At 46.6% G+C, this 67,959-nt stretch overlaps 5 protein-coding genes and 2 long non-coding RNA genes across 12 annotated transcripts in view; 5 read left to right on the top strand and 2 right to left on the bottom strand.

The window, feature by feature from the left end:
- Positions 1 to 528, top strand: part of LOC143442098 (uncharacterized) — a 2,627-nt gene extending 2,099 nt beyond the window's left edge. Inside the window, exon 5 of the long non-coding RNA XR_013110020.1 lies at positions 479 to 528. This is a non-coding gene — a long non-coding RNA (uncharacterized LOC143442098). The remainder of the gene's footprint in view (positions 1 to 478) is intronic.
- A 1,612-nt stretch (positions 529 to 2,140) lies between these two features.
- On the top strand, positions 2,141 to 3,641 carry LOC143442099 (uncharacterized). Its single transcript, XR_013110021.1, has 2 exons — positions 2,141 to 2,892; positions 3,291 to 3,641. It is a non-coding gene; the product is annotated as an uncharacterized LOC143442099 (long non-coding RNA).
- A 6,191-nt stretch (positions 3,642 to 9,832) lies between these two features.
- On the top strand, positions 9,833 to 14,818 carry LOC117706592 (glutathione S-transferase Mu 6). The gene is made up of 8 exons (XM_076933113.1): positions 9,833 to 9,995; positions 10,244 to 10,319; positions 10,788 to 10,852; positions 11,146 to 11,227; positions 11,318 to 11,418; positions 12,340 to 12,435; positions 12,534 to 12,644; positions 14,347 to 14,818. The coding sequence occupies exons 1-8, from the start codon at positions 9,960 to 9,962 to the stop codon at positions 14,434 to 14,436; spliced, it is 657 nt and encodes a 218-aa protein (XP_076789228.1). The 5' UTR covers positions 9,833 to 9,959; the 3' UTR covers positions 14,437 to 14,818.
- A 5,136-nt stretch (positions 14,819 to 19,954) lies between these two features.
- LOC117706589 (glutathione S-transferase Mu 7) lies at positions 19,955 to 26,024 on the top strand. 3 transcript variants are annotated; one of them, XM_076933112.1, is made up of 9 exons: positions 20,003 to 20,021; positions 20,724 to 20,817; positions 21,027 to 21,102; positions 21,529 to 21,593; positions 21,875 to 21,956; positions 22,052 to 22,152; positions 23,203 to 23,298; positions 23,383 to 23,493; positions 25,394 to 26,024. In XM_076933112.1, the coding sequence occupies exons 2-9, from the start codon at positions 20,782 to 20,784 to the stop codon at positions 25,481 to 25,483; spliced, it is 657 nt and encodes a 218-aa protein (XP_076789227.1). In that variant the 5' UTR covers positions 20,003 to 20,021; positions 20,724 to 20,781; the 3' UTR covers positions 25,484 to 26,024. The 3 variants fall into 3 exon arrangements, with proteins under 3 accessions (XP_076789226.1, XP_076789227.1, XP_034355332.1); XM_076933111.1 differs by lacking the exon at positions 20,724 to 20,817 and having other exon boundaries at positions 19,955 to 20,021; XM_034499441.3 differs by lacking the exon at positions 20,003 to 20,021 and having other exon boundaries at positions 20,666 to 20,817.
- Positions 26,025 to 37,672: 11,648 nt separating this feature from the next.
- On the top strand, positions 37,673 to 45,252 carry LOC117706590 (glutathione S-transferase Mu 2-like). 4 transcript variants are annotated; one of them, XM_076933109.1, is made up of 8 exons: positions 37,673 to 37,738; positions 38,473 to 38,548; positions 38,965 to 39,029; positions 39,319 to 39,400; positions 39,497 to 39,597; positions 40,556 to 40,651; positions 40,733 to 40,843; positions 43,184 to 45,252. In XM_076933109.1, the coding sequence occupies exons 2-8, from the start codon at positions 38,539 to 38,541 to the stop codon at positions 43,271 to 43,273; spliced, it is 555 nt and encodes a 184-aa protein (XP_076789224.1). In that variant the 5' UTR covers positions 37,673 to 37,738; positions 38,473 to 38,538; the 3' UTR covers positions 43,274 to 45,252. The 4 variants fall into 4 exon arrangements, with proteins under 4 accessions (XP_076789224.1, XP_076789223.1, XP_034355335.1 ...); XM_076933108.1 differs by lacking the exon at positions 37,673 to 37,738 and adding an exon at positions 37,848 to 37,958; XM_034499444.2 differs by lacking the exon at positions 37,673 to 37,738 and adding an exon at positions 38,001 to 38,157.
- Positions 45,253 to 51,888: 6,636 nt separating this feature from the next.
- Gstm3 (glutathione S-transferase mu 3) lies at positions 51,889 to 54,834 on the bottom strand. The gene is made up of 8 exons (XM_034501288.2): positions 54,659 to 54,834; positions 54,287 to 54,362; positions 53,939 to 54,003; positions 53,274 to 53,355; positions 53,081 to 53,181; positions 52,534 to 52,629; positions 52,300 to 52,410; positions 51,889 to 52,125 (listed from the first exon to the last, which is right to left on the bottom strand). Exons 1-8 carry the CDS (start codon positions 54,701 to 54,703, stop codon positions 52,027 to 52,029), a joined length of 675 nt encoding a protein of 224 aa, XP_034357179.1. The 5' UTR covers positions 54,704 to 54,834; the 3' UTR covers positions 51,889 to 52,026.
- A 4,020-nt stretch (positions 54,835 to 58,854) lies between these two features.
- Eps8l3 (EPS8 signaling adaptor L3) overlaps positions 58,855 to 67,959 on the bottom strand; it is a 13,999-nt gene continuing 4,894 nt past the window's right edge. Inside the window, exons 7-19 of the mRNA XM_034500687.2 lie at positions 67,650 to 67,807; positions 67,442 to 67,560; positions 67,151 to 67,271; positions 67,008 to 67,069; positions 66,720 to 66,794; positions 66,274 to 66,422; positions 61,609 to 61,690; positions 61,353 to 61,387; positions 60,657 to 60,852; positions 60,350 to 60,478; positions 59,969 to 60,042; positions 59,386 to 59,518; positions 58,855 to 59,165 (exon numbers count right to left, since the gene is read on the bottom strand). Coding sequence (XP_034356578.1) covers positions 59,154 to 59,165; positions 59,386 to 59,518; positions 59,969 to 60,042; positions 60,350 to 60,478; positions 60,657 to 60,852; positions 61,353 to 61,387; positions 61,609 to 61,690; positions 66,274 to 66,422; positions 66,720 to 66,794; positions 67,008 to 67,069; positions 67,151 to 67,271; positions 67,442 to 67,560; positions 67,650 to 67,807 — 1,345 coding nt within the window. The 3' untranslated portion in view covers positions 58,855 to 59,153. The remainder of the gene's footprint in view (positions 59,166 to 59,385; positions 59,519 to 59,968; positions 60,043 to 60,349; positions 60,479 to 60,656; positions 60,853 to 61,352; positions 61,388 to 61,608; positions 61,691 to 66,273; positions 66,423 to 66,719; positions 66,795 to 67,007; positions 67,070 to 67,150; positions 67,272 to 67,441; positions 67,561 to 67,649; positions 67,808 to 67,959) is intronic.

Below are 67,959 nucleotides of genomic sequence, written 5' to 3'. Positions count from 1 at the left end.
CCCTGGTAGAAGAAAGTATCAGGGTCTCTTTCTGATTGGCAGTTCCTGGTCAGTCTGAGGGCCTTTGTCCCTTCTGACATCAAACATGGTTCAACTTTGCTCGTGCTGCTCAAATATTGACCCTGCTCTGTGTCATTCCTCAGGAATAACTATATCTCTTGTTAGCTACTTTGCATCTCCCATTCCACTGGACTTTCAGGTGCAGAACTTATGAGTGACCCCAAAGTAGTCCTTGTTTGTGTGTCAGTGGTGACAGGTTCAGGGACAGGCATTCCCATGCAACTCCCAGTCACCCCTGAGTCAACTCTGCTACCAAGCAGGACTCTGATTAATGCAACAGGAATGCATTACATAGAAACCTGTGTACTGGTGCTGGCCCTGTATAGAAAGGAGGCAACTCTTCTGCCTAACCCTGTGACACCAGCCTTTCTCTAGAACACATGTGTCTAAGGGTTGTGACAGCTGTTTTCTATCTCAGGAGAAGTGAAAGCCAGAGTTCTTGAAGGGCCTTCCAGACCAGCTGAAGCTCTATTCTGAGTTCCTGGGGGTAGCAGCCATGTTTGCAGGGAACAAGGTAAAGAGGGTACTAGGTGAGGAGGAGGAGCTGCTATCCTTCCCAGGCCTCAGGATCCCACCTCACTGACCCTCACTGACCCTCACTTCCTGCAGGTCACCTTTGCAGATTTCCTTGTCTATGACGTCCTTGATCAGCACCAGATATTTGAGCCCAAGTGCCTGGACGCCTTCCCGAACCTGTTGGACTTCGTGGCCCGCTTTGAGGTGATGCTCTGATCCTGCTTCCTCTTGGATACCCTTCCCTTCTCTGCTTTCCAGGTTGCTTCCCTAGTTCTGATCTATTGAGCACTGGCTTTCTGCCAGACCCATGTTCAGACACTTAGATCTGTGGAGTTAATTTATCGTTGCCATATGCAGGCGACCTGGATAGAATTAGCTGTCACACTGAACAGGTAAGGAACTTGAGATTGTGGAGGGTAAGCTGCTTGCTCAACATCCTAGCACGAGTAGAGGCTGTCCTGGGCTCCTGACTGCCTTCAGCCTTTAAAGACAATGGACCTGAACCAGCAAGTTGTTCTTCAGTGACAGGGTCCTAAGTGGTAAGTGTCCAGGAGATGAGAAAGATAGAAAAGATAGAAGGCAAGGCTGAGGCTAGCAGGTCTTATGCTGAGGAAACTCATTAAGACGTATAGTCATCTTATATATTATTTCCAGTGGAGAAACGGGATGTAGTCAGCTGAAAGCTAAGGAAGCAATGATGCAAAGGGGAAACATAGACTTTCTCAAGAACAATGACCCCAGGCCATTATCAGCTCAGCCAAGAACATCCCTGGTCTTAGAGAAGGACCTGTGTTCCTTCTCCATGCATCAGGGCCTCAGGAAATGCACAGTTCAACAGACAGAATTCAGTGTTTTCTGATTTGCTCAAAAAGGAGAGTCAGGCCTTTGTGAAGGACCTGTGCTTTGCCAAACATATGAAGAATGTGTTTGCTTCTGTAGCCATTAGGAAGAGACAAAGGCCAGCTGATGTGCAGGACCAAGGCATACTCAACGGTCATGCCTGATCTGCAGAGCTGGCCACTCCTGTTGAGTGGCAGGAGGGAGTGCACAGAGCACAGTGGCAGCCACAGTGCTGGGCTGACCCTGTCTGTCAGGACTGACAGAATGAGGAAGTTTCTTAACCTCTGGTACCTCAGCATCCCTGCTGATTGGTGTGATGGTGGGGCTGATTTTGCAGAGTGGTTGGGTGGTTTTTCTCCCTCTGGATTTTAAAGTCTCTTGGATGTTCCTGGAGTGGGTTTACAGAGCTGAGGTCCTGGTTTCTTCTTCTCACCTGCAGGGCCTGAAGAAGATCTCTGCCTATATGAAGACCAGCCGCTTCTTTCCTTTTTTTTTTTTTTTATGCTTTTCGAGACAGGGTTTCTCTGTATAGCCCTGGCTGTCCTGGAGACCAGGCTGGCCTCGAACTCAGAAATTTGCCTGCCTCTGCCTCCCACGTGCTGGGATTAAAGGCGTGTGCCACCACCGCCTGGCCAGCCACTTCTTTCCAAATCCTGTGTACTTCAAACAGGCCACATGAGCCAGGCAGTGGTGGTGCACGCCTTTAATCTCAGCACTTGGGAGGCAGAGGCAGGCAAATTTCTGAGTTCGAGGCCAGCCTGGTCTACAGAGTGAGTTCCAGGACAGCCAGGACTACTCAGAGAAACTCTGTCTCCAAAAACCAACCCTCCCCCAACCTCCCCCAAAAAACAAAAACAAACAAACAAACAAACAAAAAAACAGGCCACATGGGGCAAGAAGTAGAATCCTGCACAGAGGGCTGATGCTGGTAGGTAAGATCCATCAGTGCTCCTTGATCCTGGCCTTTGAACCATACTTGGCTCCTGAGCCCACTCTGTCACAGTCTTCCTCTTTCATTCCTTTCTCTTCTCCCAGGATCATTGTCTCCCCTCTACTGGTTTCTGACCAGATGGCCCTAGGCTTTACTTGGAGCATTAATTGACACTATACTCCCGACTCTTGCCTGAGAGACCAGCCTTGTCCAATCCCCAGTAAAGTCTGACCTACATTCACTCTGTGTCTTGACTTATTGCCAGTGGCTCAAAGACCAACTTCATTGGCTTGTTGGAGTGAGGTTTGTTCCTTTGTTCACAGGAAGAGCTGGGTAGTGAGACCAAATGTGGGTTCTCAGTCAAGCAGGGCCTAAGACCAAATATTGTCCTTGATGTCCTCTGATATTTCTGATGCTGGAATTCCTACAGGATGGTGCTCCTTCTGTACCAGGGCTCCTCATTCACCCTGCAGGATTCAAAACCTCCATTGGCCATGTGTTATTGTGTGTCAGATTGGGATGAAATGCTGGGCTCATGGGAGGAGGTGAGCAGGCCCTAGGTTCAATATCTGTCCCCATCCAGAAGTCTTAACTGGGCCAAATGTTCATTTCTTCTCAAAGATGGTCCCCTGTAAGTCTTCCCACCCTTTATGACTGGTCTTATGGGTGTTCTCACCTAACTCAATCATAAGCTCCTTTCAGGATCCACACATTGTTGAACTTTTGATCTCTGATGTGAATGGCAGTGTCCGACATACTGTCAATTTTTAGGAAATTAAGAAGATTTGCTTTTTCTCTCCCACAAGGATGAATTTGCCAGTGCTGCAAATTAGTGATCCAAAAATAACCATGGTTCCCCCAGAAGGCATAAAATGGGGTACAGAAGATTTTCCACGTGGAGGTGTTGTGATTTAACCCAGACCCTCTCTCTCTCTCATTTAAGCACTTGAGAGTCCGCAGCTGCCTCTGAGCACCTGGAGATGGGCAGGCCTACTTTCCTGGATAGCATGTGCAGCATCGTGTGAGCATAGTGGGTGTCTGTGTCACCTCACACACAAATGAGCTGGACTCATTGAAGAAGCATCCTTTGATGGAGGCTTGTTCACAGATTCTAACCTTTGTCAACCACTTCTTGGGACACCACCCTGTAACTTGGAACATGTTGGAGGATGGCCCTGCTGGGCATTGTCCTTATGCCAAGTTCCAGCTGCTGCCTGTTACAGCAGTTAAGAGATAAGCATCCATAGGCAGATGTTCGGGTCACCATGAAATAAATGATTAATTAAAAGGTAAAGCTTGTAAGATAAGAGTTCATTGAAGAGAAATATTTATTAATCTGGTAAGATCATAATCCTTTATGCTGACCTTTATTAAACATTAACTTAAACACAGATGAAATAGCAGGGAAAGGGGACTGTGATAAAAGTTAAGTAGGTAGACACAAATATTAATTGAGAGTAAAAGAGGGAGGAGAGAGGGAGGGAGGGACAGAGAGCTTGTGTGTGCACATGTGTGCGTGTGCATATGGAAATCAGAGGTTGACAACATCAGGTCAACTACTCTTTACCTTTCTTTTTTTCCCTTGAAATTTTTGTCTCACACTGAGCCTGAAGCTTACTTATTTAACTAAACTATCAGGCTCGTAAGTCCTTGGATTCTTCCTGTCTCCTCAGCACTGAAACCAACAGGTACACACTTCCCAGCCTGGCCTTTACACAGGTGCTGGGAATCGCACCCAGGTCATGCACTTGCATGGTATGCAAGTGCTTAACAGACTGAGCCATGTCTCCTGTCCTTCCTGGTCTTTTCTGGTTCCTGGGCTGGGTATCTGTAGAAGTCATAGCTAACATACAGTGAATGGCCATGTCCCAGTGAATGTGCTCCACACAGTGACTGCAACAAAGTGAAGACCAAACAACTCAAACTTGGGCAAAGGACTAAAGAGACTTTTTTTTTTCTTGAGAAGATATTACGGTGCCCATAGTCACACAAAAAGTTGTTCGAAAAATCATTTATAATTAGAGAGATGTAAAAACCACACTGAGTATCTGCCACACACACAGACTCGAGCCACTGTCAGTAGATAACAACAGATAGTGATTGTATGGAGGAATTGGAATGTTTTTGCTTTGTCTCTGGGAATGGAAGATGCTACAGCTACTGTGGAAATCACTCTGTTCCTTATAAAATAAGTAATAGAATCACTTATGTATCAATTCCTTTTTAATGTATATACTCAAAATAATTCAAAGTCAACATATATATGGTGCATATATAACATATACACACATATAATTTATATGTACCATATAGAGTGGGTTTAAATAGCTATATTGGCTTTTTGAGACATAATTTCTCTATTTAGTTCTCAATCTGGCCTGGAATTATCTAGGTAGCCCAGGCTGGCTCAGACTTGTAGTCTTCTTGTCTAAGCTTCCTGACTCCTTAGGATTATAGGTATGCGCCACCATGGCCAGTTCAAATATGTATTTTTTTAAAATTTACTTTTGGGGCTAGAGAGATGGCTCAGTAGTTAAGAGCACTGACTGCTCTTCCAGAGGCCTTGAGTTCAATTCCCAGCACCTACATGGTGGCTCACAACCATCTGCAGTGGGATTCGGTGCCTTCTTCTGGTGTGTCTGAAGACAGTTATAGTGTACTCAGATATGTAAAATAAAGAATTCTTTTAAAAAAAAAAGAGTTCCGATTGCAGTCTATTCAGGCTCTGAGCAGGACTGAATGAAATAAGTGCAGCACCTTCTCAAACTTAAAAAAAAAAAGATTTACTTTTATGTATGTGTGTTGGGGTCTGTGTTTACATGCCACATGAGTGCAGGTACCCATAGAGACCAGTAGAGGACATCAGAGATCCTAGAGCGAGAGTTACAGGTGGCTATGAGCCACTAGATGTGGATTCTAGGAACTAAACTCAGGTCCTCTGGGAGCAGCAAGGGCTCTGAACCACTGAGGCATCTCCCCAGCTCCTCAGTATGCATTTGTGTGTCAGTTCAAAGGAGCATTATTCAGATGGATAATATATGAATGCAAACCATGAACCCATTTACAATTGAATGTAAAAAGAAAATGCTGTGTAGAAACAGGAGAATATTTTTTAGTGTTAGATAGGAGAGCTATTTTAACCCATGCTAAAACTTAGATGAAACTTGAGCCATTGAAACTCTTCAAAAACAACAAACAAACAAACAAACAAGCAAAAAAAAAAAAAACAAGCCACAAAACACTTCACAATTTTATTTATATAAACTACTTTCTCAAACTACTTTCTCCATCATTCTGATAAAATACCAGACAGGACACAACTTAAGGATGAAAAGATTGATTTCAGCTGACATTTCATGATGTTCAGCTCACAGTCCTTTGGCCCCATGTGCTTAGGCAGAATATTATGGTGGCCAAAACATACGTAGAGGTTGTTTTTCACTTTTTGGTGGAGAAGAGGCAGAGAGTGTGACACACAGGAACCATAGACCATATCTCTGCAAGGAACTGTCCCCAGGCAGCTCTCTCTTGGAGCTTTGTCTCATTCTCCATATGATCCCCCACCCCACGATGGAACCACCACCTCTACTCAAGTACGGTCCTGTAAGAGACGTTCCGTATTCAAGCTGTAACACGTGAGGATGGCAGAGATCACAGAAGCAGTGGTTTCTGGAGACTGGAGGGAAAAGCAAACTGACACAGCTTCCACTGTCACAAAAGGGAAAGATGAGTGGGGACAGCTGCCACCATTAATTCGAGAGGCAATACCGAACTGATACAAGGTCAAATGTGAGGCCACAGAATTTACCACAGTAAATATAGCAAATAAACAAGAAAGGAAACAAAGAACAGTAGGCAGTTATACCATCCTCACCCCCAATTCAGATGCTCCCATTAAAAGGGAAAGCTACTGTAAAGCTACGTTAGATTTGAAATTTGAAAAAGTGTGATTATAAAATAAGGGAATTGAGGGCAACTTCATCGTTCTGTCCTAGAGAAGATAAAATAAAGGATGTGACTGCAGATGAAAAAGATTCCTGAACAATGTGCCTAGAAGAGATGAAAACATCCACCTGAGGACCTCGGCCCGAGGCAGCACGAGATGTGTACTGCAGACACAGGCAGCAAACCGTGATCAATGCAGCAACTCTAGTGGGCACGGTTCATTCACTGTGCTTCTTGCCTCTGCAATGGAGGAAGGGACGGGCTTTCTTTAAAAAACAAAACAAAAAACTATTTGCATCAGAATTGGCTCTGCCAGTCTGTCATTACTTACTGTTCATTACACTTCCTTGCCTAGTTTCCCCCCTATTTCTTGGGTTAGTGGACTAGGATTCAACTGAAAGAGAGACACATTGATCTAGGAAACAGTTCATCTCATGGGGAGAGTCCAGGAGATTGAACATCTCTGGTCCATGGCGTCTCTCAGGGTCCTGGCATCCCTCCTCCTTGTTAGGTTTTTAGGTACAAGAGAAGTGGGGTTCTGAGTCTTGCTGACCTGTAGGCAAGAGCTTTGTTAACCATTGGCAGGCAGGCAGCACAACACAGCAGGGTATGAAGGAGGGTGCTTCAGGCTCCTCTAGGGAGAGCAGAGCCTGTTTCTTTAAGATCCCTTGTGAGGGGAGTAGAGGGGAAGGGCTGTATCTCAAGGAACCAGGTCCAAGGTCGGCTGATATCACCCAGGCTAAGATAATTAGACTAAAAGGCACTATGTTTTCTTGTATTTCTGGTTTAAACAAGTGTTTGGAAAGGCCTGAGGCCACTTGTGGATAAGGGCTTCTGAGAGAACAAAGGGCCTGTTAGTACATGATAGGACAGTGGTCACTTGTCTTAGATACAGTCCTCCATCGCTTCGATACCCAGAGGGTCCTTTTATCAGGGAGGGGAAGACAAGCTCCCTGCCTACTCCCCTGTCCTTAGAAGAAACTGTGTCTTTATTATGGGAAGGAGAGGGAGGTGGGGGTGGGAGTAGAGAAAGAGAGAGTAGGCCAAGGCAGGAAGTTCCCACCATGCACTTGGGGCAGAGTGGCATTTGTCAAGGCCAATCACATCTTATTGTGATATAATCAGGCACAAGGTCTTCTAGAATAATGTCATCCTGTGCAACATTGCCCCTTAGCTCAGCCTGTGTGAGAGGGGTAGGCTGTAAGTTGGGCATGGGGTGGGGACTGGTCAGAGACCATCGCTTGACCTTATCAGAGAGAAAATACTGAGTATCAGTCATTGTGTGGACAGAAAGACATTCTGAAGAACCACACTATGAATCTCTCCAGACTTTCTGCACCATCTCATGCCCCCTGCTGGACAGGGCCAGGCAGGGTTTGGATTGTCTACACAGGCTCTTTGTCTCCCCTGCCAACTTGTTGAAGATACAATCCAGTTTATTCCGCATGCTGCCACCAGGGTTGCTCCTAACACACAACTACATTGAGTGAACACTATTATTCAGGACCCATCAGTGTCAGGATAGAGTGGATTCTCCCCAGAGTGGGCCTTCAGCTCCCAGAGAGTAGAGTCTGTGTCTAGAACTCTCGACTGCCTGTGACCTGTGCCATGGGCTTCATCCCAGCTGGTTCAGACCATCTCTGTGCCTCTGGAGTAAACAGGCTCAGCTAATGAGGAATTGTAGTTCAGGATGAAAGCGGGACATGGAACCATTGACATAACCTCTGCTCGCCTGTGCCTAGTCCTGCCTGTTCAGATCCATCGGCGAGTTTCTAACAAAAGCCCATGGGCAGCCAGAGGATCTCTGCTCCGCTCCCTCCTCCCTCTTAATCACTCCCAACTTCACAGAAATTGTCAAGTAATTACTCATTCCTCTGCCTCCTCACTGAGCCGAATTTTGACTCCCTGTCACTGAACCCTGGGAGATTGTGTGTGTGTGTGTTCCTGTGAACACACATGTATACACATGAATGTGGAGGTTAGAGGTTGACATTTGGTGTCTTTATCAATCACTTTGTATGTAGTTTTTGAGACTGCTCTCTTACTGAACATGGAGTCTGTTGAGTCAGCTGGATTGGCAGCCAGGAACCTTGCCGGAGCCGTATGCCTCCACCTCCCCGGCTCTGGGTTTTATAAGTGCCTGCCACCCTGAAAAACTCTTTCATACAGGTTGCATTGATATTTTAATGTTGGTCTGGCATATACTTATCAAGTTAGCCATCCCCCTGCCCTCTTCCCCTCGAGTCTGTTTTTAAATTCATTTATCACTGATGCTAAGACTCTGACAAAGGGAACCTTGGCTCTCTAACATTGGCAGGATTTTGTCTGTGAATTTTAACCTCAGGTGTCGTGATGAAGGATATCGAGTCACCCTCTCACCCAGATACACATCAGTCAGGAGCTGGGGCCAGGGCAGAAGTCAGTGACCTAGACAGCTGAGAGTTTGACTCTCAGGTACTTAGTCCTCTGCAGAGTCCTTCAAGGTCCTCTCTGTTGTGTATTAGAATCAGGAGAGGTGTCTGATCCCGGGCCACTGTACTGTTCAGTTTGGGGTTCTGTCCATGATGGTGGGACCCTTTCAATTTCACAAGGCCTCTGTGTTTGGTTCTTGGCTTTAGCTCACAAATATAGCTAAAGTACTGATTAATTTATATAGTCACTACCTTGATGACCAAAGGTCTGGGTCCCTGTAGAATGCTTCCTATAGGTGCATACAATTGAGTGCTTAGTCCCTCAGTTGGTGAAACTGTTTGGGAAGGATCAGGAAGTGTGTTACTGTGGGGGTAGACTTTGAGATTTGAAAAAAATATGCCATTCCTATTTCTCTCTCTCTCTCTCTCTCTCTCTCTCTCTCTCTCTCTCTCCTCTGCCTCCTGCTTGTGGATCAGATATGAGCTCCCAGCTATTGCTCCAGCACCATAGTGCCTCCCTTGCTGCTCCACGATGGTGATGGAGTCACCCTCTGAAACTTTAAACCTTCATTAACCACTCTCTTCTGTAAGCTGCCTTGATCATGGTGTTTGTCCCAGCAATAAGGCAGGAACTGAGACAGCCCCAGGTCCCCCAAGAGAAACACAGAGACTGCTTGCTCTTCTGTTTGGCCCTGTCCTGGGTCGGTCCCATTTCACTGCTCCTGTACCTCCAGGTTGTATGGACAGTGAAGTCGAGTTTGTCAGACTGGCAGAGTCTTCTTCCAGGATGAGTACAAGAACAGACTCTCAGGTTGAGGCACTGCCTTTTTATCCATATGTTGAGATCTGAGCCTCCCTGAATGATAGATTCCCAGAGTCTAGGTGTGAAAAACGGATGATCTACCAGAAAAGAAGATGGAGAGGACAGGTCCTATCTGGCCTGTCTCCAGGGATACTGCCAACTTCCTGAGGATCCAGCAGGGGGCAGATGAAAGCAGGCCTGCCAATCAATCACTGCCTTTGGTATCTGAACGCTCAGACCCGCCTTCAGATGATAGCGCTTGGCTTTAGATTGGCTTTTACTTGCTACAGTCACGGTGGGTTGGGCTTTAGGGTTCCACGGTTGGTTCCTTTAGGGTGGGGCGGGGCATCTCCGGAACTGCTCTCAGACGCATCAGCTGAGCGTTGCTATCTCGAAGCAGAGCCTTTTCCGACAGTGGCCTGCCTGCACAGTCTTCGAGGCTGGAATAGAAATCATGCCAGTGACTCTGGGTTACTGGGATATCCGTGGAGTGAGTGATAAGTGGGCTGCTGAGTGGGAAGGGCACAAAGAGGGACTGCAGGCTTGGTTCCAGGAGGAAGATTCCCATCAGGTTTTCCTTGAGCCCCCTACCTGTCTCTGTCAGAACTCTCCTCAGTCCAAACTCTCTCCTTGCCTTTCTCCCTCTCCCCCACCTCTCTTCCTCTCTCTTTTAGGGAAAGGCTTCCCTAGAGGTGGTGAAGGATCTCACTGACTTTTGTTACCTGCTATCTCTCGCAGCTGGGTCACGCCATCCGCCTGCTCCTGGAATACACAGAAACAAGCTACGAAGAGAAGAGATACGCCATGGGGGACGGTAATGACATTCTCCTGGTCACACTCCTCCCTAACTTCTGTCCACTGGTGCCCAGCAGCTCCCTGTTTCTTAGCTCTGTGGATCTCCTTCAGATGAGCCCAGAACTTATCCTTTCCAGAAACTTCCTTGAGGGTGCAGCTTTGGTTTTCAATATAGAATCATGGTTGTGGCTTGCTGGCCCTATTCTGACTGTAATTGGGTGAGGTTTGCCCACTAGGCTCTGCAGGCCTAGTGCTTTTATAAGCCTTAGTCATGAAAGGCCTATAGCCATTCAGTAGCTCCTGGGCTTGGATTGGCTTTTACTCGATACATAGCTGTGCTATTCAAGTGTGCAGCTTTGGTGTCAAAGACTTTCTAGGTCAGACTGCATTTTCCCTGCACAAGAAGTCCTGCCATTGACTTCTTGGGAGGGTTCTGGGGAAGGAGCCTTAGACATGGTGATTCCTTTTCACATCTTGTCCACCACAGCTCCTGACTATGACCGAAGCCAGTGGCTGAATGACAAATTCAAGCTGGACCTGGACTTTCCCAATGTATGTGCAGGGAAGGGGAGGTTTAGGGAAGGCCTGGTGATCTCACCTCATCTCCTGGGCTGGCTGAGGGAGCTAGGGATCAGTGTTTCTGCTCACCTGCCCCCACCCCTGCTGATGGAAACTAGTGTTTCTGTGATGTGCTGTGTCCCAGCTCTCCCATTCAGTGCACACTGTGCTTATGGAGGGATTCCCATGGCAGTCACACTGAGTGCCAGGCTCCATGTCTGTCTCAACCCAGAAAAAGGATGGAGGGACCCGTTATCCCATCTGACTGTCCCTGCTTATCTATCCAGCTGCCCTACTTAATTGATGGGTCACACAAGGTCACCCAGAGCAATGCCATCCTGCGCTACCTTGGCCGCAAGCACAACCTGTGTGAGTGGGGCTGGCTGCAGGGTGGGGGACACCTGCCCTGAGCTTGGCAGGGGTGAAATGCTGAGGGTGAGTCTGCTGTGTGTGCTGCAGGTGGAGAGACAGAGGAGGAGAGGATCCGTGTGGACATTTTGGAGAAACAGGTTATGGACACCCGCATTCAGATGGGGACGCTCTGCTACAGCCCTGACTTCGTGAGTCCCCACTATGTGGTATAAACAGGGTTTGAGTCCCTACTGTGTAGTATAAACAGGGTTTGAGTCCCCACTGTGTGGTATAAACAGGGTTTGCAGGAGGAGTCAAGGAAGGGCCTATGCTCATATCCACACTTGTCCTCATTGGAATTTGAACCCACCCATATTGATTTATTAAGGTCTCCTATCCAGCCAACAGTTCTGGCCTCCCCCACCCCATGGCCTCCCCATTTTGTTCACAAGTACAACATAACCAGTTCCAAGAAGTTTTGAGGTATTGTCATAATTCCGATGGTTGCAAATTCATTTCCTACATAGAAAATTCATATATTCAATTCTTTTCAACTTTGACCTTGACCACTGCCATGTACCACCTTGTCCCTGGGGTTCACAGATGAAAGTCAGAGGGGAAAAGGTCATGGGTATTTAGAAATCTACCCAACAGACTTCTCAGAGCTGAGTTCTTAGTAGTGGCAGAACTCAGGGCCTCTTGCTGGAGCTCACGGTCAGCTAGAGAACCACCATCTTTTTAAATATGCTATGCTGCTCAACTGGGTTCACCCTGCTTAGATTCTGTACTTGCCCTTTGAAATCCCTTTGTTTCTTCTCTTGAGATTGTTAAATACTTGGCTTTCCCTCTTCTGATGGACTGCTCTGTCCAGAACCTGCCAGCTACCCTGGAAGGCAGTGCTGAGCTAGACATCAGTCATGACAGATTCAGGGACAGAGTGGCATTCCCATCTAACATTCTGAGAGATGAAGCCTGGCACCCAACAGGAGTCTGATTATCAGAATGGTGAAGCATTAAATGGTGCATGCCCCAAATTAGGAAGGTGCCTGCACCTTTGCACAGTCAGGCGAAGCCACACTCTCTCCCAGGGGGCCTGGATGAGGGTTGTGACAGCTGTTTTTCTGCTTCAGGAGAAACGGAAGCCAGAGTTCTTGAAGGGCCTCCCAGACCAGCTGAAGCTCTACTCTGAGTTCCTGGGGAAGCAGCCATGGTTTGCAGGGAACAAGGTAAAGAGGGTGACAGGTGGAGAGGAGGAGGAGATGCCATCCTTCCTAGGCCTCAGGATCCCACCTCACTGACCCTCACTGACCCTCACTTCCTGCAGGTCACCTTTGCAGATTTCCTTGTCTATGACGTCCTTGATCAGCACCAGATGTTTGAGCCCAAGTGCCTGGACGCCTTCCCGAACCTGTTGGACTTCGTGGCCCGCTTTGAGGTGATGCCCTGATCCTGCTTCCTCTTGGATACCCTTCCCTTCTCTGCTTTCCAGGTTGCTTCCCTAGTTCTGATCTATTGAGCACTGGCTCTCTGCCAGGACCCATGTTCAGACACTTAGATCTGTGGAGTTAATTTATCGTTGCCACATGCAGGTGACCTGGATAGAATTAGCTGTCACACTGAACAGGTAAGGAACTTGAGACTGTGGAGGGTAAGCTGCTTGCTCAACATCCTAGCATGAGTAGAGGCTGTCCTGGGCTCCTGACTGCTTTTGGCTTCTAAAAGCAACATTCCGTGTCTTTTTCCGATTTGTGCCAAAAAGTAAGTCAGGCCTTTGTACAGCTTGGGTTTCCAGCCCAGGACCTGTGGTATGCAGAACATGTAAAGAATGTGTTTGCTCCTGCAACCGTTAGGCTGAGAGAAAGGCAGACTGATGTGCAGGACCAAGACAAACTCAATGGAAATGTTTGGTTGGTGTTGTCAGTCATGTTGGTGACCTGTGAACTCCTGTGACTCAGGGCTGTTCCTGTGGAAGACTTCATCTTGAGTTCTTTTGGTGGGTGTGTGCTTTTTCTTCCCTCTCTTTCTCCATCTCTCATTGTGTCCCTCTATGAAATGAGGTCATAATTTATCCTTATTGGGATGCTTTGGAATTCCCCTCTGTATCAGACCCAGCAGGACATGTAAAAATGTCTCTCCATCCTGGGACTGAGTGAAGCTGGTAGTGGGAGGCACAACAGAACGTGAGACGCATGGACTATTAATGGCTGCCTGGCCCTCACCTCACAGTTAACCATGAGCCACACTGAACTCTCTGGCTTGACACCAACAAGATGTACTTTTTTTATATTTGCACATTGGAGGTGTTGCTATAGCAACAGATCTCGGCCTAGAAGCACTTGTCCTTTCCCACTTGCCAAGAGGAGATGAATGTCTTTTTTCATCAGTTCTCATCACCGTGGTTGTGGTCCACATGGAGTGGCCTTGTGAGTGTGCAAGAGCTGGCCGAGCTGAGGAGGGGAGAGCATTTGTGGAGTGCAGAGGCCCTTGTTCTGAGCACAGATGGATGTGGCTTATTTGGGACTGGTAGCTCTGGCTCTCTATTGATCTTTAGAAATGACCTGTGCACTCTCCAATGAGGTGTCCTGCTTGTATCACACTCCACTGCCTCAGAGTTAGAGATGAGGTTGGTAGGGGCTCAGCGGGATTGTGCTCAGGGCTCAGGTGGAAAAGCATTGCTTCAGGTGAACATCTGGAGCTGGCCACTCTTGCTTTGCGGTCTCTTCAGCCTTCTCTGCTTACACTCTGGGTTTACTGAATCACTGCGTGGCACCTGGACTCTCTTCCAAGCCACACAAGCAAGTTCTCAACCCTTTTGGTTCTCTGGATCCTTGCTTCTTTTAATTACAGCTATGCCATTGCAGCCAGGAGTGACAGTGCCCCCTATGGGAGGCAGGAGGGAGTGCACAGAGAGCACAGTGGCAGCCACAATGCTGGGCTGACCCTGTCTGTCAGGACTGACAGAATGAGGAAGTTTCTTAACCTCTGGTACCTCAGCATCCCTGCTGATTGGTGTGATGGTGGGGCTGATTTTGCAGGGTGGTTGGGTGGTTTTTCTCCCTCTGGATTTTAAAGTCTCTTGGATGTTCCTGGAGTGGGTTTACAGAGCTGAGGTCCTGGTTTCTTCTTCTCACCTGCAGGGCCTGAAGAAGATCTCTGCCTATATGAAGACCAGCCGCTTCCTTCCAAGTCCTGTGTACTTAAAACAGGCCACATGGGGCAACAAGTAGGATCCTGCATGGAGAGCCAGTGCTGGTAGGGAAGATCTGTCAGTGCATCTGTCACCCTGGATGCTGACTGGGGCATAGCTACTAGCTTCCAGTAACTTCTGTACATCAAACTTCCCATTTTTCTCCGTCATTTCATTAACTTTCCCTCTACAAGAACTCCTTGTCTCCCCTTTCACTCAAACCTCCAAATGTCAGTTCCCTGTCCTCAGAAAAGTCCTTTTCTTCCCCTGTTTTTTTTCTGTCATGTTTCTAACCAGACAGTCTTTCACTGCACTTTGAGCAGTTAGCCCAAAGATCCATACTCCCTGGTATGCAGGCTTGGTCTCCACTCCAGAGTGGGATGGCCCAGGCTTGTTTGCTCTCTAGTAAAGTATTATCCATACCTGCTATGTGTCCTGTTTTATTGCCTAAGGTGACTACATTGATGTGGGTGGGTTGTCTTTGTTCTGTGGCTTGCAAGGATAATGGGAACATGGGGTGGGCTCTCAGGTAGGCAGGATGTACAGTCATGCACAGGGGCTGGAAATATGGCTGATCTTTTAAGAGCCTGGGTTTGGATCCTAACTACATGGTGTGGTGGCTCACAATGGGCCTGTAATCCCAGCTCCAGGGAATCTGATGCTCTCTGCTGCCTGCTTGGGCTTTCATATACACATGATGCACACACACACACACACATACACACACATAAATCTTTTTAAAGAGAGAGATCATGATATGCCCTAGCAGTGTTCACCTGAGGGTTTTTTTTTTTTTTTTTTTTTTTTTTGAGTCTTGTCCCCCTTCCCTTCTCTCTCTCACTCCAGTCCTGCTCGCTCTGGCCCAAAGGTTATTTATTTATTTATTTATTTATTATATGTAAGTACACTGTAGCTGTCTTCAGACACCCTATAAAAGGGCATCAGATCTCATCAGATGGTTGTGAGCCACCATGTGGTTGCTGGGATTTGAACTAAGGACCTCCAGAAGAGCAATCAGTGTTCTTAACCGCTGAGCCATAAGAACCCGGGGTTCTTATAGGAGGGTGCACCTTCGATACCAGAACTCCTCAGTCATCATCCTGCAGTGTGATTATCCCGCAGTGTGCATGTGGTTCCTCCATTGGCCATGGTCACCCATGAGTCTTGCTTCAGAGAGGTGCTAGGCTGATGGGCTGAGGGTGAACAGCCACCAGGTTCTACATCTACCCTCACCTGGAAGTCATCTCTTTTTCCAAGATGTTTTGCTATAAACATTCCCTACTGTTGGTGACTGTATTGTGGGAATCTTCAAAAAAAAAACTCAACCATCAGCTTATTGAGGGACAATTCTAGCCTTATTGATGCATATGTTGTGTCTGGCATGTTAAAGTTTGAGAAATTGTGAACATCTGCCTTTAGAGAAGCTTGTGCATAAGAAGTTTGGCATAAGGACTCTGGAAATGACCATGGTTCCTGAGAAAACATAGAATGGGGCCCAGGAGGTTCTCTCATGTGATGTATTGTAGTCTGACACAGAGGTGCTCTCTTACCTAAGCACTTAAGAGGTGCAGCTGCCCCTGAGTGGCTGGAGATGGGCAGATCTACTTTCCTAGGCCCCAGAGCAGCAGTGTGTAATTAGAGGTGCTGTTAGGTCACCTGCAAAAAGCTGGATTCACTGAAGAAGCATCCAATGAGCAGAACCCCATGGCAACCAGATCATGGATTCTGGCCTTTGTCAAGCACTTGCTGTGACCTACCTGTAACTTGGAACATGGTTGAAGGATGACCCTGCTGGGCATTGTCCTTAGGCCAAGTTCCAGCTGCTGCCTGTTACAGCAGTTAAAAGACAAGTACTCATGAGTTGTGAGGGTCACTGTGAAATAAATGATTAATTAAAATGTAAAGCTTATAAGATAAGCATTCATGGAAGAAAAGTGTTTATTAATCTGGTAAGATCAAAATCTTTTATGCTGACTTGTACTGGCTGGTTTTGTGTGTCAACTTGACATAAGCTGGAGTTATCACAGAGAAAGAAGCCTCCCTTGAGGAAATGCCTCCATGAGATCCAGCTGTAGGGCATTTTCTCAATTAGTGATCAAAGTAGAAGGGCCCATTGTGGGTGGTGCCATCCTGGGCACCACCTGGGTTCTATAAGAAAATAAGCTGAGCAAGCCAGAGGAAGCACATCAGCAAGGAGCACTCCTCCATGGCTTCTGCATCAGCTCCTGCCTCCGAGTTCCTGTTCTGACCTCCTTTGGTGATGAACAGCAATGTGGAAGTATAAGCTGAATAAACCTTTTTCTCCCCAACTTGCTTCTTGGTCATGATGTTTTGTGCAGGAATACAAACCCTAAGACACTGACCTTATTAAACATCAACTTAAACATAGATGCAACAAAAACATCAGGAAAAAGATAATAGAAGTATATAAAGGTTAAGCAGACAGAAATATTAAACCAAACTAATATTACTATTATTCTATATCAGAAGTTGGAAAATACTTTCCAATAGTTTTTAGTAGTTTTTAGCTGGGTGTGCATACGCAGATTCATGATGTGAAGTTTAACAGGCAGCAGAAGTATTGAAAAGAACCAGGAAAGGATGGGGATGTGACCCAGTCTATAAAATACTTGTGTGCCATGCAAGCACAAAGACAGAAGTTTAGTCCTTTGCACAGCTCAAACCAAGTGTTATGATATGAGATTATAATCCCCGAGCTAGGGAGATGGACACTCTCTGAACTTGTTCTGTAGACAGCTTAGCCAAACCAATGAAAGCCTGGACCAGTGAGAGATCTTGTCTCAAAAAGTAGTGAAGAGAGATCTTGAGGAAGATACCTGATATCAACTGCTGACCATCTCCACCTACAGGCAAACACAGGCATACACGTTATGTGTATATGTATGTGTGTGTGGCCCCATGTACTTAAGCAGAATATTATGATTGTCAAGGGGTATGGCAGAGACTGATTTCACTTCTTGATGGCTAAGAGGCAGAGAATGTGACATGAAGGGACCCCATACTATGCATCTGCAAGGTTAATCTTCTCTCATGGGGAGAGTCCAGGGGACTGGGCAGCTCCAGGGAGTCTTTCAGGGTCTCAACCATCTGTGAGTTATTCCAGTTATTCCATCTGTAGTTTCTCCACTCACCAGGGTGTTTCCTCCATGTTGGGTTTTAGGGTTTGAGAGGAGAAGAGGGCTCAAGAGAGAAGTATTGAATTAAATTACCCTTCAGGCAAGGGAGGAAGCAAAGCAAAGTGGGGTGGGGTCTGAAATTCCAGGTTTGTTCTCTAAGCCCCCCCCCCCCCCCCCCGTGAGAACAACTGGGAGAGAACAACAAGTGGTGTGATAGGAGAAAGTGGGTCCAAGGCCCGCTGATACCTCCCAACTAAACTACAGGAGATTGTATGGTTTTGTATTTCTTTTTGAAAAGTCCCAAGGACGTTTCTGGATAAGGCTTTTGGAAGAACAGAGGGCCTGGTTAATTTGTGATAGGAAAGTGTACTTGCAGTTCTCTGTTTAGGATTATGCTATCTAGAAGGGCCCTTGGGGGAGGGAGGGAGACTCCCTGCCCGCGTGCTCTGCCTGACACTCCTATCCTTCCCTCTCAAGCTTTTTTTTCTTCATTCTCTGGGTGTCTTGTTTTATATCTGGGAGATGGGGTGATGTACTTATTCTCAGTGGTACTCAGTGATTACCTATATACGAAGCACAGTGAGCTGTGCAGATGACTCTCCATCCAGTAAGTACAGCAGAGAGCAAGAGGCATGCAAGTCATGGCACCACCTGGCTACTGGGGCTCACTATAGCCTCTACTTTCTTAGCTAGTCATGGGTCCTTCGGAGTTCACTTGATGTGTACAGAAGCTACTCTGTTAGACACTTGGGGACTGGAGGCATCAGCACAGCAGGTTTGCAGTCTGGAGTCTTCTCTACATCAAATGCTCCGCTTTCTCGGATTCTCTTTGGCTCTGGTTCTGTTGCAGGAGTAGCATTGGTGGTTGTGCAAACCTTGGCATGGCTACAGGAGGGATGGACTGGAAATCTGAGGGCTACTCTACCTGGTTCCTTGATAACCATCAGCTGTAGGTCTCTGAACATTGTAGAAATTATCTGAGCAAGCTCTCCTAGTGAAATGGAACAAACACTCCTAGTGTCTCTTTGCATGGCCCTCTGTAGCAGGGCTGGATATGAGGCGGCTTTGGGACTGACTCAGTGAGATCGGCCTGAAACCACACATAGAGCATGGACCTCTACTTTCAGGAGAGCAATTAGAGCTGGCTCAGCATCCCAAGCTGGCCATCCTCCCCTTGCACATTTGACCCAGAGTTTGCTGGGTCACTGGCCAGGTCTGGGCTCTCTGTCCTGCTGCACTGGCCTGTTGTGCACATCCTTGTCCTGTTCCAGGAGGTTTCTGTATAAACCAGCAAGGAGGATGTTCCCTGTGAGAAAGGATCATGTCTGTGAAGGTGAGGGTGACAGGGTCTTCTGTGGGAAGAAGACAGGAGGGGACTGGGCAGGGAGGGCACCGAATGGGAGCCCTAGAGCCTCAATAGCAATCATCATCCTGCTGCTCTGGCACCATCTTGCCTGCTCCCTGATCCCTGCCCATTCTTGCCCCAGCTGCTTCCTTTCCTTCAACTAAGTGGCCTCCTGAAGTGACTGTCCCTGAGTCTGGCTTCACTGTCCTGTCCAGCAGTGGCGGTGCTATGCTGAAGAGCCTGGGGAGCCCACCCCCATCATCTTTAGGCTCTGTACTTGCCAACACGTGTGTTACAGAGACATGTTGTATCTGCAGTGTACCCCAGGGAGGCCCCTGCACGGCACTGCCTGGTCTCCATAAGGCTTGAGTCACACTTGCTTTGAGCTCCATACCAGCTTTCACCACTGCCTCTAAGGACTGCCTAGTGACCCTAAGAGAGCCTGGCTCACAGGGATCCTAGCGAACTAAGAAGGACACCCCCAGTGCAGGCAGCCTTCACGGGGTCTCTAGAACATCAAGGGCACCTTTTGTGGCTGGAACCTTGTCCACCCCACAATCTCACTGAGATTCAGAAGTTAATAAAAGTTGGTCTAAAAAATATCAGCGCAATGATATCTCTAATTAAGGCAGGTTTCCTCACCCTCAGCTACATTCTAACCAAATAAAACCAACATAAACACAAAACATGTTTAAAAGAATCAAGACCTGAGTGAGTTGGTGTATCCTAAAAGAGACAGATGTGCTGTTCCATGCCCCTAATCTTAGCACTCGGGAGCTGAGGCAGGAGGACTGAAGCTAATCCATGGCCAGCCTGGGTACACAGAGTTCCAAGGCCAGCCTCTGAAGCCATCTCAAAAAAAAAAAAAAAGAAAGGATAAAGAAGAAACATAAGACAAAGAACACTTGTTCCTTGGGAACTGGGGACAAGGTTTTCAAGGCTTTGCAAAGAGAAACATGTTCCATCGATTGTCAGAAATCACAGGTCCATGTGACTGGCCTGGCCGGGAGTTGGCACAGCAGAGCTGATTACCAGTCACAGTTCCTCCAGGGTTTCACGTACTCCCCAGATGGTGTTGGTGGGAATGAAAATGGGATGAATCTTGATTATAAGCTTCTGTACTCATGCTGGAGAGAGTCAAAGGTAGGGGGTGGGAGAAACAAGGAGAGAGGGAAAGGCAAGTTAGAGAGGACAGGGGTTAGGGGAGGGCACCTGGACAAGGGAGCAGCTATGGAATACAGGCGATAAGTGTGTATTTTTTCTTTTGTGAATTTTTTTTCAAAGACTAATATTATATCAGAATAAAAAAAACAGAAAAAAATAACCAAATACATTTAACATGTGACCCGGGACACACACACACACACACACACACACACACACACACATATACACACACACACACCTAATTGAAATAAATTTCATCAGAAAAACTTGTTTTGCATGCATGAATATATTTGCATTATCATGTTTTCCAGTTCTTCATTTTTCAAGTATTCACAGTATAAGAGATAATTTTGCCTTCAGGACACATTTGTCAAGGGTCTAGGCCTTCTGATCTATCATCACTGGGGACTGCTGCTGACATCTAGACTAGATGGTAGAATACAGCAGCTGTAAGCGAAAGCTGGGCAGAGCTCCTAATAAAAAGCTAGCGAATCCAGCCCCGTCTTTTGCTTTTGGCACTCAGCCAAGCCACAACCATAACAACATGTGAGCTCAGACAGCCTTGGCTCTGCAGGGCGGGCCTGGCCTTGCTCCTGGACTCTGGTATTGGCTGGAACAAAGGGGTGGGGAAGGGCAATCTGAAGATCTGACAAAGCAAAGCCAGTCTGTTTCTGGCAGCTCTCGGAAAAGTCGAGGCTAGATTGACACTGAGCCTGTCCGTTCAGACCACAGCATCATGCCCATGATACTGGGTTACTGGGACATCCGTGGGGTGAGTGAGGGGTCTGAATGCGGGGTAGGACTTGGAGGAGGGGCAAGGATACATGTAGTCGATGGAGGCATGCTCTTGCAGGGGTGTGTGTGTGTGTGTGTGTGTGTGTGTGTTCTGGTCCATCCATGGTGGTAGTAAAATTAGGTCAGAGAATGGGGTCTCATCTAGAAGGGGTAAAGATTCTCACCATCTCTCATCGTCTCTTACAGCTGGCCCACGCCATTCGCCTGCTCCTGGAATACACGGACTCAAGCTATGAGGAGAAGAGATACACCATGGGGGACGGTGACTGCATCCTTCCTAGTCAGATCCCTGCCCAACTCCTGCTCATTGTTGCCCAGCAACCAACACCTAGCTCTCCATCCCCATCACTCAGCTCTGCCTCTTTGTTGGACCTATTATACGCCTCTTTCAAAACCCTTGATGGTGTGGTTTGATTTACCAATGGAAGATGCTAAGGAAAGATTTAAGAGTCCTCTGTATTTATAACTGGGCTCCATTCCTCTAGCAGTTGGCTAAATCTTTTGTAAGCTTTCGTGATGAAGGAGCTCATCACAGCCCTTACAAACACATCCTTGAAAGCTTGCAGTGTGGCTTTGTGAGTCAGCTTGCAGGTCTGCTGCCTCGGAGAGTCTTACTCCTTGGGAAAGTCTTGGGAAAGGGGTTTGAACACATGGGTCCTTTGGTTTCACATCCTCTTGTTCACCACAGCTCCCGACTATGACAGAAGCCAATGGCTGAACGAGAAATTCAAGCTGGGCCTGGACTTTCCCAATGTAGGTACAGGGGAAGGGAGGTGTGGGGGCGGTGATGGTTTCCCTATTTACACAGATGAGGAGGTCTGGGATCAGTCCTTTGTCTTTCGTCTGCCCATTCCTGGTTATCCACACCATCTTTCTGTGATGGGCTGTATCCGTGTTCTTCCATTCAGTGAGCAGTGTCTTCATAGGTTTTCCATGGCGGACACACTGAGTGCTAGGCCCCATGTCTGCCCTCACCCAAGGATGAACTTCTAAGATTTCATATCCCCTCTGACCTTCCCTGCTTTTCCATCTAGCTGCCCTACTTAATTGATGGATCACACAGGATCACCCAGAGCAATGCCATCCTGCGCTACCTTGGCCGCAAGCACAACCTGTGTGAGTGGAGCTGACTGCAGAAATGGGAGGACAATGGCTACCCACTGGGCTTGGCCAGGGTGGCATGTTGAGAGTATGTGCTGTGTTTTTCACAGGTGGGGAGACAGAAGAGGAGAGGATTCGTGTGGACATTCTGGAGAATCAGCTTATGGACAACCGCATGGTGCTGGCAAGGCTTTGCTATAACGCTGACTTTGTGAGTCCTACTCTGGGCTGAATGAGGTGGGGAACCGGAGCTTGTACCCTTGCTTTCTCATGTGCTCTGTGTGTTTAGTGTCTAAACTTCTTAGCGCTGTTTACCTACAGATGATGTTCTGAACTCCCGGCAGAGTCATGGCAGCACAGTGTGGAGACCAAGACAAAAGGACTGAGGTTAAGGTCTTCCTAGGTACACTATCTCAAAATCAAAAACACCAAAACAAAACCCTCCATACACACACACACACACACACACACACACACACACACACACACACACACACCTCTCTGCCAACAGAGCGACCCTCAAACCTCAGAGTCCTGTCAAATGGCACTTACAATGAACTTCAACAACCAGAGCAAACATTCCACAGCCCAGCGTCTGTAGCTGGGTACCAAAGACTGTGTTTAGAATCTCTCAGTTCTGATGACCCATCTCTGCCCTGGTTATGTCTTCCATAAATCATCACTGCTTCTATAGTACACATTCCATCAATGAGAAAAGGTGGAGTAACCTAGAAATGGACAGAAGCCATCACCTGGGAACTCCTCCCAACCAGATTCCCAGAGCCATGTCTGGGATGCCCCTGGTGATAAGGATATGTTCCCAAAAGACAGCTCACAGCTGGCCAAGCTGCTCCTCACCTTGTCTCCTTTCGTCCACTCACACCCACTTCATCCTTTTGGAACCACACCAGAGTCCTACCGTTCTCCTTCCTGTCACCTTACTGTGTAGAACATTCAGCTTCTTTTCCAGAGTGCTTTAGTTCTTTGCCTCTTTGACTCACATAACATCTGAATGCAAGAGCCTGCTCACACAGTCCTGAGTCTGACCCACAAGAGTTGTTCTGAGTATCTGTAGTGAGAGTCTCAGGGACAGTGTGCCCCTGTGTGGCTTCTCATCACCTCTGATATTGGATCTGGTACCTGTAGGACTCTAATCAAATAGACATAATGAATTAATAATAGTGACATCATAAATTAAAGCAGAATTAACCCATGCCCAGAATCTTGTGACAGAGGGTAGTCACAGAATTTTCTGTTCTAGGAGAAGCTGAAGCCAGGGTACCTGGAGCAACTGCCTGGAATGATGAGGCTTTACTCTGAGTTCCTGGGCAAGAGGCCATGGTTTGCAGGGGACAAGGTAAGGGAGAGGGAGTGGGGAGGAGGAACTGCTATCCTTCCCAGGTTACCAGATCCAAGTGCACTCACCCTCAGCTTCCAACAGATCACCTTTGTGGATTTCCTTGCTTACGATGTGCTTGAGAGGAACCAAGTGTTTGAGGCCAAGTGCCTGGATGCGTTCCCAAACCTGAAGGACTTCATAGCACGCTTTGAGGTGACAGACCCTCTACATCCTCATTCTTCTTTGAGCTTCCCCCTTCTCTGCTTTGCTTGAAAGGCCTTTAGTCCTGGAACTGAGCTTAAAATCAGCAAAACCAGTAGCATTTATTGAGTGCTTGCTTTCTGGCTCAGCACACTGTATCTATTGGGTAGAATTTATCATTAAACCAATTTACAGGGTAGTTTGAATTATGAGTCTCATTGGACAGATAAGGAAACAGACTATAGAGGCTAAGCCACTTACTAGCAGAGGCTGTGCCCAGATCCCTGTGGGCATCTAGCCTCTAAGGTCAGCAAGGAGTAGGTATTTCCTATTTTGTGTCAAAAGGGAGAGCCTCAGGTCCTTGTGCTATCTGAGTTACTCAGTCCAGGATTCTGTGGAAAAGGCAGACCATGGCAGCAGTGTGTAAACCACAGGCGTTCAGAGAGGGAGGCATGATGGGATTTGTGTGAAATAGCTGTGTATAGACAATGCTCACACTCGATCTTCAGAAAGCATGTGTTTGGATGGGACTCAGGTCCATTCCCATCGGAACACATGTCAAACCCCAAGGATGTTTTTGGCACTAGATTTGAGAGTGTATGTGGGCCCTATTCAGGGTTTTTAAGAGTTGTATGGTATAAGGCTTTTCTTCCCTTTCTTTTCCCTGTGTTTCCATGAAAATGTTTCTACAATGTATTCATATACTTATTTTGACTCCTATTCACTGGCCTCTTCCTCTGTATGAGACTCAGTATCAGGTCCCAGTGAGACATGGAAAGAACTCCATTCAGAGATCGAGTATAACAGAGAGCATTGAGCATAACAGGCATAGTATACACAGCAGTAACTTGGATGCTAGGAATCATAGCTTGGCCCTCACTGCATAGCTAGTCATGGGTCCCCCAGAGTCTACTTAACACCCACAGAATATTCTTTCAGAGATTTGGGAACTGCAGGCATTAGAAGAGCAGGCTTGTAGTCTGGAATCTTGTCCCTATGTCAAGTGATACATCTCAGTTAGTTTCACCAGCTCTGAGTCTAGTCCTGACCCAGTGGCCTTGAAAGTGTACCAGAGCTGCTGTGGCCATGATAAGGAAGGATGGACGAGCTGAGGGTTACAGCCCGAGGCCTGCTGCACTTGGCTTCTTGATAACCATCAGCTGCAGGTCTCTCAACACTGTAGAAATTATCTGAGCAGGCTCTCCTAGTGAAATGAAACAAACACTCCTAGTGTCTCTTTGCATGGCCCTCTCTCTGTAGCAGGGCTAGATACGAGGCAGCTTTGGGACTGACTCAGTGAGATCAGCCTTAGGCCACACATAGAGCAGGTTGGACCTCTACTTTCAGGAGAACAATTAGAGCTGGCTCAGCATCCCAAGCTGGCCATCCTCCCCTTGTGCATTTGACCCAGGGTTTGCTGGGTCACTGGCTCAGGTCTGGGCTCTCTGTCCTGCTGCATTGGCCTGTTGTGCACGTCCTTGACCTGTCCCAGGAGGTTTCTGTATAAACCAGCAAGGAGGATGTTCCCTGTGAGAAAGGATCATGTCTGTGAAGGCGAAGAATGACAGGGTCTTCTGTGGGAAGAAGACAGGAGGGGACTGGGCAGAGCCAGGCTGACTCAGGTCTTGTGTTATGGACTAGCTGTGTGCGCAGGAGGAAGCCACACAACCGCTATGGATTTCAGCCTCTCTGCTGACATGTAGGCACAGTGAGACCAATCTTGGAGGGTGGAGTGGGTTTTCTGAGCATAGATCATAATCTAAAATGGGCACAATACAGATTTATAGGCAACTGAGGATTTTCCTTCCTAGAACTCTAGTACTAGAGCCTATAGGGAAAGCTGTTTCTGGAGGGGGACTGCTTAGCCCAGTGGGGCCCCTGACCTGACCTTCTGCTCTGTCCTCACTCACAGGGCCTGAAGAAGATCTCCGACTACATGAAGACCAGTCGCTTCCTCCCAAGACCTGTGTTCACAAAGATGGCCACTTGGGGCAGCAAGTAGGACCTTGACAGCGTGGGCTGTAGGATAAAGATACTGGATCTCCTGGGTTTGCCAGGAGCCCTGGGGAGTAGGCAGGATCCCTGCAGCCCCAGAGCCACCTTTTCTTTCTTCCTTCCTTCTATCCCATTCCAGATCCCAATCCTCACCAGCTCTCTTTTTTGGCCATCCAATCCCTGCCCAATGCAGGCTCTTAAAAGCCCAGCAATTCCTTTTCATTAGCAAAGTGGCCTTCTAAAGCTAAAGTGCCCCTTAGAGGCTCATGTGTTCAAACACTTGGTTCCCAACTTATGGCTATTTTGGGCAGTTGCGGGCTTTCCAGCAGGTGGGGTCTATCTGGAGACAGTAGATTGCTAGGAGCTTTGACCACCGTAGCCAAGCCCCTCTTCTGCTTGCTCCGTTTCCTGAGACAAGCTATAATCAGGGTGTGCTGTGACCCCAGCACTTGTCACTACATCTGTGATCCTCTCCTACCACTCTGTCTCCCTGCTCCTGCTAGCTGTACCTCCTGAACCATGAACCGGAATAAATTATCCTCCCCTTACGTTGTTTTTCTTTGGTCGTTTGTCACACCAACAGACAGCTGATGAGAAGCCTGACCCCAGTGGGTTCAAACCCCTTGTAGATGATCTTCAATACTGAAGGCTATTGCTTTGGTCCTTCTAAAGTCTCTAGGTCAAAAGCCAGAGGGGAGACTTTTATGTACTTTGTTAGTGTAAAACTTTGTCTCTTCAGACACCTCCTTAACCGGTCTGCATTTGCATCACATACTCCTGAAGCAATTTAAAACAACACTGAGGAGTAAGCTCTAGGAGATTCAATATTTCAGGGATTCCCATCCAAGGTTCTAGAAAGAGCTGGTTTGTGGGTAGGCATTCAGGCCCAGGCTCAGTTGGGAGAACATGGCTACTCTAAAAAGACCTCTTGCCAAAACCAATATAACCAGAAAGATACCTTACAAAAAAAATCAAGGCGTAAACAGGCATTTCGTAAAAGTGAATTTCCAAGTAGCCTATTAGCCCGTAAAATGACAACAAGCACCATTAACTAGCAGAGTCATTGTAAACACTGTAATATCCTAACATAGGCCAACCAGAATGGCTACAATCTAACAGGCTAACAATAGCTGGTAATTTATGAAGTAATGAAACTTGTATAATGTTGGGAGTATAATCACTTTGGAACATTGACAATATCAACTAGTGTTGAGCAAGTAGGGACCTCTTACCTAAGACTGTCTCCCAACCAGAACAAATGCCTTTGTCTTCCAAAACCCATGAAAGACTCAAGCAAGAATGTGGGAAACTGCTTAGTTTTCAATTTCATCGGCAAAAAATGAGTAAGTCAAGTATAGATTATTTATATAAAGCCATTATCATGTAATGAAATAGTACATTATGAGTTAAGATAAATGTAGTGATGTTCTACACCACAGCATGTAGACATGATGTTGACTAATGTTGACAATGACATAATGTTGATTCAGACATGTGGAAAATGCATTCCTTATCATTGTCTATAAATGGGAAGTGTGAATGGACCAAATGCATATTGACTTTGGCAGGGCCATTTACTGACAGGAGCTTGTGGAATGCTGAGGATGTTCCTTATCTAGATCTAGATGGTAATTACACAAAGAATACAAATATCAAACTCACACAGATGTACACATAGGAGCTATACATTTATTGTATGTGAGTTCTACCCATCAGTGGAAAAAATGCATTATTATATTAACTTTACTGTTCATGTTTATTGTGTACGTCTATCCATAGATGCTAATGACAAAATGGCATGTATTTTAGTTTCTTCTTGTTCACTAGTCTTTTAAGTGTTTACCACCTAGAAAATGCCCTGGACATAGTAGGGATTTGATAAATGTCTATTTAGCAACATTACTTCAGATTCTCTTGACTTTAAATAATGTCTACTTTAATCAGGTAAGTCTTATGTGCACCTATGTTCTTCCTAGGATCAGTGTGGTTTGGGTTCCAGCGCCCTGGCAAGGGCATTGAGGGAATGAAAAATGACAGACACACATACAGTGAAGCTGGGATTGGGTAGGGTTCTAACAACATTACAACCTGGATCCTCAGTGTGTTTATTAGAAAGAGTATAGGGGCTGGGTGTGTGTATGAGCTAATATAGGTAGGTTTCTGTAATCAAGCAGTCTCAGGCTGTGAACATCCCAGAGGAGGGAGCTACAGCTGCTGAACAATTGTTCATAAAGACTCATTGAGACTCCCAAGAAAAGCTTTGCCATTCCTCTTGAGACTGGGGCATACAAGTAATGGTTCTGCCAATAGTCCCATGAGGTCTTGTAGTCCTCAACATGGCTGTGCCCATGTCAAATACACATTCATTCAAGACTGCTCACTCAGCGTTTCCTCTGCTCCTTAGAGGTTCTGCTCATTATTTCTTTAACACTTTACTTAAAACATATTGGAGCTGGCTGTGTGGCTCGTTGGTAGAGTATTTGCCTAGCACATGCAGAACCCTGGCTTGGATCCCTTGCATAAGAAAGAAAAAAGAAAAAAAAGACTCTCTCTCTCTCTCTCTCTCTCTCTCTCTCTGTGATGTATGTGTTTCTCTCTGTGTGTGTGATGTGATGTGTGTGTATACACAAGTGTGTTTAGGTGCAGTTGTCTGTGTGTGAACACGTGAAGGTTAGAGGTAGACACTGAGTGCCTTTCTCTGTTATTCTCCACCTTAGGTTTTGAGATAAGATCATTAACTGAATCTGAAGCTCTGGCTGGCTACAGTGGCTTGTGAGTGAGCTTCTAGGATCCTCTCTGTGTCCCAGATATGGAACTACAGGTGCCCAGGCCAAGCCTAGCTTATACTAGGATCTGAACTCAGGTCCTCATGCAAAGCACTTTATCTAGTAAACCACTGTGTATCCCCATGTGATATATATACACATACATATACAAAAGCAGGACATATCACCATTCTGCTTAAGTGTACATTTATGAGACTTAGCTATTATCTAGTATTCCTTCCTGTAAATAAAGCACAACTTTCCTAATCCTTTCCATGCTACTGGCCACTCCTAAGCTTTTAGCTTTCATTACACCACTATGGTTGCCTTTAAATATATTGTCTTCCTTTTTTTTTTTTTTTCCCTGTATTTTCAATGATCTCCAAAAGATACAGTCTGGGGCACAGGGAAAGACAGACCATCTGTGTAGTGTTATAAGAGATTAAATGCCAATTCTATGAATACATTTAAACATTTATGGTGTCACCAGGAAGGCATTTGGCCCCTTTCATGTGTCACCAAGGCACTTGGAGTCCATTGTTCCATTTCATGGTACCTTTGAAGTTTATGATTCTTTGATGTTCTTCCCTTTCATTCTTGGCTAATTGTTACTGTTCATTCTTGTTTCCACTTGGTGGATCAAGAGCTGTGATTCTCTCTGGGTAAAACTCTGTTTAGTCAACATTTCCCCAGGGCTTAGGTGATTTAAATGTCAAACATTACACACACACACACACACACACACACACACACACACACAGAGAGAGAGAGAGAGAGAGAGAGAGAGAGAGAGAGAGAGAGAGATCATTTCATTTTACTTCAAAGGGTGAACAGACACTGATCATCTTGATTTAAATATCTGAGTATCTGAGTTTAAATCCATCATATATTTAACATTTGTTTATCATTTTACAGGAATAAGGGGATCTGAGTGGCAGTAGTTGGCACTCTGCAGGCGAGCCACAGGGGACAGATGGCCTAGGAAGTGAGAGCCACTTGGCAGCCCGCTGGCCATGGGGATTGGCGAGACCACTGTTGCCAGTGCATAGCCTATTTAGCGAAGATTGTTTTGAAAACTACACGCTACAGTTTTCTATCAGGGAGAAAAATATATTTTATCTTCCCAAAGATAAGAGGTTATTATCTTTGGGAACTGCCACCTTTAACTAGAATCTAAGGAAGAGGAACATGGGTGATGCACATTCCTTTAAATTGTCTATTTCAATCACAATACATTATGTGTTATTTGTAAATGAGCAGATAAAAATGTATAATGTGATGTGTAAGATGAAATAAAATGTATACCTTTCAACCTGTTTATTTCATGATTTTTCTCTTTATAGAATTTTTTTTTCTTGAAAGATAAATTTGTTTTTGTTTGTAAACATCATATTTTCAAGCCATTCTCAGGAAAGCTTTGCTCTTCGGCTTTGCACACACACCTAGCCTGGAGGAGGGCTAGCTAAGATGTTCACTTGGCCTGGAGGAGGGTTAGACAAGATTCTGTTTCCTTTAGCACAAGCTCAGCTGCCCTGAGCTTTCCTGTGGTGGACACAAGCTGAGATTTTTCACTCCAATACCAGCAGCCTGAGATGGGGTTATAGGGAATCTCTGTCACTCTCCATGTTCTCTAGTTTCTCAGGTGGAATAAACCCTTTCCTGTCTGATGGTGTACGATGAGTGAAGACAGAAGGACATTGGACACGATGTCCTCTATTGAGAGTGCACCAAAACCAGGCTGTTCAGATAAAGGACCACCTGGAACACCACTGACTCCCTCTCAGGCTTCTGGGAACTGGGGGAAACTGGTGTTATCTAGATAAGAATTTGCCCCTTGTGTGTACATGAAATCAGCTGTTCCTTGGAATTCTGGTCCCATAAGGACAGAGCAAGGTAACAATGCCACCTTTAAAGCTCCTCTCCCTCCGGGGAGCTCCGTGGTAAACTTGTAACTGGCCTGGAAAAAATGAATAAACTCTAATGAGCCATGTGTGCTCCTCAATCTGGCTTTCAGGCTATTGAAACAATGGACTCCAAAGAAACTGAAATTTTCTCCAGAAAATCTCCTACTGAGAGAAGGAAAAGGCTGAAGCCTAGACCAGACAGTGACAGAGAGGCAGAGATTTATTACAGTTCTAATAACATGCCGGACTACCTTGCAGGATGAGACTGAATTCCAGACTGTAGTAGTTGGAAAGCTCTTTAAAGTTAACTCAGAATACACCCAGACATCAAGTTCTCAACACAAAGATTTATTACCCTGGGAGGACAAGGGTTGGGGTGCTGCCTCTGGATCAGACAAAGGCAAGACAGCAAACAGCAGGAATCTCCACTGAAGTGATTTTAAAGGGGAGAAGTGGGAAGTCTATGCTAAGGTGAGTTGGTAAATCTTGATTGGACAGGTTAGCCAGTGTAATCAAATAATGAATTTTGATTGCTAGACCACAGTGTTTGAAAAGTGGACCTTGGTGATCAGTCTCTGGAATGAGTCAGTGCATAATAAGGGATTGGACCTTGGGTTGAGCTTGAGGAATGGAATCTAATGGATAGCAAGGGAGAGGGCAGGGGAAAGGGCAAAACCTGTTGGGACCATGTTTGTCATGCTTGGGCCTGTTAGAGTTCTTGTCACAGACAATACTTCAAAATCAGACACCTTGGCAGACACTGCTCAGATGATCCCCTTCCTGACCCTTCGTCCAAGCTTTAATTTCACTTCAGGATCCCAAAGATGGACCAGAAGAAGTTTTTGGGTCTCTGTGCTTGTTTTTAATGTGACTGCATTGAATTAATCTTTTTCTGCTTTTTTACTATTCATCTGGTGTTTCAATAGACTCCTCAAGGATGGGTGGCTAAATCTGGCTTTTGTGGGGTACGGACTGTGCCCCAAGTTTTTAAAAGAGGTTCTGTAGAGAGAACATGTGCTCTTGGTCTGATGGTGCCATGAATCCTCCCAATGCTTCTAAACAGCTCCTCATGGATGCTCCCCATAAGCCATGTGACCCTATTGTAAGTTTCTCTGTTAGCTTCTCTGTTGGTAAAACTCAGTAAATGTTATCTTTTCTACATCACCTCTAGATACGCTGTGGTCTCTCAAAAACCTGCCCAGTGGCTGGACTATGGACCAACTGGTATTTTTTTTTTAAAGGTTCATTTATTTATTTATATGGGTATACTGTAGCTGTCATCAGGCACACCAGAAGAGGCATCTGATCCCATCACAGATGGTTGTGAGCCACCGTGTGGGAAGTGATGTGGTATGTGGTGGATAGAGACAGGTGGCCTGCTATGGACCCTGTAATGCATAGCACGCCCCTACCATCCATCTTACTCTGCCCCCCAAATGTTTATGTTCATCTTATGATTCAAATCATATGTTCTATCCCACTGATCCCCAAAGTCTAATGGCTTACAAGTCTAAGTCCAAGATCTCAAATCAAAGCAAACTTTTAGGTATGAAACTTTATTAAAAAAAATAGATAAATGAATACATAAAATTTTTACATTATATACTTCTAAGAGTCAATGCTTGGACAAGGGCAGTGTAAATATTCCTACTCTGAACAAGAGGATTTGGAAGATAATAAGGGGAGAGGGTCTGACCAAACGCAAACTAGAAATGTAACAGAACAAACATCAAATCCTAAGGTTCTCTTTCAGAGAGCCATGGTGGTTGCCTTGTTCATCACAACTTGAATGGCTCAAAGATCGAAGGGTTCAGCCTGTGACTGATTGACCCCATTGTTTTGGGGCCTGCAGCCGAGCAGCACATGATGACAGAGAGTATGGTAGAACACATAGAAAGCAAAGGGGGAAGAGGAAGAAGGCAGAGTCTGATGATTCCCTTTAAAGACAACCTCCTAAAGGACAAGACTAGCTGGATTTGCATCTGACTGTTAATTTGAAGACAGGCTTATCTCACCTCTGAGTTTCATAGATGGCAGTCCATGATCAGCTGGCCATTGCTGAGGCAAGGCTAAACCAGCATGGCGGAGAGCATGAGGCAGTATAAAGATACTCATATCATGATGACCAGGATGTAGAGGAGACTGGAAGGGCCCAGGGACAAGATGTGCCTTTCTAGGCCATGCCTCCTAAGTGACCTTTTTCTTATAACTAGGTCCCACCATGTTATCAATCTATCAAGAAATTCATTAATAAAGTCAAAGCCCTCAGCATCTAATTAATTTCCAAGACCCCATCTGCTGATAACCAAGCTTTTAACACATGATCCTCATTCTAGTTTGGTTTCTGTTGTTTTTATGGTGATAAATACCTCGATCAAAAGCAACTTGGGAAAGAAAGGTTCCCCCCACCCACCCCTTTTTTCCCTTACTGGTTATAGTCCATCATTGAGGGAAGCCAAGACAGAAGTCAAGACAGGGGTTTGAAGCCACAGTGCAGGGATGCTTACTTGCTGGCTTGCTCAGGCCAACCTTCTAGGGATAGTACTGCCCACAATGAGCTAGGCCCTTCTACCTCAACCACAATCAAGGTTATGCCCCACAACTATGCCCACAGGCCAAACTGATGGAGGCAATTCTTCAGTTGAGGTTCTCTCCCTGCAGGTGTGCCAAGCTGACATCAAGATTAGCATCACAACCTCTTTGGAAGAACATTTCTTATCCAGATCATAAATCTCTCTCTCTCTCTCTCTCTCTCTCTCTCTCTCTCTCTCTCTCTCTCTCTCTCTCTCTCTCGTTTTATTACCTCTCAGTAGGACTTTCTGAGCACCAAGCCTTTAACTCACAGACCTTGGGATATTCAATATCCAAACTGCAACAAATGGAAATAAGAGTTCTCAGGCCAGGCGTAGTGGTATACCCATACTCCCTGCACTCTGGAAGTGGAATCAGGAGAATCAGAACTCAAGGTCACCCTCTGCAATATCATTAGTTCAAGGCCATCTTGGGGGATTGTGAGATGCCATTTCAACAAAACAAAACAAAAAAGCTCTCTGGTTTGAATTTAGAGTGGTTCTACAGTTTTGATGTTTTCCAAAGGCCCACGTGTTAAGGACATGGTCCTTAGCTTGGTGTGACTGGGAACTGGTGGAAAATTTATGAGGCAAAATATAGTGGGAGATTTTAGGGAATAGGAATACAGCCTTGAAGGGAATTGTTGGACTCTGATCTCTCTGTCTCTCTGTCTCTCTGTCTCTTTGTCTCATTTTCAGCCATAAGGTGGAGGAGCTTCCTCTGGCACATGCTCCCAATGTGATGAATTGTCTTGCTGCAGGCTCCAAAGCAGTAGGCTGTGGGCCATGGACTAAGACATCTCAAATGAAACCAAAATACACTTTTCATCTTCCTTCTTTCCTTCCTTCCTTCCTTCCTTCCTTCCTTCCTTTATTGTACATGCATGCTCTACCTGCATATGCACCTGCATGCCAGAAGAGGGCATCAGATCCTAGTACAGATGGTTGTGAGCTACCACGTGATTGCTGGGGATTGAACTCATGACTTCTGAAAGATTAGCAGACAGTGCTCTAAACTGCCGAGCCATCTCTCTAGTCCCCATCTTTCCTCTTTTTAAGTTGATTACCTCAGGTGTTTTGCTAAAACACTGGAAGACTACTACAAATGTACAAAGGGCTTGTTTTTTAAATGTCTTGACAACTCTGTGTGTGTGTGTGTGTGTGTGTGTGTGTGTGTGTGTGTGCGCGCGCGCACGCACCGACAGGTTGAACCCAGGAACTCATACATGTAGGTATGTTCTGTATAATTTAGCTATACCCCCAGACCATCAATTGTTGCTCACTTGAGTCTGTAATTTCAGCTGGGAGGCCAGAGAATAAAGCAAAGTTGTCGTGCCTACAAATGAAGCAGAATTTTAAACCAGAGGCATGCTTAAACAAACAAACTATAACCATTATTTACGTGTGAGAGCCAAACAAGAATGAGAATGAGTTAGAATTCTGTCTGGTAGAGCACATGCCTAGCATGTGCACAGCTCCTGGCTTAAAAAAATTTTTTTTAAAGAAGAATTATTTTAAAGGATCAAAAGAATCAAGCTCTCCAACAAGGAAATAATGCTCTCTGCCAAAATTAAAAGGACATCTAAGGCAGAAGGAGCAAGGATTTCTTCATCACACGTAGGAGTTGTTACCCACACTTTTTGCCTTGCCATCTTTTCAGGCCCCATTTTGATTGATCCCCTATACATAAAGCCTCAATGCGCTATGTATCCCCCTCAGAGAAGGAACATCAAAAACAGCAAGACAAGCAGGAATTCAAAAGATATCCATGGAAGAAGAAAACATCATACCCCAAATTCAAGAGCCACACAAATAATTCAAAATAATCAAAACATCCCCACCCCCTCTGTAGCCCAAGGGAATTCATTAAGAAAGGAGTTTAAGATGCATTTTTATGAGGTAGAAATGCTATCCCATACTAAAGAGGCATCTTACGACTTTTTTTTTGTTTTTTTTGTTTGTTTTTTGTTTTGTTTTTTAACACATTTTAAAAACATGGTAAGATTTGTCCGAGAAAACCACCTGGGGAGCCTACCTGGCCACCTCTCAGTGCAAAGGGCATGGGCCAGCAGAGACAGCTGTTTGTATCAACACTATGCAATATTTTGCTGATAAAATTTCATTACACTTGAAGCATTTGCAGTGGGTCAGGAGAAATCATTAAACACAAAGAAAAACTGCCAGCGTGTAACAGAATCCAAGATAAAGCTAGCAGAAACTGGGCTGCAAACAAGACTGTGTGAGCAGAAACTGATAAGGAAGCCAGACCTACCCTTAAACTAGATACAGAGGGTCACAGCTAGGATCCAAAATTCACTCTTGGGGAATAAAAGATCCTTGTTGCCACAGGAGATTAAAGGCGTTTGTCTGTATGGTTGATACCTCCAGTCCCCTACAAAAATATAGTAGCTTCCAGCCACAGACAGACCTGCTCATCTGAGACACTGGGCAGGTGATACAGGGAAGGGAGTTTGCAAGACCCAGCCAGGCAACAGAGAATGAGAAAACTCGCCTTGCATAGACTCCTTAAGTCTGGCATGGCAGGACACAGAGTGTTGCTTAATACCTCAGGTCTCTCAGGTCTCAGCTGGCTGCCGAGCACACTTGTGCTCTCAGAGAGCAGAATTTGGAGAAGGTGTTCTCTTTGCTCATAAAACTAAACTCTTATGATGTAACTCAAGAGGGGAACAACTAGAACCGACCACACCATGCATAGTTGGGACTAGGCACTTGGAGATCCACAGGGTCTGGCAACTCTGGGGTGAAAGTCTGTGAAGTTACTACTGACCTTTGTATCAGACCTCTTCTCTGTGTCCCCTGTCCCACTGCCCCCTGCTACTTTTCAGAGTATAGTGCCATTCAGAGGGACAACATCGATGCTTCTGGTCCCTGGGAGCACTGCTTTGAGACCCTGCTGGCCTAATCCTTCCCTTCCTTTCTCTAACTCCCCTTTCAGCTCCTTAGACAGCTTGTCCTGGCCAGCATGGCTCCTCCTCTCCTGATGCCTCTGTCTTCCTCTCCACTCTTCGGAGAATATGAAAACAGGATGGTGTGGCCCATGTTTCCTGACTCACTAGTCTACAGAAGGGCCATGCTATGCATAGGGGCCAGTCTGTAGGAAGATTTCAACAACTGCTTTTTAAAAATATAGTAAGGAGGGGCCAGATGGATAAATGCTAAAATTCCAGTATTTTTTAAATATATTTTAAATTTGTTTTAGGAATATGAGTGTTTTGCCTGCAGAGGTCAGAAGAGAGTGTTGCAGATCCTCTGGAACTGTGATTACTGACGGCTGTGAGCCTCTATACAGACACTGAGAATAAAATTCCCCATCCTCTGGAAGAGCAGCAAATACTCTTAACTACTTAGCCATCTCTCCAGACCCTGTCCTATATTTTTAAGATTATTATTTTAATTTAATTATTTAATTTATTATTTTAATTTTTAATTTATTATTTTAATTTAATAATTAATTTAATTTATTTAAGTTTTTCTTTAAAAATTACTTTCTCAATTACAGCCAGAAATTATATCTCTTCCTGTTCGCAGTTATGAAAACAATGATGTGATGTGCCCTGTCTTACTTATTGCTTTGATAAATCATTATAAGTAGAAGCAGCTCTGGGAGAAAAGGGTTTATTCCATCTTACAGTTCTACATCACAGCCCATCACTGAGTGAGGTCAGGGCAGGAGGCAGGAGCTGATGGAGAGGCCATGGAGGAGTGCTGCTTACTGGCTTGCTCCCCATGGCTGGACCACTGTTCTTTCTTATAGCACCCAAGACTACCAGCTCATCTTGCCTATGAACCAATCTTATGGGTGCGACCACAGCTGTAAATTCCCTCTTCTCAGATGACTCTAGCTTTTGTCCAGTTGACATAAACCTATCCAACACGTATCCTTAACAGTGATTCAGAGACCCATGCATGTATGTGTGCATGTAGAAGACTGTGGTCTGGGGAAGGCTCTGTGAGAATTTAATTTGGGGCATTAGGCTTCTTCTGTAGCTAAAGTGCAGCTTAGTAACTTGAGTTGGGAGCACGGCCATGACCACAGCTAGTGACATTCTGCTAGTGAACTCCGCTAGCCCCACAACGTGATTTCCGAGCTCTGGGCTTCACAAGGACCCACAGAGTATGTGGTTCCTCTGCCCTTGGTGCTGAGATAGCTTCAACCTGTCTCAGGTTATACTGTACCCTCAAGTTCTAACTGGTGTTAATTCTCCAAATACACTTTCTGTAGCGCCTCAGCCTTGCCTTTCTATTAACAGGGTCTGGGTCACCTGTGTTTCATTGTTAATTTTGTCTTGTCATTTCCTTTAAACATACCTGTGAATTTCAAACTAATCTTGCCTTCAAGGAAGCAGGCTGGCAGCCAAGACAGTGCTCGTGATAGGACATTGTCCTTTTGGAGGTTGTACACAAGACCCACTTTAAACGGTGACCTGAAAAGCTACTTAAGGCTCCTTCTCATCCCCAGACACATATGGGTCATGGACAGCTGAAGATCTGGCTCTGGGCTCCCTGTGTCCTGTGCAGAGTTCTCCAAGGGTCTGCTCTAGACTGCATCTTCTCGACCCTTGGAAGCCGGAGAGGAATCTGTTCACTTGGAACACATATACTCTCACACCCTATCATACTCCAGCTGTGAGCTCTGTGCCTCCGGCCTGTCCCTTTGGTGGTCAGAGTCAAGCAGTGGCAGCCTACTGCCCTCTGTGGTTGTGGGCATCTCTCAGTTTCACAGTGCCCTCAGTGTTCAGAGTTGAAAACACAGCCAAGATTTCAAACACCGAACGAAACCACTTGATATTCTACCCGCACTTTGTCCTTGGGTTGGTCCATTTTATTGTTCCTGTAAAGGAGACAACACCATTCCTTGTTTGTTTTTCAAGTTGGTCAGGGTCCTGCCCTTCCAGCAATAAGAGAACTCTATGTTGTCCCGTTTTGGACTAGCAACAGGCTGAGTGATAAGAGGAGGGGAAAGGAGAGATCATTGCATTTCCTACATCTGACCTCTTCAAAGGTAATGACAGCTTGGGGCATAGGGAGAGAAGGAGGAGGCAGAGGTGGCCCCACACAGGCAGGGGCAGGGGCAGGGCCTGATGAGCCACCTATCAGACTTTAGGAGTCAAATGCAATCCTTATGCTGGTGGCCACGCCACGCAGCCAAGGCTACATTGGATTTGACCCTACCCAGTTCTGAGACGGAGTGGTTTAGGGTTGGAAAGCGAAAGAAGACCTAGGCAAGAGCTTAGTCTAGTGAAGGGGTTGGGGGGTTGGAGAAGAAAGAGGCGGTGCCCAGGAGGGCGGGACTCACTACCAGTCTCAGGGCTTCTCTCCTTGTGCACCAGGATATAGTTACAATTAATTTACTTAGCTCCACGGAAGCCAGACAGCACCAGCACCATGCCTATGACTCTGGGTTACTGGGATATCCGTGGGGTGAGAGAGAGGTCTGACATCCTAGAGCGATGAGGACGCAGGGCAGAACTTACTGAGTAGTTGGGGGTCTAGGAAATAAATCCTCCTTGTAAGGCACCTGATAGATTCTGCTTTCTGCCTGTACCACCTCTCACTGCTCAGTATGTTTGAGTCTCTCTCTCTCTCTCTCTCTCTCTCTCTCTCTCTCTCTCTCTCTCTCTCTCTCTCTGTGTGTGTGTGTGTGTGTGTGTGTGTGCTATTAGATCAAATGTAGGGGTTCAAACAGAGAAAGGAGGTCACAAAGTCAGGATCCATTGAATCTCTGATGTCTCCTAGTTGGGTCAAGCCATCCGCCTGCTCCTGGAATACACAGATTCGAGCTATGAGGAGAAGAGATACACCATGGGCGACGGTAATGACACCCTCTTAGTTAGACTCTTCCCCAACTTCTAATTGGTGGTCCTCAGGAGCCCTGTGCCTGGCCCCTTGTTGCCAGGGTCTGTGGAGTTCTGGCTGAAGCTGGAGTCTACACCTTCAGGAAGCCTCTGTGATGGCAGTTTAGTCTTCCAATGCAGGAGTCTGGCTTTTCCTCTGTTTGTAATTTAGCATTTGTCTAAACATTTTGTAAGCCTTAGAAATGGAGGACCCATAGTCCCAGGCACTCTGCACTCCTGCAACCTTGGAATTTGAGACTCAGTTGCAGATTCCATGCTTGGGGGGGTGGGGTATGGGGGGGCGGCTGGGGGTGGTTCCTGACTCCTTGGTCAGGTCTCTGTAGGAGGGTGGAAACTAAAGTGATTCCTTTTCACATCCTCTTGTCCACCACAGCTCCCGACTATGACAGAAGCCAGTGGCTGAGTGAGAAGTTCAAGCTGGGCCTGGACTTTCCCAATGTAGGTACAGGGAAGGGGAGGTTTGGGGAAGGCCTGGTGTCCTCACCTCAGCTCCTTGTCTGGCTGAGGGGGTTGGGATCAATGTTTCTTCTCCCCTGCTCCATCTCTGCTGGCTGCACAGTGTTTCTGTGATGGGCTGTGTCTCAGTTCTCCCATTCAGTGCACACTGTGCTCACGGAGGGATTCTTATGGCAGGCACACTAAGTGCCAGGCCCCGTGTCTGTCCTCACCCAGGGAAGGGATGCTGAGACCCCATAACCCATCTGACTTTTCCTGCTTGTCCATCCAGCTGCCCTACTTAATTGATGGGTCATACAAGATCACCCAGAGCAATGCCATCCTGCGCTACCTTGGCCGCAAGCACAACCTGTGTGAGTGGGGCTGGCCGCAGGGTGAGGGACAGTGGTCATTTCCTTGGGCTTGGCAGGGGTGAAATGCTGAGGGTGAGTCTGCTGTGTGTGCTGCAGGCGGAGAGACAGAAGAGGAGAGGATCCGTGTAGACATTTTGGAGAACCAGGCTGTGGACACCCGGAGGCAGCTTGCAATGGTCTGCTACAGCCCTGAGTTTGTGAGTCTCCCAGTGGATGGGAAAGACAGGGTTTCGAGTTAAAGTGGAGACTCAGTTGCAGATTCCATGCTGCGGGTGGGGGTGGGGGGTGGTTTCCTGACTCCTTGGTCAGGTCTCTGTAGGAGGGTAGAAACTAAAGTGATTTCTTTTCACATCCTCTTGTCCGCCACAGCTCATGTCTATATTGGTCCAGTTAGTTTAGCATTGAACTCCTATAACTTGGATTCTACAAGCTAGAAATTCAGTTTTTAAACATTAGATTATGTGTTCAGCGTCCTTTTCATCTCCGACCTTTAACTCCCATAGGCCTATTGTTCCAGTTATTTATGTCATCAGTAGGCTCTTGGGATATGGAGATTAAAACCATGAGTTAAAATAAAGAAATGGGCGAGGAGGTGTTACACACCATGGCCTCAGACACCTGCTCAACTATGCCTTTAGTGGCAGCAGGAATCAGGACTACTTCCCAATAGGCAGCTCAAGTTTGGCCGTAAGGTCTCTGACCCTCGGTCCTTTCAACATCAAACATGCCTTCACTTTATAAAAAGGACTCAAATATCCACTATTCCGATATCTGCTGGGAGGAGCGTTGCCTTCCCTCCCGAGATCTTTGAGTAGCTTGCTTCTTTGATTGCACCAGCCGTCTGAGTCCAGAGTGTGCCAGGTACATAGGCACCTCTGAGTCTGGCCCACAGGACCTGATTTGGGCAATAAGTGAAGTTCAAAGGCAGTGTTGTGCTTGTCTGGCTCCTCAGTCACCTTCAACAAATGGGACCTGGTGTCTGTAGGAGTCTAATCAGTAGCAATGAATTAACTTAGAATCTGGAGGCTGATTTAGGCCCAGCCTTGAGAAGGCATACACTAGCTCCACATCCCTGCTAAAGCCACTCTGCTAGGGAGCCTGTGTCTGGGGGAGCCTGTGTGGAGGGTAAGGATTGCTTCCCTCCCCCCACCTCAGGAGAAACGGAAGCCAGAGTACTTAGAAGGTCTCCATGACAAGATGAAGCTCTACTCTGAGTTCCTGGGCAAGCAGCCATGGTTTGCAGGGGACAAGGTAAAGGGAGGGGTGGGAAGGAGGAGTCACCATTCTTCCCAGGCATCGAATTCCAGTGCACTCACCCTGGGCTTCCTGCAGATTACCTATGTGGATTTCCTTGTCTATGATGTCCTTGATAAGCACCGTCTATTTGAGCCCACGTGCCTGGACGCCTTCCCGAACCTGAAGAACTTCATGGCTCAATTTGAGGTGATGCCCTGATCTCACTTCCTCCTGGATGTCCTACATCCCTTCCCCGATTCCAGGATGACTTCCTAATCTTTAAATTAAGAGACTAGTTATCATTTATTGAACACTGGCTTTCTGAGAGCACCTGTGCTCAGCATCTTACATTACAAGGTCAAATTTGCCACTACAAGATCCCCACAAGGTAGATAGAGTCATGGGTATGTCACTTGCTCAAAGGCTCAACTCTCACCCGTAGGGACCTGTTCTTTGTAGGCAGCACTCGAATGGTTCTTTCTCTCTATGCAGAAATGAAAAGCTTCAGGTGTTTGTTCACCAGGGTTTCCTATCTGGGATCCTTTTGAGAAGCAGAAGTGTGCAAGCAGTTAGTAGGCTTTATGTGTTAGGACGGCGAGGGTTCGTGTGAAGTATTACCACACAGTGAGTCTTTGTAGCTGACCTGTAGAACACCTGGCTTCTCACATCCCCAGTGTGGGAGCTTAGGGCTGGAGATGGTGCTTGGACTGAGTAGACAAGCAGAGCCCTTGGTGAGGAGTTATCTTTTTGGGGGTAGGACGATTTCTTGCCTCTGTCTTCTAATGCAGTTTCCATCTGTGAGATGAAGTCATACACTTATTCAACACCTTTCATGTGAGGCACATGGTCAGATCTCAGGGGACAGGCCCTGTACCCTCATCCTTGGACCAAGTATAGCACACAGTGGTGGTCACACTAGATTGTGTGGCGCACCCAGTATCACCTGTGGCCAGAGAACCAAGCCTAAAGGCCACCTCACAGCTGCTCATTTGGCATCCAGGCCCCTGTGTTTGACGCCCCTAAAAAGCTACTTTACTAGAAATTTCATGATTTGAACCATTAACTTAATGTTTTGTTTCTAAGCCTGGAATCTATTTTCCTTCCCCACTTCCTATCGAGTGATGTGCTTTCTCAGCTAGTTCTCATTAGCTCTGCTTCTGGTCCAAGTTGAAGAGCTTTGGGGACTAGGCAAGAGCTGGTATCACTGTGAGGAAAGTGGGGAGAGGCCTGGAAGTTTCAGCCTGAGGCCTGGGGTTCTGGCTTGGTGCAAACAGGTAGTCTTGGATTTTAGAATTCCTCAGCAGTTAGTTAACCTGGGAACTGGATCTTGGTAAGAGTTCACACAAGCTGAGTGAATTCAGCACAGTCCTGTATTACAGCGAGAGGTGAGTTTGACTGAGGTATATATAGTAATATTGGACTCAGGTAGCAGGCGGAGAAATGTAGACTTTCTGTTCTCTGGGAACAGCTAGAACCCTGTCCTCACCCTACATCCTAGATGCTGCTTCCCAGGATCTGCTGAGTCAGTGGCTTTTTTGTTTTGTTTTGTTTTAAAATATTTTTTATTGGATATTTTATTCACATTTCAGATGCCATCCCCTTTCCCCATTTCCCCTCCCTAGAAAACCCCTATCAAATCCCCCCTTCTCCTTTTTGTTTTTATACAATTTCTTTTTAATGTTAATCAAAGGCTTTATAAGTTTGGTAATGCTCAATTACAAGATGCGCCCATACAATCAGAAGTGTAACCCAATACCCAACCTAGGTATATCAATTATCTTTGAGTGGCAGAGAAACCCCCCCCCCAACCTAGCCCCTCCTCTCCTTACTCCTCCTCTTCCTCTCCTTATTCCTCCCATCTTACTTGGTGATAATGTATTGTTTGCTGTGCATTATTAAAGAACAATTAAATACCAAATTCCAGCATGTTCTGAGAACTCGTCCCCCCCACCCCCCATGTGCAAATACAGGCAGGGGCTTCCCTGCGGAGAAAGAATATGCCTGTACAGACAGCAACAAGGCTGTGTGAATAGGAAGAAGTTGCTTAGCCTCACTGGTCTTCAGGATTCCCCCTAAAAATGATCAGTCAGGACTTAGCTTGTAGAATCATTGAGTTTTTTTTTTTTTTTTTTTTTTTTTTTTCCAAATCTGTGGTGTGCTATCTCAAGGACACCAAGTCTTCACAATGGTGGTTTCTCTATCTGATGTTCTCCTTAAGAGAACTGCTCTGCTCCAGGTCTCTTGGGCCCACATGGAGTTCGTAGGGTTGAGTTGCTCAGCCCAGTGGGCCACAAGCCAGAGCTTTGCTGTTTCCTTTCCTTTCCTTTTTTTTTTTTTTTTTTTTTTTTTTTTTTGTTTTTTTTTTTTGTTTTTTGGTTTTTGGTTTTTCAAGACCGGGTTTCTCTGTATAGCTTTGGCTGTCCTGGAACTCACTTGGTAGACCAGGCTGGCCTTGAACTCAGAAATCCGCCTGCCTTTGTCTCCCAAGTGCTGGGATCAAAGGCGTGCGCCACCACTGCCCGGCTGCTGTCTCCTTTCCACTCACAGGCCCTGAAGAAGATCTCTGCCTACATGAAGTCCAGCCGCTTCCTTTCGGGCCCCATGTATTTGAAGACGGCCTGGTGGGGTAACAAGTAGTGCACCTTAATACGAGGGCCAGGAGAAAATCTACCTCTATGCTTGCTGGCCCTTGGTCTGGGGCTATCTGGGTCCCTGCATCTCTGCATCAGTCTTCACATCTCCACTCTCCTCTGAAAGGCTTTAGTGACACCCCTTTCTACCAAGCCTCTCTGTAAGGGGAGGTTCTGATACTAAGGTCTAGCTTCCTAATTGGTTCTTGATTTGTCAATAAAGAAGGCTGGGAGCCAATTGCTGGGCGGAAGGTATAGGTGGGACTTCCAGGTCCCAAGAGGAAAAGGAGATGCAGGGAAATATAGAGGAGTTTTTTTCTGCCATGCTTTGGAATAAGAAGGCAGCAATCATGTAAGGTCTCAGAGCAGCTAGGGCCTGCAGCCTCTGCTATACTGATAGCATGAGGAGATGGCCAAGGATGCTGGCAGGGGCTACCTGATACAAGCCACTAAGTTTAGGGCAGAGGGAGAGCTGGTGATAATAAATTGGTAAGAGCACGCCTTTCCAGGCGGGAGTTATCTGCGCCCAGCAATTGTGCCTAGCAGGCAAGTTCTAAAGTAATAAAGCAGTCTGTGCATCTTTTATCTTTGAATCCAAGGGTCTCAGGAGTAGGCTGGCAATACCACCCCTCCTGGAGCTAAGCCAGGTGGGACAAAAGGGAGTCGGGAGGGGCCAGAGTGCAGGGTATGCTTCCAACAAAAGGCAGTATCGTGTTTTTTTAAAACTACACGCAACACTTCTCCCTAAGCCAAGCCTCTGTTCACCCCGGCTCCCCATTCCTTCAGAGTCTTGTCCTCTCCTTTCTTGTCCTTGTCCTGGATTCAAGTAGCCCTCAGCTTTGCTGGGGTGATGAAGGGAGGCACTTGACTTTGTGGTTCCCCAGAACTTCCAGAGAAACCATCCTGTGTATGTGTAGGTACTCATCATTAGTGTGAGGCTGCCCTGCACTGCCAGAAAGATCGGCCCTCTAGTGTGCATCTAGTGGTCCCCAAGATGAAACTGTCCAGCCCTATCTGATCCCCAAAGGAGTCTGAACTACATTTGTTCTGTGTCTTGCTATCTCTGTCTCTCAGGACAGACCATGTTGACTTCTTTGGGTGGTCTTTGTTCTGTTGTCCACAGAAGGGCAGAGATGTGTTTGTTGGATCTTCATGGCCACACAAAGTATAAGATCTCTTGCAATCCTTAATGTCCCTTGCCATTAATTCTGTGTTGCCCACTCTGGGATTCCAAGAGGAGGGTGCTGCTTCTGTGCTGGGGTTCCTCACTCAGTCAGCAGTCACTGAGCCACCACAGACATGGACAGAGAGGTTCTGGGCTGATGGGAGAGGCTCTAATAGGCTAAGTATCTTTTGTTTCCTTCTCCCAGCTGCTTTCCCTAAACTAGACATCGCTCCTATTCTTAGGATGTTTCCCCATAAATAGTACCCACCGTTTGCAGTTTGTGTCTGGTGTATTTTACTCTATACTATCCTAAGCTGAACAAAGGGAAGATGCAAGTCTTGTTAGATTTTTCCTGTCTGACATGCAAAGCTTGAGAGAATACCTTAGATTTGGCCAGACTTGTCTAACCAGAAATTCCAAATGGAATGCTTCACATGAAAAGACATGTTAAGGAGTGAGAAAAAATATTAGAAGACTGTGCTGGAAGGTTTATGTCAACTTGACCCAAGCTAGAGGCAGCTGAGAGAAGGGAACCTCAACTGAGACAATGCCTCCATAAGATGAGGCTGCAGGCGAGCTGGCAGGGCAGTTTCTTAATTAGTGATTGATGGGGGGAGCAGCCCATTATGGGTGGTCCTGAGTTCTGTGAGAAAGCAGGCTGAACAAGCCATGAGGAGCAAGCCAGTAAGCAGCATCCCTCCATGGACTCTGCATCAGCTCCTGCCTCCAGTTTCCTGCCCTGCTTCAGTTCCTGTGCTCGCTGCTTTTGATGATGATGGTGTTATATGGAACTGTGAGTGAAATAAACCCTTTCCTCCCCAGCTTGCTTGTGGTTGTGTTGTTTCATCACAGCAGTAGTAACCCTTACTAAGTCAAAAGTTAAACAAATCAAAATAGAACAAAACACCTCACTGATAAAAACTACATGAGGACTAGAGAGATGGCTCAATGGTTAAGGACGCTTGTGGCTCTTACGCAGCACCTGGGTCAGTCTCCAGCACCATATGGCTGCTCACAACTGCCTATAACTCAAGTTTTAGTAGCTCTAATTACTTTGTCTGACTTCTGTGGGCACCAGACAAGCACATAATACACATACATATATGCACCTATGTACATAAAGTAAATAAATCCTTAACAACAATAACTACAACAACAAAATAAAAAAAATAGCTATGCAAACTCAGAAGCCTTAACATGATAAAGCTGGTGTGAAAATTGTATCTTTGATATGAAATGTAAAAAGCAAAACAACAATTACATTATATTCATATGCTAGAAATATAAAAAGAAGCAGAACAAGGCATCAAAAATTCTAAATGAGAGATGAACGGAGGGAAAGGTCTAAGTTTTAAAAGTTTCTTTTCTTTTCTGTATGGTCATATTATGTTGATATCATTTCAAAACAGCTATAGTTGTTTTAAAGGTGGTTTTTGTAAGTCATGTAGTTACAGGCAAAAATCTACACTTGACAAACTCAAAAGAATAAGCAAATTATCAAAGCACACCACTAAAGCAAATCACTTAACCACAAAGGGTTTGGACAGAAGGGGGAAATGTTGTGTATTGCTGTTTGTATTTTCTGCTCCCTCAAGAGGGGTGGCCATACTCAAGTGATGTCAGGTGAAATCTTAATTGGTCAGAGAAGGCTAGAGCCTGTGATTGGGCAGTGAAAGGAAAAGGCAGGGCTGAAAGTTTTAGAGAGAGATGAAGAAGAGAGAGAGAGATGAAGCAGAGAGATGAAGAGAGAGAGAAAGAGAGAGAGAGAGAGGAAGAAGAGAGAGATGGAGAGATGAGACAGAGGACAGAGAGAAGACGGAGGAAAAGATGAACCAGAATCATGTGGCCTGGACAAGCTGCAAGTAGCTAGGAACTTACAAGTGGGCAGTAGAGTAATGTAGCGTACATTTGCCCAATCTAGGTGTACAGCTTGTATTTATATCAATTGAGTTTTGTGTTCTTTGCTCAGGCATTTTGGGGTTGGAGATTTACCATGATAAATCTGGCTGGTATATTACAAGTCTCTAGTGTTATCATTTTACCAGGCTAAGAGGATCTGAGAGAGCAGTAGCTGGCTTTCTGCAGGCCAGCCACAGTAGGTGGATGGTCTGGGAAGACTGGAGCAGCTTGGCAGCAGCTGACAGTGGAAAGCAGGGCAAGACCACTGCTTGGGGTTAACCATGGAGGTGGGTGAGACCACTGGCCCGTGCCTAGCTGGATTTAGGGTGGATTTTTTTTTTTAACTACATACTACATTTATGAGCAAGTAAATACCAACGTTTTGATAACATAGAATAAACCAATAAATACCTTGGCATGTATCTTACCAAAAATAAACCACAAAAATAGAAAACTTCAGCAGAGCAGTAATGTGTAACATCACTGAACCATCAATAAGAGGTCTCTTGGTCAGCCGGGTGGTGGTGGCGCACACCTTTAATCCCAGCACTTGGGAGGCAGAGGCAGGCAGATTTCTGAGTTTGAGGCCAGCCTGGTCTACAGAGTGAGTTCCAGGACAGCCAGGGCTACACAGAGAAACCCTGTCTTGAAAAACAAACAAACAAACAAACAAACAAACAAAAAAAGAGGTCTCTTGGTCAGTGCTGGAAAGGTGGATCAGAAGAGCACTGGCTGCTCTTCCAGAGGTCCCAGGTTTGGTTCTCAGCACACTTGTAGAAGCTCACAACTGCCTGTAACTGCTAGGGCCTAGTGGGGGACGGATGCTTGACATCCTATTGCTCTCCACCCTATTTCTTTTTGAGACAGGGGATCTCTCTGAACCTGAAACATACCAACTTGTCTAGACTGGCTGGCCAGCAAGCTCCAGGGATTCACTTGTCTCTATGCCCCACAGTGCCTTGTTGTGAGGTGCTTCTACATGGGTCCTGGGAATTTGAACCCAAGTCCTTACACTTGCATGCAATTACTTTTACCATCTGACCCACAGACTCCTATCATTATACTTCAAAACAGAACAGGCTTTTCTCAACCAAGTCACATTATGAGGTAGCTCCATAATCTCCCCAAAAGCACAAGTCTGCCTGAGAGGCCTTAGGGTCTGTTTCATTACCTACGCCCCATAGTTCTCTCACGATTTGTCAGGGAAGCAGGAAGGATGTTAATTTCACTTTTATAAGACAGTAGTGGGACACACCTGTATTCCCAGCACTGAGAAGGGCAAAGCAGTAGAGTCATCGTATTTGAGGTGACCTTGGCTGTATCTGAGGCCTTATCTGAAACAACAGCAGAAACAACAAAGGAATATCTGCTAATATAATTGGAACATTACTCCTTAATAAAACATGGATACCTAATAATTCTAATTCACTTCAAACTTGTAACCATATGAACATTACCCCATTTGTTCTATTCCTATTTTATTGAAGACCTCCTTCTAATACAACAGGTCTGTGTTACCTGTATTAGACAGGTCTAACACAGCAGCATATATTTAATTAAGAGCCAAACACACACTCATCCACCTAATCTTTTCTTCTGGATTTAAGTCCTGCATACAAGCCACCTATAATTATTTCCATTGAAAATCCCATGGGTACACTATAAGCCCATCCCTGACGGTTTTCGAAAGTACTTCATTCTATTTGTCCAACGCAGGGAGAGAGCTAGGCTATAGTATCAAATAACCTGCTCCTTGGCCCCAGCTCTTGTCTGTCCTCATAGGTCTCCCTGAAGCTGAGCTTCTGTGCCAACTCTGACCATTTCTGTCTGAATTACCTCCATTTGTTTAAGGAGCAAGGTGTTCTGCTATCCTGTGTTCTGTCTCCAAGCAGAACAGAGAGCTTCGCAGCCCAGGGGTAGGAGGCCTGTGTGGGAACTCTTCAAGTTTCTCCACGGGAAATGTGTAGAGTTTCTATTGTGGTTAATGGGGCAAAGCGGTGCCGAGTCTGCATTTACGATTGGGAGGTTTGCGGAGGTTTCTCACAGGGAAGTGATGGCTTCCACAGGCTTGAGCAGAAGTCACTGCTAGGCTTGGAGTAGAAAATGAATGGGGCAGGGGCAGGAAGGACAAAGGGGCTGCAGAGAAAGCAAAGGACGGCCAAGTAGGTCAGAAGCATGCAAAAGCAGAAGCACTGCGCTTCATGGACTTAGATATATAAGTCTAATATTTATAATATTAATTGCCAAGTATTCTAGAAATACTTAGTGCTCAGAACAAGTCAGGGGAGCAGTTCCTGTACACAGGAGGCTACCACTGGTGGAGACTGGAAGAATCAGGGCAGGAACCCAGGCTGTGAATATCTAGAGTCCAACCTGTGCTTGATCCACTGGAAATTCAGTAAGGTCAAAGCCAGCACTCCAGGGTAGGTGGGGAGGGCACAGGTAAAAAAAATACAGCTGGTGGAGGAACAGAGATCATGAGGAAGGTTAGCTGGAGACCTCGGAAGCTACTAGGTAGTTCAGCAGCAAAGAGCTGGGAGCCGTGTGGCACATTGGAAAAAACACTGGCTAAATCTCATCTCCTTCCTCCTCCCCTTCACCGTCCAGCTCTGGCACTTTTTACCGGCACAATCATTTAAAGGCTCTGCCCTGCACTGGAGGACATAGGAATGTGTGACTTCTATACAGAGGCCAGGTGTTCTAAACCCCTCTTAAGCTGGCTTTCCAGGCAGAGCTAAGACTAGGGTATCAGTGTCCCTGCTCCACCCACCGCATCAGGAAACAACTCCGCCATGAATTGTTTGTTAATCATGTGAGCTATTTTCCCTGTGGTTGGGAAATGCTTTAAGCCTTACTCAAGCTGCAACAACAAAACCAAGCAGCTTTCTAGCACTTTCGGGGAACTTCTCCACTGAATGGGGTGCATTGAGAACAAGGCCTTTTTACCTACTGAGGTGACTTGGATGAGCACATCACTAATTTATCAGTATTTCTGCTCTTCTGTCATTATGAGACAATAGGCTATCTTCACCAGAAGTAATCAAAGTTGGCCATTGTGACAGGATTATTTTCTTGGGCCATGTTAGAATTAAGAGTTCAAGACTCACTGGGGACTGAAGAGCTACCTCTCTTCCTTTGTTGGGAGCCAACTCCTAGCAGAAAGTGGCTATCATCTTTGCAGCCATCTCGGGGCCATATACTTGCAGGTTGGTACTTTTCTACCCTGACAAGAGACTTGTTTTCCTAGCATGATGTTTTTGCGAGCAGCCTACAACAGCTGAGCACACTCTGATAAACATCTTGTTTTTCTCAGACATATTCTGGACTTGTTTAGTGCCTCCAGCTGCAAGGCATTTGTGGTAAAGTGTCTCCAGCTATACTCCCCTGCTTGTGGTTATATACCCATGATTTTCTTTCAATAAATGAGGCTTGGTCAGACACCCTGTCTTGTCTCCATTTTTCGAGTCTCTTGCCCCTCCATCCCCATTCTCTCTCATGCAGACTCTGTTGACGGACCTTCAGGCCAGGTCATTCCTTCCTTCATCGTCCTTCATTGCATTTTGGGCCATATAACTGGCCATCAACATAATGCCAAGAAAAAAATAGAAAATGCAATCCTAGCACTTGAGAGGCAGAGGCTGGTGAAGCTCTGTGAGTTTGAGGCCAGCCTGGTCTACAAAGTGAGTTTCAGGGCAGCCAGGACTAATAATAATAATAATAATAATAATAATAATAATAATAATAATAACCAAACCAAAAACAAACAAACAACCCCTAAAAGAACAAAACAAAAACTCACAAAACTAGGTATGTGCTCTTAAATATTTTACCTTACAGTTGCTTGCTGTGTTGTTTGCTCTTTTATGTCACCTTTCTTAGAATTGCTGCTCAGAAGCTGCAAGACTAATTTCCTGTTTTCTTGCCTTCTGCCCTGTGCTGAGCAAACTTTGAGATTGTTTCTATACCCCCAACTTAGGCCCTGTGTAATCCTCCCCCACCCTTGAGTGGCTGGTTTACCTTCAATGGCGTGCCAGTTTTCTGCCACTGTGACACATACCTGGAATAAATCAACTCTAAAGGTAGAAGGGTTAATTTTGCCTCATAATTTCAGAGAACACAATCTCTGGTCACTTGGCCTGTTGCTTTGGGCCTGTAGTGGCCCAGTACCTCATGATGGGAGCGCGTGGCTGAGGAGGCCTTTTAACCTTGTGGCATCCAGGAAATGAGGTGGGGAAGGGAGGAAGGGAGGGAGGAAGACAGAGTCCCATGTTCCCTCAAGGGCCCTTTCTCCTAAAGGTTCTACCATCTCCCCAAAACACCATCAACTGGAAGAATCTTTAGCATACTGGCCATTGGAGGACATTCAATGTCCAAACCTTAACAGGACAGAGACAAGGGATGTAAGTGCCGTGGTTGTGTTACATACAGTTACAACTCTCTTCCCACGAGACTCTTGAAATGACTTTGATGGAAGTATTTTGGCAAGGCCTTGTTTACAAGGAAGAGAAGGTGATTTCTAGCTGTTACCCATCAAAGAACTGAGATCTCTGTCCAGCAAAATAGCAGAAATTGAATTGTGCCAACAGTCAAAAGCTTGGAAGCAGCAGATCCTCATCCAACTGGGCCTTGAGAGGGGATCTTGACCTCACTGCACCTTGAATACAGCCTTCAGAATGCATGTTGGTTCACATAGCTCACTCTGTGTGTCCTGGACACACATGTGCGTGTTCACATACACATAGAAACTAGAGGACAATCTCAGGTGTCACTCCTCAGGATTCCTCCCTCCCCCACCCCCAATTTGGACAGGGTATCTTACTAGCCAGGAACTATTTGTCTAGACATCAGACAGTACACCTCCAGGAGCCTGCTTGTCTCTGCCTCCCTAACACTGGCATTCTGAGTGTGTCCCCACACACATCATTTCATGCCTTTCCTGTCATGTGATATTCCCTGGTCTTTATATGGCATCTACTTGTTCTTAAATGCTACTACCACAATTCACCTTCTTGGGTACACATGGTTTTAGTGAGCTAACATGGAAAGAGTGGTTGGGTTATGGGATACAATTTGAATTTTAAGACTGAGATTATTTCCTCAGGGACCTGTATCAATCCTCAGGTTCACCAGCAGGTGTACCTTGTGTAGTATGAGGTATAGGTTACTAATTTTTAATTAGTAACCAACTGTTCCAACCCTACTGACAAGCCTGCCAGTTTGAAATGCCACCTTCATCACATTAAGCTCTCCGCCCGGCTCAACATGGGGCATCTGTAAGCTCCAGTTCTATAGTATCGATCAGCACCACACACCTTTACTTGGCTCTCTTCATGGCTTCACGCAGGCTCCATGTCTGTTTAGAAGCACCTGCCACCCAAACTAAGCAATGCCTCTCCTTCCAGCGCCCACTCAGGCTCGGGGAGGGGGCTCTAGCCCTGGAACTCAGCCGAGGAGTAAAGAATGTTGACGTGGTTATGCATGGATTCACATCTCCTTCATTCTCAGCATCTCCTCATCCTTCTTTGGACTTTACACCAAGAAATCCATCTAGACACCAGTTAATGTAACTGCTGTTTATTAGAAAGAGCGGAGGAGACGGAGTGTGGGCCCCTCAGGACAGAATGGGACAAGGCTGGCAGTGAGCTCAGAGTGTGGGCCCCTCAGGGCAGGATGGCTCAGCAGCAGGAAGCTCCAGTTTAGCATATGCACTTGTTACCCCACTTGGCATTCTTGTTATTAATTGGTATCTTGAAGAAGCGGTCAGACTGCAGGCATGCAGCAATCTTCTCCAAAGCCTGAAGGAAAAGCAGTCCAGGTCTTATTAGGATCCTGGCCCAGCCCAACAGACAAACAACAAACATGCTGCCTGCCTTCACTTATTTCTGCCAGTGTTGGGCAAGTACAATGGGACCTACAGGCTATAGGGGAGCCTGCACATAGTTCTTTGAGAAAGGGATAGCAAACATCACCTCAAAACGGCACATGAAAGCCTTCAGGTTTGGGAACTCATCCAGGCACTTGGGCTCAAACATACGGTTCTGGTCCAAGACGTCATAGGTGAGAAAATCCACAAAGGTCAGCTAGAAAGAACAAGGACAGTGAGGTGTCAGGCCTGAGGAGCACCCCAATACCTGCATAGATAGATAGATAGATAGATAGGCAGGCAGGCAGGCAGGCAGCCTCTCCCTGTGCCTTCTTCCTACCTTTTCTCCTGCAAACCATGTGAATTTCCCCAGGAACAATGAGAATTGTTTCAGCTGTGCAGGTAGCTGTTCCAAGTACTGAGGCTTCAAGCTTTCCTAGGAGGGAAAAAGAGCAATAGCTGTTGTTGGGTCAACACAATGGCTCAATGGGGGTGACCAGAGTTTGAGTCCCAGGTCCCACGTTAGTGCTGTCTTTGGACCTCTACACACACTGTCCCCCACCCACCCCCAGAATAGCTAATAGCTGTAGTCAGGGCCTGGACCAGTGTCCATCACTGTCCAATGTGATGGACACACCATACCCTTCTCTAGGCAGCTTCTTTCTGCCTCTTCTTGGAGGAGGCAGGTTGGAGAGCTGGGCTTTGGAAAGAAGGAGGAGCTAACACCAGACTTACATGACAAACCAAACCAAACCAAAATTACAGAGTCTGTTTCTAATCCTTACAGTTTGGGTTAATAGAAAGATGGCGACTGTAGAAGGGGCAGAATAACCCTTAGCACTTTGGCCTGAAACCCAACATAGGTGATTCCAGATGAGGAAACTTACATGGTTAGAATTATAGCAGAGCCGAACCAGCTGCATGCGGAAGTCCATTATCTGGTTCTCCATGATGTCCACTCGTATCTTTTCTTCTTCAGTATCACCACCTGTAGCCAGATGGCAACAAATCACCCTCGGGATTACCTACCTCCAGGTGAGCAAACTGCCTCCTCTTTCAGGTCACCGTTAGCCCACTCACACATGTTGTGCTTGCGCGCGATGTACCGCAAGATGGCGTTACTCTGGGTGATCTTGTTCTTCCCATCCATAAGGTAGGGCAGCTAGAAGGGAAAGTTAATGTGAAGCTAGTCCCCCATGTCCTCCACTTGTCTGGAAAAGAGGAGACTTGCAAAGTGTGAACATGAGTAAGTGGCACTTGCTCCTCACCTGATTTTAGACAAGGGTGCTTAATCCTGTGTGTCACTGTGAATGTATGTGTCACATATAGACTTTTCTCAGAATACTTTAAAAAGCAAAATGTAAATACTTTATACCTTAAAGAAAAACTGCAAGAGTAGTGTGCTTATGGATACATTAAAAAAAATAGGTGTTTTAACAACCATGACACTTAAGGACACATTTAGGGATACCATGAAAATACCTGGAATCTATCAGTGATAAAGTCACAGACCAGGCTAGCAACTAATGTCTCTTATAGCCTGTCTTTGAGAGGAGAATGTTAGTGTTTCTTAGTCGTTATTAGGAAATAAAATGTTATCCTTATTTCTGTTCAATGACCCTTGAATTCTATTCATTCTATAAACGTGAAAAGCCTCTATCCTAGATTCTCCTACACCAGAGATGAAGTAAAAACACATTCACTCGAAAGCCTTCCCTTCTGCCCACTCTTCCAAAGCCACCTACGTTAGGAAAATCCAGATCTAGCTTGAATTTCACGTCCAGCCATTGGCTTCTATCATAGTCAGGAGCTGTAAGAGAGAAATGGGTCCCAAACCCCTTACTGACCTGAGAAACGACTTAGACCTGACTTCTCAAGTTCCCAATTCCCAAAAGCTAACCCCTGAGTTTCTGCAACTGGCATATTAAGATGGGCTTGACCAGTAAGAGATAACTCTATAAGCCTCTCTTGGCAAAGGCCCCAGCCGACTGGAGCAGGGGTCCCACATGATCTCAGTGTGGTGCAACCACTCGGGTAAAAGACAACTGGAGGGCAAGTGTGGCGGACCATCGGCACCCACTGACACTCATTACCTTCCCCACACGTGTACCGTTTCTCCTCATAGTTGGTATCAGTAAACTCCAGGAGCAAGCGGATGGCATGAGCCAACTAAAGGCAAAGGGTGGGAAAAGACCCCGGTTAGCGCGCCTGCGCGGTGCCCACTTGCTCTCAACCCCCGTCCGTCAACGTCCCCAACCTAACGCTGCCAAACCCCTGCATCCTGTCGAGGGAAATTGTCGTTAGGCAACTCCTCCGCTCACTCCCGGGAACGTCCAGTCTTCTCCTCTACCCACGAGCCTGGGGACCCTATAGGCCGGACGAAGATCGGCCCACGGGTCTCTTTCCCCGCCCGGGCCGCCTGCACCTCTCTGTCCCAGCGGCTGGGCTGGCGAGGGGCCACTCACCCCACGGATATCCCAGTAACCCAGAACCATAGATTTGGACGACATTGTGGGCGATCTTGGTTAGCCCCTTCGGAGATAGGCGATGGACTGTGCGCAGCAAACTTTATACTGGACGCTGTGGGCGGGGCCAACGCGACCAATGTGCCTCCTCCTTTCTCGCTCTGTGCTCCACCCGCCCTCCGCGCGAGCACTTGACCGCGCGCAGGCGCAGCTGCTGCGGCTCCTGAAATCCTCTGGCGTGAACTTCTCCCGGGGCTGTAGATGCATCCACTCTCCAGGCAGTGGGAGTCTGGGCCTTAGTTCCCTGGGGAGCGTGAGTCATGTCGCACAATGAGTTTACATTGCGGGATTCTGACCACAAGGGAATCGCTGTCTTTGGCTCCCTTGGTGGGACATGGGAAGGGCTGAGGAGGAAAGCATGATTAAAACAACAACAACAAAAGCCAACAAATCACTTAGACGCATAAAGCTGTGAGGTAGGAAACGATTCAGGTATAAGGTAATACCTAGAGTACTTTGGGGGTAGAAACATTTTTATGCAAGATACAAATGACTCTGTGAAGACTGAGGGAGACTGGGGACAGTGAACAGGGACACTGTGAAAAAGGATAGGTCATGCACATTGGAAATGCCTCAAAGGACACTCCAGGAAAGAGGAGGGTAGAGCAAACACTGAAAGATGGGAAGTAGATATGCAAGACAAACAGCAGATGTTCTGGTTTGGTTTGTAGGAGAAGGAGACAGAATGTTAAGTGTTTGGGAGCAGGTTGCAAAGGGTCTTGACAGCCAGAGAGAGGGTTTGAGTGGTTTCTCTCAGCTCTGTGGGGAGTGTATAGGATCTAGATCATAATGTCCACTGGAAGAGTAATGCAAGACAGACATGTTATTGTTTTTAAATGTTTTGCTTCTAGTTTTTTTTTTTTTTTTAAAAAGGAGGGGGTGAATCCATAATACACTTTAGCCCAATATATACTGTTTCAGAATGTAATATGAAAAGTATTGAGTTGTGTTCTATTGTTTGTTTTAGTACCTTACACTTAAAACACACCTCCACTAAGGGCTACCTCGTTCTTATGCTCAGGATCCAGACACGTCCACTTTGTGAACTGTATGGATCTGGAGCATATTATGGAATAAAACAGCAGAGAAGGGTACTGGGGAGCAAGTGGAGGCTCCTGTCAGAAGGGGACTTATTTTAAAGATTGTGGGTAGCGTGGTCCTCCTGAGATGTTCATTCTCCAGTGAATCGTTCCTGGAAGCAATCTATTGTGCTGGTGCAGGAGATGGAGAACTCCAGCAGAGAAATGTCAACACACAGGGAGGCGGTACTTTAGAGGCAGCCTAGGAGTGAAAGCCACAGATGAGACAAGGTGTGTGGGTTTGGACTGCCGTGGCATGACACTTAGAAGCATGGGGATAAGAAAGAACCATTGAAGGAGTCTGAAAGAGTGGCTGGTGTGGTAAAGGGGAACCAGATGTCCTGGGAACCAAGGGAAGACACTGGGAGGACCAAGTAAAGGACTACATCAAATGTGGCTGGCAGGTCACATGTAATGAAGTCTGGGAATGAACAGTTGGACTTAGCAACATAGGCGTTATAGTTCCTGTGAGACAGTATGAGCTTTGGGGGACGCCCCTGCAGCGTGAGGACAAACCAAGCTTCTGTGCTCACTCACAGTTCAGGAGACTGAAAATGAGCAGACCCTTGTAACCGTTGTCAGTGCTGGGCAGGGGAGAGGATGTGTGAGCTATTATGGGGGAGTCCAGAGTTGCTCTGCTCACCCTCCAACAGCACAGTTCTGTGGGACTCCCAGCACCTACTCCCCGAGTCTGGGTGTAGGAAATTATGTCTCTCCATTAGTTTAACTGAATCAAACTTCAGACTTTATAAAAGGACATTTTGCTAAAATATAGAAGAAACCAGTACAGAGACATGTGACTCTATAATGTCTGGGTTTATTCCTCCCAAGAAAACAAAAGCCAGCGACAAATTAACTTGAGGCATAAATCTAAAACTTCCAGAGCATACCAGCTTGCCAGGGAATAGTCTTAAGTGTTCTACTTGTTCGATAATATATCCCAATTTAGACTAAATAACTTTGTGATTGGGTGTTCTGCCCATTTTATAGAACAAGGAATGGAAGCTTGGAGAAGATTGATGGGTCGCTCAAGTTCCCTGGATGGTCCAGGATTCAAACTGAAGATGGTCTAATACATCAGTTTTGCTGGCTCCGCTGTGCTTGGCTAGCCTTAGAGCCTCTTACCTTGCCATAGTCTTTTCTATGAAGTTAGGGGAACACTGGGATAGAGCACTTTTTTTCCCTAATCCTGTAGATTTCCCCTGGTTTTCAGTTCTGAGGTGGGCCAAGGCCAATGGGTTAGTGGCTCCTTCCATTCTAAGACCTTAACTTTTCTGAATTGGCTAGCTTGCCCCAACAATTCTGAAGGCCTGCCCCCATCTCTTTCAGTAAAGGTTTTGCTTTCATGCTCTGTGTCACTGACTACAAGAGAGGATTTCATGAGGCCAGGGAGTTGAGAATGAATGATAAAGTCCATCTGAAAATAAAGTAGTTAGCTCTGGATGATGTTACAGTCTTGGATAAATTCAGCCAAAAGAGATTTCCTGGACAATCTTTAAAACTTATTAGGGGTTCTTTGTGGGGTTGTTAGCTCGCGCGTGGGTGGGTGTGAGTTCTGTTGGGCAGAGTTGTGGTTCCCACGTGTCTGCCAAAGATCAGAAAGGCAAAAGCACGCGGGGAATTTTGACTGAGTTCACTCCTCACAGCGCTGGGTGGGCGCTGCAGAGCCCCGCCCAGCATGGGAAGAATTCGGTCTGAAGTTCCACGAGGGGTTGGGGCTCCTGAGTGGACCTGGAGGCTGTGGTCTCCATTCAGGGCTCTTAGGCCACTGCAGCTGTCTAATCTCAAGGACTTCTCTTCCGTCCAGCCACGGGGACCACCGATTCAAGCAAGCTAGCAGGGCCGAGTCAGCCAAGCCAGTACAGTAACAAAGAGTCACTTTTCTGCGGGGCATAGTCGAGGCGCCCCTCCCGTCTCCTCCTCATTTCTCTCGCCTGCGGCCGGTCCTGCCCACACACCCACAGTTCTGGTCCTTCCTCAGCCTCTCAGTGGCACCTGAGAGCCCAAGGGCTTGAGACCAGTCGGTTCCTGGCTGCTTCCTGGCCCGGGGATCCCCAAGTCAAGAGCCCTGCTCCCCGTGGGACCTCAGACTGAGTTCTCCCCACGCCAGGCGGGGCCCCCACAGTGCCCGCCTGGCCCAGCACGGAGTGAACTCAGTCAAAATTCCCACATGCTTTGCCTCTCTGATCCGTGGCAGACACTCGGGTACCACAACTCAGCCAACAGAACTTGTGTGTGCCCACGGGCGCGGGCACATCAGCCTCACAGCTCTTGAATCCACAAAAAGGTCAAACCTTAACAGTAGGGTATCTCAATTAAAGCATAGCTTCTCTTCCATGGAGAGGAGCTCATTCCATGAGTTTTGAGCCTGAAGTAAACTATATACGCCAAAAGACAGTACAAGTCACGGACAGCCCTAACTCTTCACTTAATGCTAGGACAGAGATCCAGGGAGTGGACCAACTTGCCTGAGTCCACACAGTGGACCTGAGGACTTTCACCTCCCAGGGCAATGTTCCTATGTACTGCCACTGAAGGAGGTGGGAAGAAGCTCAAGGTGCACTCACCTAACAACCATTGCTTGAACAACAAAGCTCACAAGGAGAGCACATGGTACCTCACTTATGGCTCACTTATACCTCACTGATGGTACATCACCATCCAGAGTGAGCAAAGCCTGCAGCTGTCAGCAGAGTACTCTTTGTCTCAGTGACATGCTGTGCCTACAGTTGGACTAGGAACTTTGGGTTAGGCTGAGAGCCATGCCCCATAGGATAGCGATGGTGCATATAGCCTCATTTTGGAGTTTATTTAGAGAGGAAAAAAATGTACCATAGTCCCCAAAGGCTGATGATCCTCAGCTCTAGGTTGCAGTGAATTCTCTCTTTGTAGTAGTTGTAGTTTAATTTAGTTTGGTTTGGTTAGGTGTGGTTCCATTCCATTCTGTTCTGTTCTGTTCTGTTTAGTTGCAGAGTTGTTGCTCTTTCATGCTCAGTATCCCAGCTCCCTACTCTCTCTTGCTTTGGTTCCCATCAGACCCAGAATAAATGGCAAGGGGAGGGTCACATAACAAGCTTAAAGATGCTTTTTATTGGAAGGATTGAGACTAAAGAGATTAGGAGTAAGTATGACAACTTAGGATGTGGGGTAAAATAAATAGTAACCGGAGAAGGGCTCCAGCCCGATGAGGGTACCATTTGCCTCCGTGTCTGGACCTGTTCATCTTCTTTGCTTTCGATCCAGGGTATGTGGCTTGCCACTAATTGAAAGAGGACTTCCAAGGGCTCTAACTGGGTACCAAATACTCCATCTTGCATATGAGAGGTCCTTGGTCTTAGAGGTATTTGAGCTGGTCTCTAATGAGTCATCTATGAATGAGGAAGAAAATAATTCAGATGGGGCTGGTTCCTAGTGAGGGATCCACAGAGTTCATACCACCAATAGGGTTAGAACCTTAAGACACACCTGAATGGGTGAAGCAGAGTCTCCCAGAGGAGTATCCCATGCCTAGTATCCCAGCTCTCCCTTTCTCACCCCAGGAGAATTAAAAACCTCCAAATAGGAGTCAGGATCCCAGGACTCCCTCACCCCTAGCATCCTTCTGACAGCCTCCAGCCGGGCCTGGATCCGTGGAGCCTCCTGTGGACACAGCATCTGCAGCTCACCAGGTCTCATGTGAAGTAGCTGGCTTCCCACTAGGCCCCCAAGAGTCCTTACAGTGCTGCAAATAACAATGGTGGAATCCACCAGAGGTAGGGTGGGCAGATTCGAGGCCTTAGTATGTGTGTAGAGAAGGAAAGTTGGGGTTACAGGAATTAGGTATCTACAGGTATAGGAATAAGCCTATTGGTTTGCTCTCAGTGATCCACAGAACTCCTAGGTTTGAGGGCAGAAGCGTTTTAGAATGGAAGGGAAGGGTGGCTAAGGTGGGCAGCCCAGGTTCTTCCAGTATTCACTACCCTTGACTTGTTCTTTTTTACTGCATATGGTCGCCCCACTGGGTGCCCTACCCTAGGCTCAGACAAGCAGCTTTCGTTCAGCAGAGAAAGCCTAAGATGGAATCATCATGTGCAATGGAAGCTGGATTGCATGTCCTAGGTCTCTGAAGGGGAATGAGGTCTGTGGTTTTCACCTGAGCCCTCCCCTCATCCCCAGGGGACTGGTCACTCACACAGTGGAGAAGTTCTCTGCTTGTAGCCAGGCCGTGACCTCCTCGGGCTTTGAGCTAAGGCGAAGCATTGGAGCCTGGAATCAAGGAATACTAGAAGTCAGAGGTCATCTCATCTTACAAACATGCACAGCCTCCCATATTGGGTCCCTTCTACTGAGATCCCATTAGACCCCTTATCTTACCTTCTGGTTTTCTAGTTCTGCAGGGACCCTGAACTTAATCTTTGTTCAGACCCTACAATGAACTTGGCACTGAGGAAGCATGCAATGATATTGATTGAACTGAACTAAGATCGTCTCTGTTTGTCACCTAATCCCCCCTACTACCACCTCTGACTTAGGACTCAGGGCTTCTGTGTATCCATCCCAGCATGGGTAGTACCCTAAAGGATGATTGTCGGTGGCCTCTTGCAGCTCCAGCTGGCAGGGGCTCCAGGATATTGCTGGGAATGTAACCAGTCAGTCCTGTTTCATTCTTGACCAGCCACCATCGCTTGCTCCGGTCCAGAATCTGCCAAGAATCACTGTATCAGCCCCCAGAGCCTCCATCCTCCTATCCCCTCTATCCCCAAGACTGTGTCTCTCCCCGACCTGTCCCACTTTCCTTCTCTAGTTGTAAGCCACTCACTCCAGGCTAACTCTACTTCTCACCAACTGCCTCTTTTTCTGGCTTTAAGCATAGGCCTCACCTCCAGAATGTCTCCCTGTGCCACAGTCAGTTCCTGGGCATTCCTTGCTTCAAACTCGTACAGGACTTGCATTTTCAGGGCTGCTCTGCCAGGGTTGGGGCTGGAGAATGGGAGGTTTGAGTCCTCCTCATATTCAGGGTTATGGTTGTATGGCTCATCCTGCGGGAAGTGTAGGCTGCTTCTCATCCTAGAGCCTCTGAAATGAGAGACAGATTCAGGATGGATGGAGAATGGGAATTGTACCCTTCCTTGCCTAGCCACAAAGCCCCGGATAGCTCCTAGTATGGTTTGTTGATGACTTTTTTGGGTTTCTAGAGGATTGGATGGCAATAGTGTTAGCTGGGGACGAGGGTAGGTGGCCTTACAGGATAAGGAAAGCTCTGAAATGCCCTTTGTCCCTGAGAACATTTCCAGTAGTAGAATTTTCTGGATCTTGGTTCTGCTCTGAGTACTTTATACCTGATCTACGGGGACTCAGAGGCTACAGCAAGAAACATTTGGAGGCTAAGAGGTAAAAGACTGCATTTTTTCACCAGAGGTAGCAGAGAGGCACCGTTGCAAGTGTCTGTGTCTGGCTGAGGAAAATTACAGATGGTCTCTGGGATTCACAGATGCACCTCCCTCCCCAGTGTACCTCCCTCCCCAGTGTACCTCCCTCCCCAGTGACTGCAGAAATCCACTAAGCATGTGACTTACCGAAGGGAAGTAGAATCCTGGTTTCTTAGGAGTTTCTGTAAACAAGAAAATCAGAGTGACTTAGAATAGGAGGTAGCCAGCACAGTGGCAGGGAAGGGCTAACCAGCCCATCACAGGCCTGCAACAGCTGGCTCTTGTCCATTGCTCACCTCCCCGGGGGCAACAGGTACCCAGACAACCCAGCCCTTAGTTGCCATGTGATTTCGATCTGAACTGGAAGAGCTTTGCCTAGATCTCAGTGCTAAGCAGCCCTTACCATGGCGTGAGCCTCTGGAATCTGCCAGCCATCGTAGAATGTGGGTTGGTAGGGTGGTGGTTCGCTGCCTGTCCAGTCAGCCCTGAGGGGAGAACAAAGCTGAGTCTAGGGTCACTGTGTAGCAGCCTGTGGGATGTGGAAAGGGAGGAGATGGGAAGGCCTAGCCCCAGGGATCTGTGGCTAATGGGGATAGGGCATGTGTCTACAGATGCAAAGCTACAGGAAAACCACCAAGGAGCAAATGGAACAAGTCTTTCAGTGAGCAGCCACATCTTGATTCCTAGGTACAGCCATGTTGCCTCCCTAGAATTAAAGTAGTGTAATCTGGAATGTTGGGGCTGGAAGACACATTTGGGGACTTTTAAAGTTTGACCCTACTCCTTCTTATTTGTCTGTTTATTTATTTATACTGAAAATAGATTTTTCATACAATATATTCTGATTAAGGTTTCTTCTCTCCCAACCCCTCTCAGATCTTTCCCTATCTCTACCCACCCAAATCCACACTCTTTCTTTCTCCTTCTGTCTCACTAGAATACAAACAGGCATCTAAAAAAGTTAAAATGAAATATTAGATAAAACAAAAACAAACAACCAATAATAGGATACAAATAAATAGAAGAAACAGAGTCAAAGAGAAGGCTCAGGAAAGGCACACAGATGCAGTGACACATGTGCACACATACAGAAATCCCATCAAACCACAGAGCTGGAGAACAATATATATACAAAGGACTTGTAAGGAGGAGGAAGAGGAGGAGGAGAAGAAGAAAAGAAGAAGAAGAAGAAGAAGAAGAAGAAGAAGAAGAAGAAGAAGAAGAAGAAGAAGAAGGAAGAGGAGGAGGAGGAGGAGAAGAAGAAGAAGAAAAGAAGAAGAAGGAGGAGGAGGAGGAGGAGAAGGAGAAGGAGAAGGAGAAGGAGAAGGAGAAGGAGAAGGAGAAGGAGAAGGAGAAGGAGAAGGAGAAGGAGAAGGAGAAGGAGAAGGAGAAGGAGAAGGAGAAGGAGAAGGAGAAGAAGGAGAAGAAGAAGAAGCAGCTGCCACCTACAAAGCATTATGTGACAAAAGACAAAACACTTTCAAAAATGCTATTCACTTGGTTCTGTGCTGGCCCTCTACTGCTCTGCACAAGGCCCAGCCTTCAGAGAAGTTTGTAGACCCAGTGAGACGCTGTTGGAGAAAACTAATTTTTCATTTGTGAGCAGTTATCAATTGGAGCTTTCAGGTTCTGGATAGAGGCTCAAGCCCACTTCTTTCAGCATTAGGACCGTAGCTGGCCCTGGCCTGTGCAGGCTCTGTGCTGCCACAGTCTCAGTGTCTCACTCTTTTTAAAACATTTTTTTATTTTTGAGACAGGGTCCACTGAGTTGTCCAAGCTTTCATTGAACTCACTCTGTAGCCTCGGCAAGCCTTGAACTTGTGATCCTCCTGCCTTAGCCTCCAGGATAGCTGAAATTGCAGGCCCGTGCCACCATGCCTGATCCAGTCAGTATTTTTCTAACCTGTATGTGGTGTCCCAGCAGCAGCTCTGTTTCCTTAACACTAAACAGAACAAAGAACTTCACTGTGGAAGACACATCCCAGTGAGGCTGCTCTGGCTATGCCAGGATGGGGCTGGTACCTGGCTCTCACTAGCCCTTGCACACGGCTCAGGACTGTGCCATTTCTGGACATTCCATACTTACTGCCTAAGAATGCTTACTCACCTCTGGAAATGCCTCTCCCTGCCTCACTGGGGCAGCTGAAAAGTCTGCCTCTGCATTTACTATAGCCTCTCACTTGGTACATGGCTTCTATATATCCGTTTATTACTACGTTGTATTTCCTGGATGGGGCAGCGAGGGGCTGTCTTCCTACCACGATGGCTGAGTCATTGGTACTGGTGAATACGTGTTTATTTATTAGGAGTGAGCCCTTCTTTGTTGGTGCCTTCTCTGTGTTCTATAATATGCTCAGGTGTTCTGTTGAGCAGGTAATGACCTCTTTTAAGCTATGGTCCTAACTGTTGCTTTACCAGGCCTCCTGGGAATGTGACTATTATGTTGTGCCTGTACTTTCTTACCTCTGATTGCAACCTCTGCCACAGCTGTGCTAAAACTGTTCCATTGGAAATGCTGATAATCAGGATGGAGATGTTTTGTAGTTCAGTGGTGGAGTGCTTTGCCTAACACGCTCAAGGCTCCGGGTTTGGTCTCCAGCACCAGGGGTGGGGTGATCCTGACAACTCATGATTGCCGAGTCCAATGGCTAGTGTGTTCCTTATCTTTCTGGATTATTACACCATTTGGTGTTACTTATAACTTCGGGTCATTTTATCTAAAAATCAAAACACTGAAATATAATTTCACAGAAACTCAGTTCTTCTAAGGACTTTTACATGTCTTCTATTTTCTGTATATCTTTCACAATGAGCTGTTCACTTCTAGTTATTTTAAGAAATAGGGCTCTCTAAGAGCATATCTGACTTAACAGATTAGTTATCAATATTTTGCCATTTTGTTAATACTGGGATTGCTTTGCTTCCTCATTGGTATTGTTAAAATCATATCCGTCAAACAAACTTTCCAGTGTTGCAAATATGTGCATGTGTGGCAGGGTATGTGTGATTCTTGGTGTGGGGTGTGCATATATGGATGTGTGTGCTTATGTGTGTGACTATGGAGGCCAGACGTTGATGTCACCTCCGCCTTACTTTTTGAGATGGTCTCTCACTTAACTGGGTACATTTCTCTTTAGCTAGGCTGGCTGAGCCACTCCAGGGACCCTCCTTTCTCTACCCTGACCCTGACACTGGGGTCACAAGACATGGTGCATGCTTGGCTTCTCTGTGAGGACCAGGGACTCACTCAGGTCCTCATGCCTGTGCAGCAGGCACACTACAGACTATTTCTCAAAACTGTAAAGTAACACTGGTTTTGAAACGTAAAATGACATAGCTAACAGGGGTATTCAATGATAAAGTGGCTGAATGAAAGCATTTGAGGCCTTGTGGTGTCAGTCCTCCACAGACCCTGCTTTTCTATCTTGAGAGTACTTGGCAGACATCAGAACTGTCCCCAGGGACTATGTAATCCCAGTGCAGCCATAGGATCCAGGGTCTAAGACTGTTACAAGAGGTCCAGAATTTATAAGTTTCTTCATTTTTCAATTAGACAGATAAAGCCCATAAAATAGATCATTTGGGTACAAACAACCCAAAGGTACGTCGATGGATAAAGGATAACAGAATGCTGCACGTTCAAACAAAGGACTATCTGTCAATCACAAAAGCAAGAAAATTCTGGCTCACGCTGTAATATAGACAAACTTTGAGGACATACAGATAAAATCAGCTGGTCACAAACGGACTGACCCTGCCTTATTTCACTTACATAAGGTCTCTAGAATAGGCACACATACATGGACATACAGCAAAGGTAGCTAGGGGGTTGGGGCAGCAAGATGGGGAGTTATCCTCTATGGGTATAGCCTTTCCTTTTGGGATGAGAAAACTCTGGATCTGGAAAATGGTGTTAGTACACAGTATCTGTATCAGCTTATTGCTACTGGATTAGATGCTGAAATTGATACATTTTGTTTTGTATATTCTACCATTAAAATAAGTAGGCTGCATTGGAACGAATTCATGTCTTTAAGTGAACTTCACATGGCCTGAACTGAAAAGATCTGCTCATTAGGCAAACAGAGGGTAGTTTCCTTTCCCAGCCCTAGGCTCTCAGCTGATGCTTTCCTGCGGTGTCTCTGGGGTTTTGATGAGCTCTTCTGTTTTAGTTTGCATCCCTCTGCTTCGTGTGCTCTCCTCTAACTCTGTGATTCCTCTTTGCCTTCTTCCTGCTTGCCCTTTTACCTGGATTTTTGTTTTGTTTTTCAAGACAGGGGTTTTCTATGTAACATAGCCCTGGCTGTCCTGGACTACCTTTGTAGACCAGGCTGGCTTCAAACTCACAGAGAAACCCCCTGCCTCTGCCTCCTGGGTGCTGGGACTAAAGGCGTGCGCCATCACACCCAGCTGCTTTCTGCCTTCTTCTTGTAACTGCTACCCAGAGCCCTGCTCTCTTCTATCATGAATTAAAACAAACTGTGCATAGGGAAGCAAAGTCAGGGGTCCCATCAGATGACTCACAAGCTTCTCACTGCGTCCTACCAGACACTTTGATACTGTTCTGTCACCTAGGTGGGACCTCTCAGCTGGGGGTCCAGATGTGTGGCCTCTGTAGACAATTCCTGTAATGACATCTTAGCCTAGGTGAGTTTCGTTCCCACTTCCCAGGCTCTCTAACTGCTCCCCTGTCCACCCACGACCTGCCACAGGAGCATGGCTTCTCTGGCTCTCTTAACTCCTGTCCTGAAGGCTGCTGGATCAACCTTCCGATGTTACCTCTGTGGCATCTCTTATGTCAGTTGTTCTGAAATTCTAAGTTGGACTGAGACCAAGTTTTCACTTTGTCCCTGGTGAAAATGGACATGCATCATAGTAGAAGGCTTGCCTTGCTGGGTTTTTCTCCCAAGGAAATGTTTCTTCACTGGATAAAGGCAGTGTTCAGTGAAAAGCTGGGCACTCCACAAAGAGTCCCCCGAATTCTCTGGGTGTGGTTCTGCTTTGTGATAGTGTCACACTGGGCATCACGTTCTGCTTTGGGTCTTTCATGCCCCTTGTCTTCACTTACCAGCTGGTGGTCCAGGCTGTGCCTAGTGACTTCCAGAGAAGATTCTCGGATGGGCTTAGACAGGATTGCAGCAAGTCTATTGCTTTGGGGGTGAGGAGGGGTGAAATCACCCTGGCTGAAAGGTCATCCTCAGGGCACTGAGATAGGATCTGGAGGAGGGATCAGTAGTCTTAGAAGGGAATAGGACAGGCCCAAGGGTCCCCCAGCCCTGTTTCCTCACTTCCTGCCCGTCCCCCACTCCCTCCATGACCTGGTGTTCTTGACTCTGTTGCCAACCTATTGGGTCTATTGAGGGTTTTGCCTTGGGTGGCATCCTGTAGCAAAGGTGCTTGCTGAGTAAAGGGGAGGTTCCACAGCTCCCTCTGCCCTGCTGCTCCCCCAGCCCCCGCCCTTTCCTCTGCTGCCCCTGGTCTTCAGCTTTGCCACCCTGTCTGCCCTCCACTTACGAATCTCAGGGTTTGGAAGATGAGGCCCACAAACTCGGGGGCACTTGTTTCCTGAAGCCGCAAGGCCAGCTTCCCCTGGAAACATAGGACAACCTTGGTTACTATCCTTCACCACCTTCAGCAGAACCCTAGTACCCCATAAGTGTTTTGTGCCTTGGCTTAGAGCCTGGTACCCTTCAAAAATTCCAAGAGAAGGAGAAGCTGGAGAAGGGAAAGGCTTGGGTAGCTGACATCCGAGAGAAAGGGAGTTGAGTGAAGGTCCCAGGACTTGCCAGGACTTGAACTAACCAAGAGGTTGAAGCTAAACTTGATCTTCTGGAAGCAGTCAACAAACTCTGCTTCTGTTACCCCTGTGGGAGAAAGAATAAAGGTGGCATCTGGGGCTCTTCCCAAGATGACCCTGTATCTCTCCCCTGGCATAAAGCACTTACCCCTTTGAGACTTTTTCTTTTTTCTCCCAAGTTTTATCTTCTTATGACTGTTTTTTGCCTGGGCCTCCCTCAGCTTTCCAGCAAACAGCTCAATGTCTCTTAGGACATGGTTCAGCACATCCTGGACCCCCCAAAAACCCATGGCCTTGAGTAGATGGTTATAAAAACCTTGAAGCTCCCAATCCTGGACCTGCTATAATCCCACCATACACCCCAGCCTTATCCCCAGCTCTGCCCTGTCTACCTGAGGAGTCTGGAAGCCTCAGCAAGCTTCCGACCACCTTCAGTTACCTCATCTCTCTCTGAGTCCTCAGGAGAGGGAGCACGCCTCGGAGGAGGAGGCAGAGTGAAGCCATTGGGTTCTCGGGCACTTGGGTAGTGTGCCAGGGACCTTGAAGATGGTGAGATGCCTGCAGTGGATGGGGAGGGACCATGAGCTTAGAGCTTCTTTGACTTGATCCAAACCTTCTCCGCTACCAGCCTTCAGACACAGACTTACTGCGTTCTGAGGTCATGGTGTATGGCTGTTCTGGAGAGAACCTCTGCTCGGGAGGGAACCTCTGCTCCAGGGGGGGTGTCTGATGTATAGGGAGTGGCCTTTCCAGAGGAGGCCCCTTCCATCTGTCCTGGCTTGGATGATGGACTCCAAATCGAGGTCTGTTGAAGGCATAGAGAAAGATATAACTTTGATAATATCTTGAGAGAGAGAGAAACCCAAGCCCATACTTCTGCCCTGTGGACCTCACTATCTTTCTCTAAGGACCCTACTCCTTCTCCATAGTCTCCACTTTAGCCTCCCTGACTCTATC

This window comes from Arvicanthis niloticus, chromosome 4 (assembly GCF_011762505.2).
Source record: "Arvicanthis niloticus isolate mArvNil1 chromosome 4, mArvNil1.pat.X, whole genome shotgun sequence".
NCBI lineage: Eukaryota > Metazoa > Chordata > Mammalia > Rodentia > Muridae > Arvicanthis > Arvicanthis niloticus.
The sequence above is the reverse complement of the archived record's forward strand: the minus strand, read 5'-3'. Positions and strand labels throughout refer to the sequence as shown.

Bases quoted from the DNA above. Each gene is read 5' to 3' on its own strand.
- LOC117706592 (XM_076933113.1), top strand. From the start codon at position 9,960: ATGCCAGTGACTCTGGGTTACTGGGATATCCGTGGA. The intron at 12,436-12,533 runs GTAAAGAGGGTG...CACTTCCTGCAG, and splicing joins CATGGTTTGCAGGGAACAAG to GTCACCTTTGCAGATTTCCT. The intron at 12,645-14,346 runs GTGATGCCCTGA...TCTCACCTGCAG, and splicing joins ACTTCGTGGCCCGCTTTGAG to GGCCTGAAGAAGATCTCTGC.
- LOC117706589 (XM_076933111.1), top strand. From the start codon at position 19,974: ATGAATCTTGATTATAAGCTTCTGTACTCATGCTGGAGAGAGTCAAAG. The intron at 21,103-21,528 runs GTGACTGCATCC...TGTTCACCACAG, and splicing joins GAGATACACCATGGGGGACG to CTCCCGACTATGACAGAAGC. The intron at 23,494-25,393 runs GTGACAGACCCT...CCTCACTCACAG, and splicing joins ACTTCATAGCACGCTTTGAG to GGCCTGAAGAAGATCTCCGA.
- LOC117706590 (XM_034499444.2), top strand. From the start codon at position 38,122: ATGCCTATGACTCTGGGTTACTGGGATATCCGTGGG. The intron at 38,549-38,964 runs GTAATGACACCC...TGTCCACCACAG, and splicing joins GAGATACACCATGGGCGACG to CTCCCGACTATGACAGAAGC. The intron at 39,598-40,555 runs GTGAGTCTCCCA...CCCCCACCTCAG, and splicing joins TCTGCTACAGCCCTGAGTTT to GAGAAACGGAAGCCAGAGTA.
- Gstm3 (XM_034501288.2), bottom strand. From the start codon at position 54,703: ATGTCGTCCAAATCTATGGTTCTGGGTTACTGGGATATCCGTGGG. The intron at 53,356-53,938 runs GTAGGTGGCTTT...TTTCCCTTCTAG, and splicing joins TAGATCTGGATTTTCCTAAC to CTGCCCTACCTTATGGATGG. The intron at 52,411-52,533 runs GTAGGAAGAAGG...TGTTCTTTCTAG, and splicing joins CATGGTTTGCAGGAGAAAAG to CTGACCTTTGTGGATTTTCT.